A 72,089-nucleotide genomic window follows, 5' to 3' on the forward strand; every position below is an offset into this window, starting at 1 on the left:
AGGATGGGGTGGTAACCGTATAAAAGGCTGCTGAAAGATCTAACAAAATCAAAGCCCCCACCCCTCCTTCATGGACCAGCCTGCCCATGTCATCCAGTACCAACACCAATACGCTTTCTGTGCCCCGACCAGGCATAAAGCCAGATTGGGCAGGGTCAAGCAGCGTAGAGGATTCTAAGTAGGAGGAGAGAAAAGGAGTAACCAGAGATTCTAGCAGTTTCACAGAGAACAGAAGTAAAGAGATAGGTCGGAAATTAGCAAGAAGAGAGGGGTCTAGCGAGGGCTTCTTAGAGTGACCATGCAATAAACCATGACAAATGCCAGTAAGATGGAGATCCTTCTCATTGGGACCCCTGCTCCTGCTTTATCTCTCTCACTCTGGCCACCTTCCTTGGCCCCTCTTCCTTCACCTTTGTGTGAGGCAAAAAACCTAGGTGTCATCTTCGACTCCATTCTCTCCTTCTGGCCTCACATCACGGACCTTGCCAAGAAGGACCACTAGCAGCTGCACCTCCCCAGAGACATTCTTCCTTTTCTCACTTTCTCCCAGAAGCTCACTGTCTCCAGAGCCCTGGTTCTCTCTAGGCTGGACATCTGTAAAAGCCACTTTCTCAGTCTGCCTTCCTCTACTCTTTTCCCTCTTCAATTAATCCAGAACAGGACTGCAAGACATGTCCTTGGCCTCAAACCCAGGTACCCTATCTTTTCAGCCCTAAAATCTGCCCAGTGGCTTCCAGTGGCTGCAAGGATCATGTTCAAGACCCTCTGCATTGACCACAAGGCTTTCTGGGGCCTGGATCTGCACTACATCTAACTCTCTCTTCCAAAATACCTTCCTTCTTGAGCCCTTTGGTCAGCTCCCTCCAACTCCCTGAGGGTCAGATGGTTCTCAAGGCAGAGAGTGGGGGTAGATCTCTCTACTTTGCTGGTGCTTCCCTCTGGAATGGCCCTCCAACCCCTCTCAAACTTGAGCAGGACCACCCGAAGGTCCGGAAGCAGCTGAAGACCTTCCTTTTCTCCTCTGCGTTTACTCTCTCCTTCCCCTGCTGACCTTGTCTGCTCTGCCGACTGGTTGCTGGGTACCCTCAGAGTCTCACTGAGTACCAGGCTGCTCTATGATTAGCCTCCCCTGCTCTGCCTCCGGCCCTACTGTGCGGGTTGTATCTGTAACCTCTTCAGTCCCCTGGCACCTGGCACTTACCCAGAGCCGGCTGCCCTGGCTGCACTTACTCAGAGCGATGATGCCCTGATTACACTTCCCCCTCTATCTCCCTGGCACTTCCCCCTCTCTCGCCCACTGTACTTTTCCGTTGTCACACTTGCACAATCTGAATGGAACAAGGCCTAGTAAGATTGTTTGTCTTGTCCTCCCTCTGTCTTCTCTCCCTTGACTTGTCGTGCTTGGAAAAACGTGTGTACAGGCATGTTATAAATGGCATATGATATGATATCATATCATTTATATCAGATAATGGCGCTAATAGAGCAGGTAATGGAGCTAATAGCGCAGTTACTGGAGCTAATAGAGCAGGTACTGGAGCTAAAACAACAAGGAAATTGAACTAATTGAGCAGGTAATGGAAGTAATAGAGCAGATAATAGAGCTGGTAATGGATCTAATGGAGCAGATAATGGAGCAAATAGAGCAGGTAATGGAGCTAATAGAGCAGGTACTGGAGTTAATAGAGCAGGTAATGGAGCTAATTGAGGGGTAATGGAACTAATAGAGCAGGTAATAGAAAAGGTACTGGGGCTAAAAGAGCAGGTAATGGAACTAATAGAGCAGGTAATATAGCTAATAGAGAAGGTAATGGAGATTACAGAGATGGTAATAGAGCTAATAGAGCAGCTAATAGAGCAGATAATAGAGCTAATAGAGCAGGTAATGGATCTAATAGAGCAGGTAATGGGGCTAATAGAGCAGGTGCAGCTAATAGAGCAGGTAATGGAGCAAGCAGAGCAAGTAATTAAGCTAATAGAGCAGGTAATGGGGATAATAGAGCAGGTAACGGTGGACGGGGACACCGGATAGACTGAAATACAGGTGAAACCCATGGAGAATGAGTCAACTTTCCCAGCCAATCCCACCAACATCTTCACCCCCCCCCCTTAGTTGCTACCAGGTACCAAAGTATCAATTGAATTGCTGAGACATTGGCAATCACCACACCAGCTGCGTGATGGACATTGGCAGGTACACTGGCCACAAGAGTAGGAAGGGAGGACAGGTGGGGCTGTGATTGAGGCCCGATGAGGTGGGGGCCAGATGTGAAAGGGACCTTAGTGCAAAATGGGCCCAGATCAGGACAGAGGAGCATCAGGAGAGACTACACAAGCCCAGCGCCTCAATTCAGGATAGAGATGCCAACTAACCAATTCCACTAACAATTTCCACCTCTGCACACACCTCTCAAACTCCAAACCAAACACAACCACAAACCAACAGCACAGCAAACCGCACCAACTTCACTACATTGCAACAACAAAACAAGAAACGCACATAGACTTTCACAACAGTACACAACGACTACCGGCCGTAAACACCCCATGCCCAGCCAACGGACCCACCGGGCTGTGGCTGCCAACCGCACATCACTGCTCTCTTGCACTTTTCCTGCTTCCTCCCACTAACTCACCCTCCCATCCTCTTTCAGAGCCGCCAGTGCACCAGGGGACCACTCCGGTGGTAATAGTGCGCGGTACAAATGTCCTTTAACATTAACATTAACTAATAGAGCTGGTAATGGAGCTAATAGAGCAGGTAATGTAGCTAATAGATCAGGTAATCGGGCAACTAGAGCAGGTAATTAGGGCTAATGGAGCAGGTAATGCAGCTAATAAAGCAGGTAATCGGGCTAATAGGGCAGGTAATAGAGCTAATAGAGCAGGTAATAGTGCTAAGAGAGCAGGTAATAGTGCTAATAGAGCAGGTAATAGAGCAAATAGACCAGCTATTGGTGCTAATAGAGCATGTAATTGTGTTAATACAGCAGGCCATAGAGCTAATAGAGCAGATACTAGAGCCAATAGAGCAGCTAATGGGGCTAATAGAGCATGTAATGGTGCTAATAGAGCTGGCATTGGTGTTAATAGAGCAGGTAATGGTGCTAATATAACAGGTATTGGTGCTAATAGAGCAGGTAAAGGAGCTAATAGAGCAGGTAATAGAGCTAATAGAGCAGGTAATAGTGCTAAGAGAGCAGGTAATATAGCTAATAGAGCAGGTAATAGAGCAAATAGACCAGGTATTGGTGCTAATAGAGCATGTAATTGTGTTAATACAGCAGGCCATAGAGCTAATAGAGCAGATACTAGAGCCAATAGAGCAGCTAATGGGGCTAATAGAGCATGTAATGGTGCTAATAGAGCTGGCATTGGTGTTAATAGAGCAGGTAATGGTGCTAATATAACAGGTATTGGTGCTAATAGAGCAGGTAAAGGAGCTAATAGAGCAGGTAATGGTGCCAATAGAGCAGGTAAAGGAGCTAGTAGAGCAGGTAATGGTGCTACTAGAGCAGGTATTGGTGCTAAGAGAGCAGGTAATAGTGCTAACAGAGCAGGTTCTGGAGCTAATATAGCAGGTAATGGTGCTAATAGAGCAGGTAATGGTGCTAATAGAGCTGGTATTGGTGTTAATATAGCAGGTAGTGGTGCTAATAGAGCATGTAATTGTGTTAATACAGCAGGCCATAGAGCTAATAGAGCAGATACTAGAGCCAATAGAGCAGCTAATGGGGCTAATAGAGCATGTAATGGTGCTAATAGAGCTGGCATTGGTGTTAATAGAGCAGGTAATGGTGCTAATATAACAGGTATTGGTGCTAATAGAGCAGGTAATGGTGCCAATAGAGCAGGTAAAGGAGCTAATAGAGCAGGTAATGGTGCTACTAGAGCAGGTATTGGTGCTAAGAGAGCAGGTAATAGTGCTAACAGAGCAGGTTCTGGAGCTAATATAGCAGGTAATGGTGCTAATAGAGCAGGTAATGGTGCTAATAGAGCTGGTATTGGTGTTAATATAGCAGGTAGTGGTGCTAATAGAGCATGTAATTGTGCCAATTGAGCAGGTAATAGAGCTAATAGAGCAGGTAATAGAGCTTATAGAGCAGGTAATGGGGCTAATACAGCAGGTTATGGTGCTAATAGAGCAGGTAATGTAGAGCTGGTATTGGTGCTAATAGAGCATGTAATTGTGCTAATAGAGCAGGTAATAGAGCTAATAGAGCAGGTAATAGAGCTTATAGAGCAGGTAATGGGGCTAATAGACAAGAACTGAGGAAGAGGACCCAAGGTTGGAGTCCTCCCGTCCCCTGCACACTCTGGGGCTATGCACCAAAGGCGTAATTATTTAGGACACGGTTTCAGTATTCTATTGAAGTGGCGTGTGAAGTTATTTTATGGTATTCCTTATTAAGATCAAGCAAGAGTACTGTTCATGGGGTTAAAAAATAGAGGAGAAAAATCTCCCATTTATTCATAAATGGTAATGGAGGCAGAGGCATCACGAAAACCAGTACATTTTCTACATAAGCATAGTTAACAGGGATTCCACTATGGATGGCTTGACACGTTTCGAGGACAATCCTCTTCTTCAGAAGCCTCTGTGGAACTATTCTTGACAATACTATATACATAGAGGAAGCAAACACGATGTAAAAGAAAAGGTTTTGTTAGACATAGCTCCAGTAAATCGGTAACTTATTCATTGTGAAATCACACATGTAGTGTCTCATACTATATAGAGAAGCAAGCATCTGTTACCATACATTTCTAGACCTTAATCTCGTCTAATTAGTGCTAAACAGGGTGAAAAAATATATCATAAAACTATCAGGGGGTCTCGTTCGACCTCTAATAGCAGTAACTATGGATGTGACGGATGATGTCTTAAATTATATGGAGGAGTCCTGTATAAGTACATGCACAGTAATGAAGACGGCACATAAAAGAGGGAAAAACATAATACCTCAAAAATTGAGTGGGTTGAAGTACTGATAGGTAGGTTCCATGTCCTGTGCGGATTCGACAATTATAGTACTGGTTCAATCTGGTGGATAGCGTTAGGGCACTACAAGAAAGTGACCAAAGACAATCTGTAAAACAACCATGTTGGACTCTTGTAGCGGTTCAATGAGAGTCTGTGTTGAATTCAATCCATGGCTTGGTGCAAGTCTACAGTAGGGGGATGTAGGACCCCCGAAGCGGGGACCTAGTGTAGATGGTCTCACTTCAATAGGAAGGTCTTTAATGAGTAACATTTAATTATAATATCGAGTAAGAGTCTACAGAAGATTTCAGTTGACAAACTGATGACTGTAATTGGGAATGCTAGGTGGCAAATGCCTGGGAAATGTGGAAACAATATTGTATTTAAGAGGTAATTTGAATGGGTGAACTCACATCAAATCGTGAGGTGCTACACAGAATAGCGCAATCTTAATATCATTTCTCTCAGGGAAACAATGAACTGCTAAAGTGCAGGCATAAAAGTCATTCATAAGCTGCCGCAAAAGAGTGGCTACATATAATCTGGAAAATGAAAGGGTGCATGGATGTACTTATGCTGCCAGAAAAGCGCAGTCCTGCGACGGGGCAAAATAAAGGCACGACGAGCGGCGCAGAACAGTAACAGTCAGCCACATGAACACTCCATTCAGGGATCAGATCTTCCCTCCAATACGCCGTTGACCATTCCCCCATCCCTTACTAATGTCTCTTTCAATACAACTCTCCCACACCATCCCCCCTTCCCTTCATTTTCCATTTGGTTGCTTTTTTCTCTGCTTCCTTCTTGGCCTCACATACAGTCTTGTGAACTTCTGCTGCTTTCCCCTTCTTCCTTCCTATCTCGTCACCCCATCACTCACCCCCTCTATGTCACAGTTGCCCCCCACTGGTCTTGGACTCCAGAGCTCTATAATCTGACCCTTGGCTGCTCAGTAGCCTTCTGGGTTCTGAAAGTACTTTTTATGTGATTTACCTTGTAACATGACTATATGTGGGCTGCGGCGATTGAGGAGTTTCCCACCGTCACTGGTGACCTTTGACCCGCCCCCATCTTCCCAATGGGTCAAAATGCCCACTGAACACCACACCAAACTACAGGCCCTCCTTACACACACCACATGTCTGTAGTCATTAGACCAATCCATGAGGACCACGGTAGGTGAACCTGTTAAACAGTAATTATATAGTGCCTCCTTAGTATTTATATTGGCCTAAGCATATTCGCGCTACGCGGAAAACCGTGTTGCAAAGTTCTGATTTTTGGGTTAACTTCGTCGTCATTTTAAGATTCATCCAGTATTTTGATTTCCACTTGTGTGTTCTATGCTCTAAAATGGTGGACTATGTTTTCGACTTGCAGCCAAGCCTTCCGACCTTTGAGTTCTGTTAATGTTTAGGTTGTTCGAGAGCTGACTGTTTAGACTGAGTAAAGAGACCTTGTGCTTCATATGAACTGTCATTCAAGTGTTGTCTGAGCTCACAAGCCTCATCCTTGTATATACATTGGGACAATGAAGAACAAACCTCAAGCGTATGCTTTAGCTGAACTACATTGTGAAGAAACTTGGAATAAGGCTTAAAGCGGGATCCGAGAACCTACATCGTTATTGTGTCTTCATGGAAATACAAACTTTTGTAATCCTTTGCATGATATTGTAAAATTTGTATGTGAAGTAGGCACGAACTCTAGACCACGAATTATTAACATGACGAGAGGCTGGACAATATTGCATGAAATGTATAAATACGCGAGTGTTTAGGTGTTCAGCACTCTCTCATCTATCTTTGTCGGCTGGTACACACTGCAAGCTGTTGGGAGCCAGATAGCTATCTGTTTTGCTTTGTAAACTGTACAGTAATAAAAGATCTGCGAATCTTTTTAACCCGTGATTGGTGTATTTCCTTTGTGGTACTCTGCCTCGATATTTCTTTGTTCTTTCAGATGGCACCCGAATAGGGACCCTCAAGATTGATGCCACGTGGTTGAAGAGTAGACGCGGCTATCAGACCGGGATCGGACGGTGAGAAAAAGGGGGCCCCTTTTGGATGAGACGCAACACCTCAACAGTACTGCACGATCCGATCCCTGGACAGTGAGCACGCAATCCGAGACAGCATCTTGACGAGGGTCCATATATCGAGGTGGGCAGTTTTGCCGAAATCACCAACCAAAAGGGTCCTTTGTCCTTTGTAGTACGATCGGACTTCCCTTTGTCCTTTGAATCAGGTGAGTCGTGCCCTAATTCCTAAGTATCCTGATATTTGGTTGTAGAATTGTACTCGCGAGCACAAACTACGCCAGGTAACACCAGTAATCTGACATGCCTGGGAAATTGGCTGCCTGTTTCAGGGCGTTATTCCGCAGAGACAGACAATCTTTGGAATTTGGCCAACGGGCACCACAGGAGGGGTCGCCGGCATGAACTATGTACTTTAAGCACGGCATTGGTAGTATAGTATTCATCGATATTTGGCACAGACAAAGTAGACATGCTTCCGAACTTCAGGGCCAGTCAATGGTAGTTTTGAGATTGCCCGAATAGAGTATTTAGAATCTATATTGTTAAAGAAAAAAGCTAGACCTGCAGCATTTGATGTGATACAAAATTGGAAAAAGGAAGCTATACAGCAATAAGAGTAAAGAGAAACATACACATTGTTATATGTCAAATTTCTAAAAGGCATTATTGTACGATCAACAAAAACAGTCAGAGTCTGTTAGAAACATGGATAGGGCTTTTCAACTTGGTGTACAGAAAATATATTCATCTAAATATTTTCATGCCTCAGATGAGCTAATTGATAAACTCTTAAATGAACTTAGGCCTGGTGCCACTGCACCACCTCCTTATGTACCTCTTCCTGCTGTCGTTCCTCCTCCCGTAGCAATTCCTGTTCTTCCTGTTGCTCCTACGCTGCCAGTTATTGCTACGCCTCCTGTTGTTCCTCCGCCTGTACCTCCACCTTTACTGACTGTTACTGTTCCAGAAAATCCCTCTTTGTATGCCAGTTGTAGTGTTTCCGCTACCTGCTGTACAGGATTTGTCTACTCTGCCTTTCCCCAGCGGTTCTGCTCCTCTTGTAGCTGATAAAGGGGCGAGTGCTGAATCAAAAGTTGTAACACGGAACACAGTTTCCAAAGAGAAGAGGAGAGATTTGAATGCATGGGCTAAGCAATGTATAGAGAAAGGTGAAAAATCTACTGTCTTAGCTACACTCCTTAATCTAGGAAGTATTCCCGATCAGAACCTCTTTATTGAGGGGATGGGGATACATTTGGCTGTACTGTGGAACAGATTGACGGACACAGATGTCCCACAAGGGTTGAGGGATTTGAATGTTTTAGCTGCGGAGAAAGTACATGAGCATGTCGAGAGGATTTTGAGTTTAGAAGGGAGTTAGAACGGTTACAGAATGATGAAATAGATGGTGATAGTTTGGACACTTTTTTCGTGCAGAAACGGTTCCTTCCTCTTTGTAAGTCAACGAGTGAAGAAACGCGAATCTGCACAAGGGATGCGCTGAGATGGATTTCAGATATGTCGATATCTCCCGTAGAAGTATATGATACGTATAGTCAGTATACTCCAGAAATGCAGAGGAAAGTGTTACAGCTAATGGTAGAATACATGCAGGATGAATGTATAAAGAAAAAGGTTTGTTTGTCCCGCAGAATTATTGAATATTTATAAGAGAGCTTTTTTTGTCTGGTACTGCTTCCACCACTTTAGTGCTCGATTTGGCTCTGTTGCTTAGTAAACGTTTGGAATTGCCTACTTCTCAGCTACCTATGAGAGAGGTTCCTCCGACATTCGTTCCTAAAGCTGAGATTCCGGCTAATGTTGCAACGGGTGCAGCAGCCATCGATATTGAAGCTCACTATGTATCGCAGTTTGTTCATGTCCCGTTCTCAAGACAGGAAGTGTATACTATTAGACAGTCTATTCCAGACATTAGGAAGAATCCAACAGGGTTTTACAAACAAATAGTATCTGTCTTGCATTCGTCAGTTTTCACTCTGGGTGATATAGATTGATTGTTTCCTGTAACCCTACCTGCTGATTTATGGAAACAGATTAGGACTGTAGATGATCCAGCAGGGTTAGGTGACACATGGGTTAACCTGGTTAGGTTATATGGAGAAAGGAAAGCTGGTGAAAGACCACCACAAGTGATACTGACTTTTGCCAGATAATAATAATAACGAAAATTAAAGACTTTGATTCCAGAGAGAAGGATTGTTTGGGACAAACTCACTGCTTGTACTCAAGGTAAATCTGAAGGTGTTACCGAATTCTTTAATCGGTTCGAACAAGTATTCTCAGATTTTAGCGGACAGGATTTAAGCACTGAGTCAGGGAAAAGATTTTTTGTGGATAAGTTTGTGCGTGTATTGTTGCCTGATATCCAGTCACAAATTATGACTTCCAAGAGTGCTTGGCAAGCTAAATCACAGTCCAAAGTACTGCATATGGCTCAGTATTAAGAGAATAGAGTCAATAATGAAAATGAAAGGATTGAAAAGAGAAGGGGAGATCTAAAAACCAAGGTATTATTGCAACAGATGGTTAGAGGGCCGAGAGGTGGAAGTACACAGTTCCGAGTCCAATTCGTTCCACAAAGTAATGCGCCTTTGGATCCTGTACACGCAAACCAATGTGCTTATTGTAGACAAGAGGGTCATTGGCGAGCACAATGCCCGGTGCTTCAGCAAAGGTCGAATAACACATATGGTGTCATGCGTAGACGATCCAGAGGCCGCCCTGGGGTAGGGGGTCCTGGTAGAAGCCAGTTTGCTTAAAATTCTCAGTCATTTTTGCAAGATAATCAGCAACCTAGTGTAGATAGCAGAAATATCTTTGATAATCCTTCAACTGCCTATCTTTCTGAAGATCTTGTCTTTGACGATATATTGTTTCATTAGGACAGCCCGAAGCAGGGTTTGGAACCAACGCCTATTCCCGTTAATCAGAAAGGTCCCTACGTCGAAATGATGGTGGGGAATAGGAAGTATCTATTTTTGATAGACACAGGAGCACAGAAGTGTTCCATTGATTATTCACGGGTTCCACACATTCCACTGTCAGGGCAGAATAACATTTCTGTAGGGTTTTCTGGCACACCAGTGGTTAGTCTGGTTTCTCTGCCGGTACCGATTTCACTGGGGCCATTCACGGATCGCTGTCCATTTATTCTGACAACCAACTGTGGAGAGAATTCGTTGGGGTTAAATCTGTTGAAGGAATTAAATGCGGTAATTCATTGTTCTTCGGATGGAGTGTGTTTGACGATTTCATCTCAGCAATCTTTTGCCTTACAGTTTTTGACTAGACCTTTGCCGCCAGAATTTAGTGAAGTTCCAGCCTGTTTATGGGCGGTTGACAACAATGATGTTGGTATTTTGCAAATTGAGCCTGTTAAAATTGTTTTGAAACCAGGAGTTAAGTTGCCACGAATTCCACAATATAAGATTTCAGTTGATGGTGAGCAGGCTTTGAAGTCTATAGTCTCTGACTTTGTACATTGTGGAGTAATTGAAGAAATTGCAGGAGGTTTGTGCAATAGCCCGATTTTACCAGTGTATAAGAAAGGGGATAATGCGATTCTGTTCCGTTTCATTATCGATTTGCGCGCTATCAATAAGATTTTTGCTCCACAATTTCCAATTGTGCCTGATGTAATGACGATACTAATGATGATTCTAGCTTCTGCTACTCATTTCATTGTGGTGGATCTTAAGAATGCCTTCTTTAGCATTCCCATACACGTGTATAGTAGATATTTGTTTGCGTTCACCCGAGGGGGACGCTAGTTTACATTCACCCGTGCACCACAAGGGTACACAGAGAGTCAGAGCATTTATAGTAGGGCTTTGAAAGAGCAGCTCAACCTTCTCTTAGCTGCAGATTTAGAAAGTGCTTGCAAGGAAGGCACTGTGTTATTGCTTATTGATCTAGCAAAGCATGGGCATAAGGCTTCATTGAAAATGTTTCAGTATTGTCGACAGGAGGTCGTCTATTTACGCTATCTTCTGTCAAAGGAGGGAAGAAGATTGACACCAGAATGAATTAAGAGCATTTCTAGCATGTCTGCCCCAAATACGCAGAAGGAAGTCAGAGAGTTGATAGGAATGGCTTCTTACTGTAGACAGTGGATCCCAAACCTTTCACTAGTGATAAAAACCAATGTTGGCATTGACAAAGAAGGGCATTTCTTTGCCACTACCGTGGAAGATGGAACACCAGAAAGCTTTTGATCTGCTCAAGACTGCACTGTGCTCAGCACCGGTTTTGGGCACACCAAATTATGATAAGGCCTTCGAGTTGTATGTGCATGAACGTGATGGATGTGCTTTGGCTGTGTTAACGCAGGAGCATGGGGGGAGGAATAGACTGTGCGGTTATTTTTCCTCCACTGCGTCTGTAAAACAAAGTCAGGGCATGGTTCTAGGCCATACTTTAACCGTGATGGTACCTCACTCTGTAGACGTTCTATTAGATAGAACGCAAACGCAACACCTTACTTCTGCACGATTGACAAGATATGAACTGATCCTATTTGCACCGCATGTCCAAATTAAGAGGTGTTGCATATTGAATCCGGCTGACTTGTTACCTCTTCCGCAAGACATTGCTTGCAATGACGAAATGTCACATGACTGCCTTTATACCACAGAGCAAGAAACTAAAGGCAGGATTGATTTAAATGATACACCTCTGAATGATCCACAAGGGGAGCTGTTTTGCGATGGCTCCTGCTTCAAACTTCCGGATGGTACATCCACTGCTGCTTATGCCATCACTACACTAAGCACGATTGTGGAAACCAAGAGAATTTTGCATAACTAGGCGCAGACCGCAGAGATTATCGCACTGACTCGAGCTTGTGAAGTTTCAGAAGGGCTTAGAGTGAATATATTTACTGACAGCCAGTATTCCTTTTGGGGTGGTTCACAACTTTGGTAGATTATGGGCAGAACAAGGTTTCTTGACCTCGCACAGAGCAAAAAATCCAACATGGCACCTTGATAGTTCAGCCACTCTCAGCACTTGCGCTTCCTACTCAACTAGCAATCATGAAGTGCGCCGCACATCAGAAGGTAGTAGATGATGTAGGGAGAAGGAACGCTTTTGCTGACAGGATAGCTAAAGAGACTGCTACTGATTTATATTCAGACATGTATGTTACGAAGGAAGCCACAAATACCAGTACAATAGATGTAGGGATAAAGAATATTCAAGCTGATGCCACTCCAGAAGAAGTTAAACACTGGGATGAGTTTGGATGAGGAAGGGTGTTGGTTAGACAGTTCAAAAGAAAGATGGATGCTACCCGATGCATATGTCATCGCCATGGTCACAATGGCTCATGGTCCCACTCACATATGTGCTAGGAAAATCTGTAAATTACTAGAATCTGTCTGTGTGAATGTCAACATCTCAAAAACTGCTCAGCGTTTTGTCCAGAATTGTATGGTTTGCTTACAGCATAATGCGGGGAAGGGTACAACGACACCAAGGGGTAGTTTTGGTCCCCCTCTGTGCCTCTTGAAGTGATTAATTTCAACTTCATCGAGATGGAGCACTGTTATAACTACAAATATGTCTTGGTAGTCATTTGTGCCTTTAGCAAGTGGGTTGAAGCCTTCCCTGTGAAAGATGCTACAGCAATGACAATGGTGAAAACCATGCTTAAGGAATATTTTCCTAGGTTTGGTTTGCCAAGGGTCAACTGATCGGATAATGGTCCACATTTTATCGCTGCTGTCATCCTGCAAGTATGCGCGGGATAACAGATCGATAAACGGTTCCATTTGGCTAGAAACGGTCAGAGTGCTGGACTTGTAGAACGACATGATGGTATCTTGAAGAATAAACTTGCAAAGGTCTGTGCTAGCAGCAATTTGAAATGGCCAGACGCCTTACCTATAGCGCTACTGTCCATGCAGACAACCCCACAGACTATAACTGGGCTCTCCCCATATGAAATCGTGATGGGGAGGCCAGCTAACATTTGGAACCTGCCAAAACCCAAAGTACTGAAAGATGTGGAGCATTTGCTTCTTGCTGAATACTGTGACCAGTTAACTCAAAACTTGTATTTATTTTATCAACAGGTGCAAGAAGCCCTCCCAGTTAAATAATAGGGGCCAGGTCACAGAATTCAACCCGGTGACTGGGTGCTCACAAAGTCATTTGAGAGAGCATCCAGCCTCACACCGAGCTGTAGAGAACCGTTTCAGGTCCTGTTAGCCACACAGACTACTGTACATGTAGCTGGCCAACGACACTGAATACATGCTACACACATCAAGAAGATACCTTTCCCTTTGCCACACAATGGAGAAGAAAAGAAGGAAACGACTTGCTCTGCTTCTGGAGATGAATCCATCTTGAACAACCTCAAGAGTATTTCGGAGACTCTTCCTGAGCTCGTGGGGCCTGGGGAGACTGCTTCTTTGTCTCTGAATTCTTCTTTGGATCCTTCTGCACCCTTGAGCGACCTTGCCTCTGTTTCACCACTTCCATCAGGAAGCAACAACACACTGTTCGCAGATCATGCAGTGCCTGGAGTCTTAAGGTATGATCTGCGTCCACGGCACTAGACTTACAGCACAGCACGCTGTGCCTACAGGAAACAACTGTTGAGCTTGTCCTTTGCCACTATCATGCTGAAACATAAGAAAGTGTCTGGGACTGGCAGAAGTTATCTTCAATTAAAATCACGTGGTCAGGAGATCACCAACAAACGAACTTATGGAGTACATCGCAGAAAATTTCTGGGAAAGAGCTTTGAGGAACAATGCCTGTCGCTATCTCCACTCATACGGAGGAACCAATCAATTGTGTGCTAACAAAGACATTGGACATAAAAATACATGGTCCTTGAGGATTTACTGTTTTCTTGTAATTATGTTAACTAGTCTGACAGTAGTAATTGCTCTTGGGTTTTGGTACATGGAGGGGGTGCGTCCACTTGAAACTTTTATACCCACAGAGAGTGTTCCCACTACGTCTTCTCCTTTGGTGCATCTGCACACTCTATCTCCTAGGGATTCCCAACACAGACAGAGTTATCACAATAATACGCTTTCGTTAATCATGAATGCCACCCATGCGATCTTGAACAGAACTAATTGCTGGATATGTTCGCATCTGCCACAACACGGGGAAAAAGGGTTGGGCTGGTATATTCATCCTTTGCCTCTAACTACTGCATGCTATGCCTCTCTAAGGGCATTATTCTTTGGTTGTTGGAATGATAGCATCTCAGGGAACTTTGCCGGGACTAATTTAAATGAATTTGAAAGGCGAGTCCTGATGCCTCTGGGATGCTCCCTTTTTGCAAATAGGAGCAAGCTTAATGCTGCTTCTATTAGGCCTTCCAATAGACTTTCTAGACCTTTCCAATCGCTAATTTCTTTCAAGATGGCTCCCGTAGGTAACCGGGATGCTACGCCTCCTTCCTATACTATCAATCACAGCCCCAACTCTGTTTCCTTCTGCATACAAAGGAATGGTTCTCAGTCAATGGATACTTTTGAGGGTTGTACCAATATTGCGAATTTGACTAGTGAGGACAGACCCTTGTATGTAGGTGATCCTGTTTATTTAATTTGTGGCAATGAAGCTTATCCTTGGCTACCTAGGGATTGGCAGAGGGTACTTGTTATTTGGTATCTTGATACCAGGGGTATAAGTAGCTAGCACCTCTGAGGTCTCTAGGGCTCGTCCAAGATGGGACAAGAACGGTGATACTCCTTCACAAGTATGGGTGATGTAGCAGAACCCTTTGTGCCCTTTTTGGGGACAGATCATGAATTCCGAAGATATTAGAAGACTAGTGGAGAGAACCATCAACCGGACCACCAATATACTCTACGACATGACGTTAGAGCAGAAAGCAATTAGATTAGTGGCTCTACAGAACCAGATAGTGTTGGGCATCATCCTGGCTGAGCATGGTGGAGTATGTACATTTTTGGGATCTGCTTGTTGCAGTTTCGTACTTGACTCCTCCCCTACCATATTCAAGGCAATACAAAATCTGCACGTCCTAAGTACAGAAGTACATGTTCCCGAGGGAAACTGGGATCTTAGTACTTGGTTCTGGGGCTTTTTATGGTCATGGGGATGGAAACTCTTTTCAGTCTTAATGGTAATCCTTGGTATTCTGTTGTTCTGTTGTTGTTGCATACAATGTCTTCCTGTCATATGTTCGATGTTAGGAGGATGTTGTGCGCAAACTATAGGAACATTAGGACCGAAAATACACGCATCCGAGAAGATGACTAATGTTTTTGTAATGAAGGATATTACTGTCAAGGATTTGATAGCAATTGATATATCTGATGAATGTGATTTAGGATGTACGGACACTGAAATGTGGATTTACGAGTAAAGCGAATATTTTCAGTAAGGCTCTTGGCTTAGTCCAAAAGGAGGGTTTGTTAAACGGTAATTATATAGTGCCTCCTTAGTTTTTATATTGGCCTAAGCCTATTCGCGCTACACAGAAAACAGCGTTGCAAAGTTCTGATTTTTGGGTTAACTTTGCCGCCATTTTAAGATTCATCCGCCATTTTGATTTCCACTCGTGTGTTATATGTTCTAAAATGGTGGACTATGTTTTCGACTTGCAGCCAAGCCTTCCGACCTTTGAGTTCTGTTAATGTTTAGGTTGTCCGAGAGCCGACTGTTTAGACTGAGTAAAGAGACCTTGTGCTTCATATGAACTGTCATTCAAGTGTTGTCTGCGCTCACAAGCCTCATCCTTGTATAAACATTGGGACAATGAAGAACAAACCTCGAGCGTATGCCTTAGCTGAACTACATTGTGAAAAAACTTGGAATAAGACTTACCACGGGATCCGAGAACATACATCGTTATTGTGTCTTCATGGAAATACAAACTTACGTAATTCTTTTGCTTGATATTGTAAAATGTGAATGTGTACTAGGGACGAACTCTAAACCACAAATTATTAACATGAAGAGAGGCTGGACAATATTGCATGAAATGTATAAATACGATAGTGTCTAGATGTTCAGCGCTCTCTCACCTCTCTTTGTCTCAAACCGGTTGGTGAATTTCACCTACCTCTACCACCCACCAAGCCCTAAGCCCAAGAAGAGAGCAAGGGCGTGGCCCTGGTAGTCTGCAATGTCATGAACATTCACCATTGCATGTTGTGATGCTGGAAATGCATTGGAGGGACAGGGCCTCCCTGTCCTTGTCCTGTAGTCGTTTTTCATTTGTGTTCCGTATTGTTTTCTGCCCAGGAGTCCATGTGGGACTCCTGGCAGTGCAGCTCTGAGTGACACACCCCCATTCGTATCCACCTGCAGGTGATGTAGGACCTCCCTTGACGCCGTGGCTACCTACCCCTGTGTGGAACCCGCAGAACAGCCATGAAGAGGAGTACATTAGTGAACACACCCGTACGCATGTTGTGATTGAGCAGACCTTAGGTTGAATGTGCAGTTCCGCTGCCTATTCAGGTCTTGTGGGGCACTCCTCTATGGGCCTGAGTAGGCGGCAAAGAACACCATGGCCTGTGTCATGCTGCACAACATGTGCGCCCGGGGAAATGTCCCACTGTCACCTGACATTTACATGCATGCACTGGGTGAGGATGATGAGGATGTAGACGGACGTGAAGGAGCCCCCCTGCCAGTACGTGATGCATGGGATGGCCATGCAGTACGCCAAGCACAGATCCACGAATACTCCTGACCCAAAGGGATTATGAAAGACATTTGTCAGTCAGACAGTGGGCCAATGTGGACATGCACACAGGGAATGTTGGGAGTTGGGCACTGAACACCGTAACACATTAAATGGATGCACACAAAAATAACAATGTCCAGCCATGGATTTATCTTATCACAACGTGTGTAGTATTTCCAACAGCAAATATGTGCCCACTCCCCCCTCCCCAACCTCCCCAACAAACTCCCAGACCCCCCCAAAAAACTCCCAAACCCCCCCAACCAACACCGATACCCCCCAATAGACTCCACAAGATGCACCAGTTCATCCTCAACCATGTGTCCCACTCCCATTGTCCGCCCACACTACTTCCGGGACTTCTTCCTGTCCGGAGGTGGCATTTCAGTGTGCCGTGCACTCCTACGTGTCTGGCACACTGGGCTGGTGGGGACAGATGAAGCTGGTGTGGAGGCTGAAGGTGAGTCGGTGGCAGGTTCCACACCTCCTGCAAGACGTGGCCGCTGCATATGGAGCAGCATGGAAGTCAGCACCTGTGCCACCGCCCCCAGGCAGTCCCTCATGAGCACAACTGATGGGTATTGCCACAGCAATTACGGGGACCACAGCGGCTGTGTTGGCTGTGATGGCCGCTGTGGTCCCCGCAATTGCTGTGGCAATACCCTGCCTGGTTTCCTCCCCTTTCTCTATGTACTGGTGGAGTAGATCTAGCATGGCCTCCTGTCGGGCCTCCACTGTCACCAGTCGTGTCTCCAGGGTGTTGGAGGGAGCTGGAATGGTGGGTTGTGCGGTCCGGGGACAGCATTTTCAGGACTGTACTCCTCAGAAGTGGGTAGCTCACAGTCACAGAGGCAGGGATCAGCTTCGCTGCAGGTGGGTGAGTGCAGGCTTTGGAGCGAGGGGGTAGGCACGGGGCTCGGGGTGGTTGGACATGTCACCCCGGTGACTCCCCCTGGCTCCACATTGGCATCCAGTTCATCCACAGTAGAGGCGGGTGGTTCCAGGGACTCCCCTTCGACAGGTGTGGGAGTGGCCTGCTGGGTCTGTAGTGTGTCAGGCACACTGGCAGCAGGTGTTGTTGGCTGTGTCCCAGCTCGCACAGACACACTGGCAGTGGCTGTGGCCTGCTTGCCTCCAGCGGAGGTGGTGGTGGTGGTAGCCCTCTTCTTAGGGTGTGAGGTGGATGCCCTCGCGGTGGTCCACCTCACACCCGGTGGTCTCCTGGCTCGCATCTTCCTCATCGGTGCCTGGGGGGTAGAAGAGATGCAGGGCATCAGTGATGGTGTGACATGGCAGAGGCATACGATGGTGCTGTTCATTATTCATTTGATCATGCATTCATGTCTTACAGGTGTGTCACACAGGGTATTCAGAGGGGGCATGTTAGCATTCACTGCATGGCAGGTAGCATGCCGTTGATTTGGGGTTTGTATGATGTATTACATGGGCAAGGTCCAGGTGTGTTGGCTGTGTGTTGGTTATGGGATTGGCACTCAGCATGCATTTCAGTGTGGCAGCGTTTGGCCCGCCATCAGGACTTGGATATGGTCATGTGGGTGTTGGGACATGCATTGCCTTGCCTAGACTCTCTGCCACATCACTTGTGCTACGTCATGGTTTCCCCTACAGGGATCTGCAGGGTCACTCACCTCCTTCTGTGGTTGATGCCGCACCCGTCTCCATCTCGCCAAATCCCTCGATGGACTCAGGACTGATGAAACTGTTAGCCGTCTCCTCCCAGGGCATCAATTTGGCAGGGGAGTGGGCACCCCCGCCTGTGGCCATGGCCTCCCTCCGATTGCTGGACATGATATAGCGTACCCTCAACCGACGGTCATCCCACCACTTCCTGCAGTCCTTCACACTGCGCGGCGTGGTACCTACGGCTGATACCTTGTGGGCTACCTCCTGCCAGATTTGCCTCTTTTGTTGCTGCACCTCCCGCTTCTTGTCGTGGGATTGCATTATGTCTGCATGTGCAGCTAGAGTGTCCGCTAACATGGTCAGCTCTGTGTCTGACTAACACTGTTTCCGCAGCCTTCCTGGTAGCCTTTGACATTCTCTATAGATTTCCACTGTGCTCGGGAGGATTGCAATGGATTGTGTTTTTAAAGATGGCCGCCGGCCCATTTCCCGTTCCTGTGCGATGACGTTATTTCTGGGTCTGGTTTTGTGAACCCGGTATTAGCAGGGTGGTATTACCGGGCCGGTATTTAGGGGTTGCTCCTAGGCGGTGCCGGTATCGGCGGGTCCCGTCATGCCGCTATTGGGGGGTTGGAGGGCCTTTAGCGGCATGCCGGTATTTCCATTACCGGCATGGGGGTTCGCGCGTGCTCGTGCACTCGTAATCACCCGCTATTAGCGGGTTCATACGAGCACGGACCCACTCTTACCTGCATGCCGGTAATGAACACGTTTTTAGCGGGCTACTCATAATGAGGCCCAATGACTGAGACAGCCCTGCCCAAAACTGAATGCAGTGTGTAGTGTTGAATGGCTGGGTACTTGTCCCAATACGCATTCCTTGTTGTGGGTGTCTGAGAGGGAGGAGTATGGCCTGAATGCACTGTATGCCTGATTGGCTGACTGACTGCATGAATGCCCTTCTGTATGATTGGCTGCTGAGTGTGACCCAGCAGTGTGGATGAGAGACAGAATAGTATATCTGGGGACATCTCACCACTGGAAATTGTTCAGAAACTGATTTGACACTTGAAGAGTAACTGGAACTGATTAATCTCAACGCCCAGCTCGAAGAAGAAGAACTGCTGCTGCATTTGCTTCGACCCGATCCGAAATTTGTTGAGTTCATCGAGGACTGATCCGAGAGAGGACCTGGTTAGGCGCCCTCTTTCCATGCTCCGAGGGACCCGCTAACCTTCGCAGAAGCTCCCTGGAAGTCAGACGCTCGAAAGGCTGACGACCGGAGACGGGGCCCGCCGAGGAGAATGAAGTGAAGCACCCGGACATCGACGCCATCGAAGTCCATTCCCGTTGACCAGGGTTTGGAGTTTCGCTGTAACCGCTGGAGGCCCGTCGAAGCTGTGTTGCCCAGAAGAGGGGACCGCTTGACGCCGTGCCGCCGATGACCGGAGCCGCCCGTTCCTTTGCCTAAGACTGTTGAATCGAAGGACTCCCTTGTCCGCACCGTCGACCGATTTGTCCTGCCGGAGAAATTAGAGGATGCTGACGCACCGAGGAGAATCTGCCGGTGGGTTTCCTGCCACCCAAAGACCACAAAGACTTTGACGACTCGATGCCCTTGTCGGGCCACAGTTCTTCAGAAACTCTTTGCGGTCCTGAACTATCCAACGCTGAGGTGCCCCGCACACCTCATCCTCGCAGGACATCACTGACGGGCAACGCCTGGATCGACGCCGTGGTCTTGGCACCCTCAAACTGTTCATTGATGCCGTCAATGCCAAGATCACCTTCTTCGACGCCTCTCGTCGATCCGTGGCTCCTGCTTTAAAGGGAGTCACTCAAGAAGGATCCATCAACGCCTCTTCGAAGAACTCCGCTCTACCAGGTACATTAGGGGGGTAGAAACATTATAGAAGGAAATAAGACTTATAGAACAATATATGGACTGGGCTTGTGATACATCTTTGCTTTACAGGTTGCCCAGGTGGCGGGATCTCCACACGGAACTGTGTCTAGGGGTAGGGGGCCAGTATTCTGCCCATTGTTCTAACCAACTGCTTTCCTCCTATGTCTATTGTTGGTTGCCTTTATTAAGTGGTCTGTTTGACATTTGACCAGAGTATAGTTGATGCACTTTAATGAGATCTGATAATAATTGTGGTACCACTTTAGAACTGTATATAGTTACCATTGTTGATTTTCTGAGCACAAAGTGAGTTATTGTGATAGTGTACATAACCTTGAATATTAATTATATAAAGTCTGTGTTTTAACTGATACAGTGTGTGGACATTCCTTTGTGGGGGCTTGGGGACTACACTGTACTTAAGAACCAGCCTGCATCACCTCCTGAGAAGCTAGGCCTTGATTGCTCGACTACGTTACCAATAATAGAGAATCTTGGCTGGGCTCCTCTGTGCCTCTCCTCTACTATATAGAGAGCAGAAGTACAGACCCCCCCTGAAGCCTTTACACATGTACCCTCTATTCTCGATGCCCTGGACCTGCCTCCTGTGTGATGGGTGGCAGAGTGGCCGGTATCCTGCTGACCCCACAAGGTAAGTCCCATTCCCCACCAAGCCCTAATCCCAAGAAGAGAGCAAGGGCATGGCTCTGGTAGCCTACTGTTAGGCAGAATCCTGTGCAGTTCCCTTAGGGAGCACTACAGAAGATTAAGACTACAGGTATGAGCAATAAATCCCCTTTGGTATCAGTCTGTACCACAAAGATTTAGTTGGTAGCTGTGGCTAAGCAGTCAGACTTATCTCAAGAGGGAGATGAGCAGTATTCAGGGTTTACACAATAGGGTTGCAACACTAAGGTACAAGGAAACATTGACCAAAGCTTTGTATTAAAAAGAATATATATATTTATTTTACACACTTCTAGTTCAACACATGAATCACAGTTAATAAAGCAAGTTAAATTCAGTCAAGAAAAGTATACACAACTCCCTAGTAAATTGTAGACTAGTTTGCGTTAGAGTGAAAACTGAGCAAAACGGCACAGTGAAGACCAACCACAAATGGCACTCTATCAATTTCCCACAAGGGAGGGAAAGCACAAGTTATACAGGAATATCTTCTTACACACCCTAGCAACACTTCCACGAAGTTTTGTGAACAAGTTAGGCAAGGCAGTACTTTAGCATAAAGAATTCTTAAATGAAAACCGAGCAAAATGGCACTTCACAAGTTTAAACAGAAGATTCAGGTGCATCAACACATTTCTAGTTGAGAAGCAATCTAGTGAGGGCAGATCTAACAAATCAGCCAGAGTCAAATAGGCCTGAGCCAGAGTCAATGGTACAGGACCAAGAGCTTAGGAGCAAAAATGTTCTTGTACCTGCAGTCAAGTCTTTGGTTAACGATTTTGAAAAGGTAGATGCAAGGCGAAAAGACAATGTTAGTTGAAAGGGCGGCCAACCCAACAGGTAGGTAAAGGATTTAAAACACCTTTACGGCTACCACGAGGAAAGGGAGGCTTGGCGGAACAAAGTACCTTAATATGAAGAAGAGGCTCCTGCGGTGGCGGTTGTTCCTGGTAGTTCCTGCAGTTCGGGGGGATCTAGCAGTGGAAGAGAGGCTCTCGTCATGGAGGAAGGTCTGAGTTACTTCACTACCCAGTGATGAAACCAGCCGTGGTGCTGCCCAACGAAAAAAAGGTACGCTCCTTTAAATCGTAGTCCTGGCTATCTGGCCTCCAAGTGCTGGGCACTGGCGATTCAACCAAGGCAGGTCCGAGGAAGCGATTGACAAACTGGTTGATCCCACCAGCTCAAGGGAAGAAGGCTCTTGCAGATGAAGATCTCCTCTCGTCGTGTGGAGAAAAGTGGTGAGACGCTTCAGCAGGGCTTCACCGGTGGTGCAGTTGCTGTAGATGTCGTTGGCTTCTCTCCCCTTCAGTTCCGTAGTTACAGTGGCGACGTCTTGCTCTTCCAGTCCTCAGGACCCTGCTTTTATGCAAAAAGACCCCCATTCATACAGCCTAGCTGTCACTCACACAGTGAAGTGGTCACTTTGGCGGGAGACCCTCCAGCCTATCAGGTTAGAGTGCGACATGAGTTGCTGTGGCAACTCTGTCCAGGGGTCCTACTCCCCCTCCCAAACAGTGGACCCATCCCAGACTCAGTGTCGCTGAAAGGAGGGCTTCTCGGCAGAAGCCCACCAAAAGGACGAACAAAGGATCCCCAACCTGGGTTAGGAGTTTAGAGAAAGACACGAGACAGAATTTATATTAAAGTTCTGGCAAATAAAACCTACCAGAGTAAAGTTAATACAAGAATAGACCGGTGATATGTAAGAGGCTGTCAGTAAATGTGGTAGCCTCGAACAATGGGAAAATCCCATAGAGAAATATGCACGGTCGAATATTTTTGGTAGTAACCACTGCCACCAGCCAGAAACTTTTGAGAGAGGGACTGTACGGTACCCTCTCGAAAATGAACACAAGGGAAACACTATTAACCCCTCCCAGTACTTCCATAGTAAGATGGTTTGTACTGGTTTAGTTCATAAAAGTTGGCTAGTAAAGTCAATGGGGACTTTACATGCCCTGGGAGCCAGCAGTCAGTCCTAGGGTATGGAGTCTATGTTTGGGGGTCACTGCGCACCCTTGTGTTACTGCACGGAGGGTGCTGTGTAACACATGTGTAAAAAGATGGTTCCTATGAGGGTGAGATAACCCATAGAAATTAAACACAAAAAATTGCCTAGAACACACATAGCAAAACATGTATAAGAGTGGGAAAAAGAGGCACACTCTTAGCAGGAGAAGAAAACAAACCCTTTAAATCCAGCAAAGCTGCTGGGGGACTCTATAGGTAAGGGAAATTAGCCATAGAATGAGAATTCTCCCTAACGCCTACAATGTTATGATAATTTGCTACTGCATGTCCCCTTTATCCCTAATACCCTGGACCTGCCTGCCATGTGATTCGTGACAGAGTGGCCCGTGTATCCTGCTGAACTGCCAATGTAAGCCCCATTCCCACCCAAGTCCTAAGCCCTATAAGAGAGCAAGAACATGGCACTGGAAGCCTACAATGTTATGATCATTCGCTAGTGCGTGTCCCCCTTTATTCCCTATGACCCTGGACCTGCCTCCCGTGTGATGCATGGCAAGTGGCCAGTATATCCTGCAGACCCCACCTTCTAAGCTCCATTCCGCACCAAGCCCTAAGCGCAAGAAGAGAGCAAGAGCGTGGCCCTGGTAGCCTACAATGTTATGATCATGTGCCTGTGCCTGCATGTGCCCTCTATTCCTGATGCCCTTGACCTGCCTCCTGTGTGATGGGGGTAGAGTGGCCAGTGTATCCTGAGGACCACCACAAGCGAAGCCCCATTCCCTACCAAGCCCTAAGCCCAAGAAGAGAGCAAGAGCATGGTCCTGGTAGTATGCAATGTTATGATCGTTCACTACTGCATCTCCCATCCATTCCTCGTGCCCTGGACCTGCCTCCAGTGAGATGGGTGGCAGAGTGGCCTGTGTATCCTGCTGACCACCACAAGCTAGAGCCATTCCACACCAAGCCCTAAGCCCAAGAAGAGAGCAAGGGCATGGCCCTGGTATCCTACAATGTTATGAACGTTTGCTACTGCATGTGCCCTCTATTCCTGATGCCCTTGACCTGCCTCCTGTGTGATGGGTGGCAGAGTGGCTTGTGTATCCTGCTGACCCCCAAGCTGAGCCCCTCTCCTCTCGTATGATATTGTGATGTGCATGTGCATAAAGCAAGCACCAACAGCTGGCGCAGCACCTGATCCACAGCAGATTAAACCCGGGTTCTTACTGTGACCAGAGGATGCCTGATTCACCCACCACCCCAACCTTTTAGCAATTCCCTAATTTTAATGTTTACGTGACTCCAGCTCTCCACCACACCTTGGTGAGATCCTGCACCCCTACCGCTGTGCCATCTTGGAACCAAAAATGGATCTTCCCAGCTGAACTAGGGTTCTTCATGATTTGAAGTAGGCTGTTCCCCCTCATCTGGAAGCCATGTCACCCCAAGTGAATTACTTAGATGGGGGGTGTCACATTGCATCTCACCTGAGCCATGCAGAGAAACCTTGTATTCTGCACCCCCAAGTTGCAGTCCACTCCCACAGGCCTGCCTCATTCAGTTTGTGGTAAACGAGTTTCCCCCAAACCACCTGGTGGCCAGAATAGCAAGTGGACATCTCAAGATAACTCATCAAACAGCCACAGCATGCAGCCTTGCAGCTGCGACACCCCACTAACCCGGCCAATGAGGACCCCTTCCTGCCCGGTGTAGCCCGTGGATATGACCTACATGGCACCCCTCCCCCACACACCCATCCGCAAGGACCCAAGACAGATGCCTCTGGTAATGATGAGAGAAGACTGGCAGCTAATAACCACACATGAGTAGTCGCTGCCCCCAGATCCCACCACTTTCTTCCCAATGGACAGCTTGACCTTCCAGTGTGAGCCAATCAGGACCTTTTTATGTACCCCCCCTCCCTGATTAAAAGAGAGTCATGATGTGCCCCTTCCTTCAGCATATTTACCTAAGAGGCCCCTTCCACGAGCACAAAGTGGAAAAAGATATCACTGCTCACAGAAAAATGTCAAGAAAGCAAAACCTGATGTGGGCGAGAGACCAAAGCCTGTGTATATGATGTTTCAGCCCCAGAACTCCAGTGACAGGGGAAGAGACATTTACTTCAGGAAAAGCCTGTTCTGCCTGGGAGCAGATACTGCACAATGAAAAGCTCACTTTTCATTTTTCACACCTCCCAGCGAACAACATGCCCTTTCTTTCCAGAGTGTCCTGAGATGCAGCTGGCTTTCCTGAAACCTTAAACAAAGGCTTGGTATGTAAGTATCAATAACCCCCTAAATTGCATAAACCCTTCATTTTTGTAGCAGTGTATCCAATATTTCCCCATTGAAAACCCGAATTGCCTGTGTAGTTCAGTCATCTCCCCCTAGAAGAATCTCTTGTTTGCATGTATATGTTAGCATATCCCGATTAAGAAAACCCTGCATTTGTCTGTGTAAATCCTTAGTATTTTTGAAAGTAAATCAATTAATTCCCCCATTGAATTTCACGGATCAGGATTGTTGAAATTCGAATAAAACAGTCTTGTTCCTTGTGTTTTTATTTAATTGTTATAGTCATTAAAGTGTTGCCCCAACAGAATTATTCCCATTGTGAGCTGAAAACCGACTTTGTCCGTGTATTGTGTGCATTACGAAACAAATCCCTCTTTGCATCTGTCAGTTTAAACCCCTACTGGTTTCAGTAGTGTGAGCAATCCCTTTTGCCTAGAAGTCTATCTGCTATGTGCCTCTGTCCTTGTCACTGAAAAACAATTTTCCTATTGTAAGCTACACCCCTTCCCTGAGCTTCCTGTCATTGTAAGCCTCAGTGTAAAAGAATTTCCATTTGCCACTGTATTTTCCCTTTGCATTTGCTTTCTCCCAAAACCGATTTTCCTACTTCATTTCTATGTTGCCCTGGTGTGCTGATTAGTTTCTCTAAAACTTTGCCCATCTCCTAAGTGTAAGCAGTACAAATGTTCTTCTATTCTGCCCGCTAGCAGTTGTGAGAAGTAATCAAAATCCCATTCTTCCCTTTTGCTCCCAAAACAGGTTTTCCCTTTCTTTGCTGGCTTCCAACCTTATGCTGGTGGGCTTCACCCCAAATCCGATTTCCCCCCTGTATTCCTACACGTTGCCACTGCCTTCCATTCAAAGGAATCAAGTTTAATTGATGTTCAGGGATGAGTGTTACAGCGGGGAGTGCTTAACTGCAGGTGCTATCACTTTGTGGTAAATTGTTCCTTTTCTGTTCTGTCATTAAAAAAAAACAGAATTAACTGTAATAGTATATCTTAACCTGGTTGTTTGTAGAGATTATTGCATTTTGTGTTGCCCCAACATTGGTGGCTGTGTCATTGGTTGATTTTCGTTTTTCATTAAATAATAAATTAATAAATATCTTATTGATACCCACCGGCCTGGTTCCTGGTCTACTGGGACAAAAGTTGCTTGCTGGTGGAGGTTGGGTGTGAGATGAGTGGGAGACATCCGTAAAATAATTTGGTTGTAATAATAAAAAGCAAAATCTTGTGCACTACCTTCATTGCAAGGGAAGAGATCCTTGACTTGCTGGTGCTGCATAATATATCATGACAGCTTGGGGGCTCGAGTCCGAGATTAAGGAAAAGGTTTCACCTGTGACAGTGTAACACAACAACCTAGCCTATTGAAGGTATTGTTACATTTAGAGCTGTGTGGCCAAACAAAATAGTGTAAGCATAAACTAGGAAGGAGCAGGGTGGAGATTTTGTCCTTGCATAGATAACCCAGCAGGTACAGAACACTCTTCAAAATGAGCCCTGTGGAAATTAACATGGCTAGGAAGCATCTTCTGTCCAAATTGTTCATTTAAGGGGAATGGGCAGAACAGGGGGTTTATAGTGATAAAATCGAAAACAAAAATGTTGAAAGTCAAAATGTCAAAAAAAAAATGTCTAATTTTTTTTTATTACGTTTTTTATTCGAAATGGGAGGTTCCCCCCATTCCCCCTTTTTTATATATATTTTTTTTGTTTTACCTATTTTTTTATTCCCAGACCCCAAAATAAACATATAATTTAAAAAAAAGGAATTCGACTTTTTTTTCGACTTTTTGTTTTTCGATATTATGACTTTCGACATTTCTGTTTCGAAATTTTGACTGCCCACCAGAACAGGGACTTGAAGCCTGGCAATCTAATATGATGCAACAGATAACTTCTACAAATTTGGATGTGTGGCAGGACAGCGGCCTGTTACATCAAGCCATGACCAATTTTTACATGATGCAGACCACTAAAGATGAGCAAATTAAGATGGTCCAACTCACTGCATACATGTACTTCTACATGATAGTTATGGAAGAAAGGTACCAGGAGAGTGTGGCCTCTGGGCAGAATCAATCTGAGTTATTGTCGCAAGTAAAAAGGGAGATAACGCAGGTAGAGGAGAAAGTGCGAGAGAGCCAAAATTCTGAGTTAGAATTAGGAAACATCATTCAGCAGCTAAAGGAGGAGTTGCAGTACACCAACAAACTAATTCAAAACGGGACTCCCAATTATCTGCACTGAAAGAGGAGTGCCAAGAGAGGGCCGATTCCCTGAAAGAGAGTCAACTAAAATTGACCCAACAAGTGACATACAATAGAGCCTGTTTAGAGGACATGTGTGCCTTTCAAAAGGAGACTAAGCAGTTGGAAGAGGAGAATAATCAGTGGGTTATAAAGGAGGTCCATTCCCAAACTGATTTTGACCAGGAACGCCAGAGGTTGGGCGCTATGAAACAGCAGAGAGATCACCCCAGTGAACAGAATTGTAGGATGTGTCAGGAAAAATATGCCCTGTGCCAGGAAGTGTGCCAGTTGAAGGCAGATGTGGAGAAAGGAGAGTCATGTCTTCAGGAACTGACCAACATAAAAGTAGAGTATGAAAAATTAATGGGACGTATGAGGCGAATAGAATTTGACGTAGAGCAGACAACACAGACCAAAACTGCACAGGGTGAGGAGATCAGCCTCCTGCAAAAGAAGAGGTCAGAGTATTCCCAGATCTTACAAGAGTTTCAGAAAGAAAGTGAGGCCCTTGGTGAGCAGATCGAGGGGCTCCAGGACCAAGAAGTGACCAGAGGTAAGGTCATAGAAACCAGTCAAGCCCTGGTAGATCAGGCCTCTGTGTAGTACCAATAAATGGGGGCTGAGAAAGATAAATTAGATAGATTAGAAAAACAACGGGCTAGATTTAATCAGGCCTTGAGAAACCTTGAACAGTTAGGCAATGGAATGGTGACCACTGATTATGGTGTGATGTCCCCTGTACCAGGGACCTCAAGCCAGATCACCACATTGCATGTGCAAGGCACTGCTAACTGTTAGGGAGAATTCTCCAGAATGGCTAATTTCCCTTACCTACTGAGTCCCTCAGCAGCTTTGCTAGATTTCTAGGATTTATATTTTTCACCTGGTAAGAGTGTGAGCCTTTTTTCGCACTCTTACATGTGTTTTTGGCTATGTGTTGTACATTTTATTTGTTCATTGGCTGTGGAGCCTCACCTACTCCATAGGCATCATATTTTTATTGTGTGTCACAGAGCACCTTTAGTGCAGTGACACAGGGTTGTATTTTTCAGACTTTCCACTGTAAACTTCATTTTCTGGGACTGACTACTGTCTCCCAGAAACATGTAAAGTTGCCATTGACTTTATTAGTCTTTTTAAATTCACGGACCCAGTACAAACTATCTTCCATAGAGTACTGGAAAGGGTTAATAGTCATCCCTTTTTGTCTGTTTCTCATGGAACATTATTGAGTTCCCCTTTCTTTAAGATTTGGCTGGTGGCAGTGGTATCTACCATTTTTGTTGTTACCGCGGTCTATGAAAATAGCCTTGGTACTGTTTTAGGCTAAGTTAGTAGCCTCGAACTTAAACTCGCTGGACCCCTTTTAGCTGGGTTTATTCGCCATTTCTTTATGTAAAGGTCTTTCTTGTGTTTTATTCTGCGTGCCAAACCAGGTTTGGTTCCTTTGTTCGCTGTCCTTTGGCAGTCTTATGCTCAGAAGCCCTCCTTAGGCGCCTGAGAGTCTAGGTGGGCTGTATGTGAGGGAGGGGTTTTAGGCCCCCTGCACAGGGTCTCCTTGGAGACCCAAGTCGCACTTTGGTTTGATTGGCTAGGCGACTGTCCGTCAAGGACAGCCACCCTGCTGTGTGATTGACAGCCAGGCTGTGTGAATGGGGAAACAACTGCATAAAAAGCAGGTCTCTGGGCCACTGGATGGAGAGAACCGAGGAGAAGCTGAAGGAAGATGACTACTGCAACAACTGAACCTCCCGGTGAAACCCTGCTGCGGGTCCAAATTGCCTACACTTCAACGTCAGGGAAGATCTGCAAAGAGTCTTCTCCCCTTGAGCCTGGTGGGACTAACCAGCTTGCAAAGCCCCTGGACCTTCCTCTTCAGCCTGGTCGAATTTTCTGTGCCACAGTGAACCGGATAGCCAGCTTGGGAGACCCCCTTTGTGCTTTTAAGGAGCACACCTTTTATTTGTCGCTTTGCTCCGTTGCTGGCTTCTTCCCTGGGCAGCGCAGGACACTCCAGTCTTCCTACTTCGTGTCAGTCCGACAGTCGCTTCAGGAACCGTGAGCCTGCAGGATCTGCCAGGAACGTCTGCCCCAGCTACAGCCTTCTTCTGCTTTAAAGCTACTGTGCTAATCCGGTTGTTCGTTCCGTTCAACTGCAGTGAAAGTGTGTGAAATCTTTCGCCAAACCGAGGGCTTGTCCTTCCCTATTCTGTAAAGTAACTTTTCGTCTGACCAACTTCGTTCTGAACTCGTGGCAAAGACTTAACCGCAAACTACTCTGAACTGTGTGATCCTCTGCAAAGATTCTGGCCCACTGACTTTGGCTCCTGTCCCTCTTGATTTGATCTCCTCACCGTAGTTGCCTTTTCTAGATTGCCCTGCTTACTTACTTGTTGGTGCTGCTTAACTTTTGCCTAACTTTGTCTTTCCCTCCCTTTTTAAATTGCTGGAGTTCCATTTTGTTCACTCTTCATTTTGAGCTTAACTTGTCCAGAATCTATTGGGTGCGGTGTAATCTATTAAGAGTGTGATTTTTCAACTGCTTTTACTTAGTGAATTGTTTTATAAATGATGTGTAATGGGGCCTTGCATGGCCTCTCAGTCTCTGTCACTCTGGGGCTGAATTTGCACCCCACACATTAAGGCAGAGATCTTTGGAGGTGCACCAATCCTAAATCATGGATAGACAGTCATGAATGAGCGAGAGAGGAGAGGAGGCTGAGGGGAGTCTGAGAAAGTGCTGAGTGTCATCCGCATAGCACTGGAAATTAGAGAAGGTTGTGATCAGGTGGGCCAAAGGGGCCAAGTAGACATTGAAGAGCCAGTGTGACAGGATAGAGCTATACGAAACACCACCAGTGGAGAGAGAGGTGGTGGAGTGAAAGGACCCAGGTTGGACCTGGGAGGGTTGGTCCAGGGGGAAGGAGGTTGACCACTCCAGGGCCTGATCCGTGATGCCCAGGTTCTCACGGATTCGATTCATCAGGATGGCATGGTTGATCATGTCAAAAGCAGAGGAAAGGTCAAGGAAGGCTGGAGTCAATATTAGAGAGCAGATCTTCACGGGTGTTCAGGAGAGCATTGCTCTGGCTGCTCTGAAGCCAGACTGATGGTCATGGAGACAATCTACAGATGCAGAGGGGAGAGCAAGCTGGGAGATGGCCAGGTTTTCCAGGCGTAATTAGAAAGATGCAGGTTAGAGAGGGCTGTTGTGTCAAAGTGTGAGTCAGACGCAGGAGTAGGAGGAGCAGAGAAAGTAGAGGCAAAGGCACCCACTGACACACGCTTCATGGGTTGAATGACCGCAAAGGTATGTGGCAGTGCTGGGGTGGGCTTTGCCTGAGGGACAGAGGGTTTCAGGTAAGAGGAAAGCAGAAAGTGGTCAGTCTAAGAGAGAGGAGTGATGAGAGGGTTTCAGAGGGGGATGTCTGAGGAGATGAGAACAACCGAGGTGTGCCCGGCAGAATGTGTCAGACCAGAGGGTAGAATGGAGAGAGCAGGTGTCGCAGAGGTTGCGAAATAGCCAAGAGGAGGGATCAGAAGCATCCAGGTGGATGTTGATGTCTCAGAAGAGGAGAAGTTGAAAGGTAGAGGCAAGAAGAGAAGAGGAGAGGTCAGACCATTCTAAGAGGAAGAGGGCAATCTGGCCAAGTGTCCTGCAGATGGTGGCCACAGTCAGAGAGAGGCCAGGAGAGATAGCTTGCCTGCAGACCAGGCATTAGAAGCTCTATTAGTTCTATTAGCTCTATCACCTGCTATATTAGCTCTATTACCTGCTCTATTAGCTCTATTACCTGTTGTATCCGCTCCATTACCTGTTTTATAAATTCTGTTACCTGCTCTATTAGCTCTATTACCTGTTCTATTAGCTGTATCACATGCTCTATTAGCTCCATTACCTGCTCTATTCGCTCCAAAGCCTGCTCTATTATCTCTATCACCTTCTGTATTTCCTCCATTACCTTCTCTATTAGCTGTATTACCTGCTCTATTTGCTCCATTACCTGCCCTATTAGCTCCATTACCTGCTATATGTTCTCCATATACCTACCCTATTAGCTCCATTACCTGATGTATTAGCTCTATTAACTGCTCTATTAGCTCCATTACCTGCACTATTAGCTCCTTTACCTGCTCTATTAGCTCCATTACATGTGCTCCTAGCTCCATTTTATGTGCTATTAACTCCATTTATTAGCTCCATTGCCTGCTCTATTAGCTCTATTACCTATTCTATTCGCTCCATTACCTGCTCTATTAGCTCTATCATCTGCTATATTAGCTCCACAACCTGCTCTATTGGCTGTATTGCCTGCTTTATCAGCTCCATTACCTTCTCTATTGGCCCCATTACCTGCTCTACTAGCTCCATTACCTGCTCTATTAGCTCTAATACCTGCTCCATTAGCTCTATTACCTGCTCTATTACTTGCTCTATTAGCTCTATTACCTGCTCTATTTGCTCCATTACCTGCTCTATTGGTACCATTGCCTGCACTATTAGCTCGATTGCCTGCTCTGTTAGCTCTATTACCTGCTCTATTAGCTACAGTTCCTGCTCTATTGGTACCATTGCCTGCACTATTAGCTCGATTGCCTGCCCTGTTAGCTCTATTATCTGCTCTATTAGCTCTATTGCCTGCTCAAGTATATCCAGTACCTGCTCTATGGTCTGCTCTATTAGATCAATTGCATGTTCTATTAGCTCCAGTACCTGCTCTATTAGTTCCATTACGTGCTCTATTAGCTCCATGACCTGCTGGTTTAGCTCCCTTACCTGCTGTATTACCTGATCTATTGCTCGTTTTGCTCCAGTACTTGATCTATTAGCTCCATTACCTGCTCTATTAGCTCCAGAACCTGCTTGTTTAGCTCCAGTACCTGATCTACTAGCTCTGTTACATACTCTAGTACCTTCCCTATTAGCGCTATTACCTTCTCTATTAGCTCCATTACCTGCTCTATTAGCTCCATTACCTGATCTATTACCTGCTCTATTAGCTCCATTACCTGATCTATTAGTTCCATTACCTGCTCTATTACCTGCTCTATTAGCTCCATCACCTGCTCTTTTACCTGCTCTATTCGCTCCATTAACTTCTCTATTACCTGCTTTATTAGCTCTGTTACCTGCTGTATCACCTGCTCTATTAACTCCATAACCTGCTCTATTGCCTGCTCTTTTAGCTCCATTACCTGCTCTATTAGCTCCACTACTTGCTCGTTTGGCTCCAGTACCTGATATATTAGCTCCAGTACCTGATCTATTAGCTCCATTACCTGCTCTATTACCTGCTCTATTAGCTTCAGTACCTGCTTGTTTAGCTCCAGTATCTGCTCTATTAGCTCTATTACCTGCTCTATCGGCCCCATTACCCGCTCTATTAGCACCATTACTTGCTCTATTAGCTCCATTACCTCTTCTATTAGCACCATTACCTGCTCTATTAGCTCCATTACCTGCATTACTAGCCCCATTACCTGATCTATTAGCTCCATTACCTGCTCTATTAGCACCATGACCTGCTCTATTAGCTCCATTACCTGCTTTACTAGCTCCATTACCTGCTCTATTAGCACCATTACCTGCTCTATTAGCTCCATTACCTGCTCTATTAGCACCATTACCTGCTCTATGAGAACCATTACCTGCTCTATTAGCTCCATTTCCAGCTCTATTACCTGCTATATTACCTGTTCTACTAGCTCCATCGCCTGCTCTAGTATCTCTATTACCTTATCTATTAGCACCATTACCTGCTCTATTAGCTCCATTACCTGCTTTACTGGCACCATTGCCTGCTCTATTAGCCCCATTACCTGCTCTATTAGCCTAATTATCTGCTCTATTATACCCATTACCTGCTCCATTAGCTCCATTACCTGCTCTATTAGCTTCATTACCTGCCCCATTAGCTCCATTACCTGCTCTATTAGCACCATTACCTGCTCTATGAGAACCATTACCTGCTCTATTAGCTCCATTTCCAGCTCTATTACCTGCTCTATTACCTGTTCTACTAGCTCCATCGCCTGCTCTATTATCTCTATTACCTGATCTATTAGCACCATTACCTGCTCTATTAGCTCCATTACCTGCTTTACTGGCACCATTGCCTGCTATATTAGCCCCATTACCTGCTCTATTAGCCCAATTACCTGCTCTATTAACCCCATTACCTGATCTATTAGCACCATTACCTGCTCTATTAGCTCCATTACCTGCTTTACTGGCACCATTGCCTGCTCTATTAGCCCCATTACCTGCTCTATTAGCCCAATTATCTGCTCTATTATACCCATTACCTGCTCCATTACCTCCTCTATTAGCTCCATTACCTGCTCCATTAGCTCCATTACCTGCTCTATTACCTGCTCTAGAAGCTCAATTACCTGCTCTATTAACTGCTCTATTAGCTCTATTAACTGCTGTATCACCTGCTCTATTAGCTCCATAACCTGCTCTTTTAGCTCCATTACCTGCTCGTTTAGTTCCATTACCTGCTCTATTAGCTCCAGTACTTGCTCGTTTAGCTCCATTAACTGCTCTATTACCTGCTCTATTAGCACCAGTACCTGCTTGTTTAGCTCCAGTACTTGCTCGTTTAGCTCCAGTACCTGCTTTACTAGCCCAATTACCTGCTCTATTAGCCCCATTACCTGCTCTATTAGCACCAATACCTGTTCTATTAGCTCTATCCGCTCCATTGCCTGCTCTATTAGCTCCATTACTTGACCTATTAGCTCCATTACCTGCTCTATTAGCTCTATTACCTTCTCTATGGGAACCATTACCTGCTCTATTAGCTCCATTGCCTGCTCCATTAGCTGCATTACCTGGTCTATTACCTGCTCTATTAGCTATATAACCTGCTCTATTAGCTCTATTACCTGCTCTATTAGCCCATTACCTGTTCTATTAGCTCAATTGCCTGCTCTATTGGCTCCATTACCTGCTCTATTGCCTGCTCTATTAGCTCCATTGCCTGCTCCATTAGCTACATTACCTGGTCTATTACCTGCTCTATTAGCTCTATAGCCTGGTCAATTAGCTCTATTACCTGCTCTATTAGCCCATTAGCTGTTCTATTAGCTCAATTGCCTGCTCTATTGGCTCCATTACCTGCTCTATCGCCTGCTCTATTAGCTCCATTACCTGCTCTATTAGCCCCATTACCTTCTCTATTAGCCCCATTACCTGCTCTATTAGCTCAATTACCTGCTCCATTAGCTCTATTACCTGCTCTATTACCTCCAGTACCTGCTCTTATTTCTGCTCTATTAGCTCGATTGCCTATTCTATTAGCTCTATTCCATGCTCTATTAGCTCCATTAACTGCTCTATTACCTGCTCTATTAGCTCCATGGCCTGCTCGTTTAGCTCCAGTACCTGCTCTATTAGCTCCATTACCTGCTCTATTACCTGATCTATTACCTCGCCAGTCCCTCCCATGTGTAGCCTCACACATGCTCTCCTATTACCTCTGAATATCATGGTTTCTTTTTTTTAAGGTTCATCTACAGACGATGTCCTGAGCACAATGTATCATATCCGGTTAATCGCTTTTTTAGGCCCATCGGTGACGGGCAGATCAGTGCTGCTTCACCCGTGATCAGTACAACGAGGTCTTTTTAACCCCCCCCCCAAAGTCGAGGCATTAGTTGGGGTGCAGAAATGTTGGGAAGTTTCAAAAGACACATCTTGTTTTTCATTGTTGCTCGCACCCAACGCTAAAGGGTTAATGATCAGACAAAGGGGTCCGAATTGCCATGGGGGTGGTGTTAAATACCCTGCATGTTCATTGCACCTATACAAATCTCTTGACCCCCTCCCCGATCCTGGGAACTGCAGAATTTAGTCTCCATATGATCTCCTGTGGGGGCCTCTGCAGGAGATCCTGGGAACTGCAGCCTTTATTCTCCATATGATCTCCTCTGGGGACCTCTACAGGCGATCCTGGGAACTGCAGCATTTAGTCTCCATATGATCTCCTGTGGGGACCTCTATCAGCGATCCTGGGAACTGCAGCCTTTAGTCTCCATATGATCTCCTGTGGGGACCTCTACAGCTGATCCTGGGAACTGCAGCCTTTAGTCTCCATATGCTCTCCTGTGGGGACCTCTGCAGGCGATCCTGGGAACTGCAGCCTTTAGTCTCCATATGCTCTCCTGTGGGGACCTCTGCAGGCGATCCTGGGAACTGCAGCTTTTAGTCTCCATATAATATCCTGTGGGGACCTCTGCAGGCGATCCTGAGAACTGCAGCCTTTAGTCTCCATGTGATCTCCTGTGGGGACCTCTGCAGGCCATCCTGGGACCTGCAGCCTTTAGTCTCCGAATGATCTCCTGTGGGAACCTCTGCAGGCGATCCTGGGAACTGCAGCCTTTAGTCTCCACATGATCTCCTGTGGGGACCTCTGCAGGCGATCCTGGGAACTGCAGCCTTTAGTCTCCATATGATCTCCTGTGGGGACCTCTATCGGCGATCCTGGGAACTGCAGCCTTTAGTCTCCATATGATCTCCTGTGGGGACCTCTGCAGGCGATCCTGGGAACTGCAGCATTTAGTCTCCATATGATCTCCTGTGGGGACCTCTGCAGGCGATCCTGGGAACTGCAGAATTTAGTCTCCATATGATCTCCTGTGGGGGCCTCTGCAGGAGATCCTGGGAACTGCAGCCTTTATTCTCCATATGATCTCTGGGGACCTCTACAGGCGATCCTGGGAACTGCAGCATTTAGTCTCCATATGATCTCCTGTGGGGACATCTATCAGCGATCCTGGGAACTGCAGCCTTTAGTCTCCATATGATCTCCTGTGGGGACCTCTACAGCTGATCCTGGGAACTGCAGCCTTTAGTCTCCATATGATCTCCTGTGGGGACCTCTGCAGGCGATCCTGGGAACTGCAGCATTTAGTCTCCATATGATCTCCTGTGGGGACCTCTATCTGCCATCCTGGGAACTGCAGCCTTTAGTCCCCATATGATCTCCTGTAGGGACCTCTGCAGGCGATCCTGGGAACTGCAGCATTTAGTCTCCATATGCTCTCCTGTGGGGCCCTCTGCAGGCGATCCTGGGAACTGCAGCCTTTAGTCTCCATATGATCTCCCGTGGGGACCTCTGGGGGCGACCCTCGTAACTGCAGCATGTGGTCTCCATGTGATCTCCTGTGGGGACCTCTGCAGGCGACCCTGGGAACTGCAGCCTTTCGTCTCCATATGATCTCCTGTGGGGACCTCTGCAGGCGATCCTGGGAACTGCAGCATTTAGTCTTCATATGATCTCCTGTGGGGACCTCTATCTGCCATCCTGGGAACTGCAGCCTTTGGTGTTAAATACCCTGCATGTTCATTGCACCTATACAAATCTCTTGACCCCCTCATACACCCTGGACCTCCCCATACACAAACCACTTTACCCCCATACACCCTGTACCTCCCCATACACAAACCTCTTTACCCCATATACCCTGACCCTCACCCCGTACACAAACCTCTTGGCCCCCCCATATACCCTGGACCTGCCCATACACAAACCTCTTTACCCCCCTACACCCTCTACCTCTCTATACACAAACCTCTTTACCTCATACATCCTGACCCTCACCCCATACACAAACCTCTTTAACCCATATACCCTGGCCCTCACACCATTCACAAACCTCTTCCTCTCTCTTACACCCTGACGCTCAACTCATACACAAACCTCTTTACCCCATACGCCCTGGCCCTCACCCCATTCACAAACCACTTTACCCCCATACACCCTGACCCTCGCCCTATTCACAAACCTCTTGACCCCCCTCATACACTCTGCACGTGCTCATACACAAACCTCTTTACCCCCTACATCATGTACCTCCCCATACACAAACCTCTTTACCCCATACACCCTGACCCTCACCCCATACACAAACCTCTTGACCCCCCTCATGTACCCTGGACGTGCTCATACACAAACCTCTTTACCCCCCTACATCCTGTACCTCCCCATACACAAACCTCTTTACCCCATACACCCTGACCCTCACCCCATTCACAAACCTCTTGACCCCCCTCATGTACCCTGGACGTGCTCATACACAAACCTCTTTACCCCCCTACATCCTGTACCTCCCCATACACAAACCTCTTTACCCCATACACCCTGACCCTCACCCCTTACACAAACCTCTTTACCCCATACACCCTGACCCTCACCCCATTCACAAACCTCTTGTCCCCCTCATACACCCTGGACGTGCTCATCCACAAACCTCTTTACCTCATACACTCTGACCCTCACCCCTTACACAAACCTCTTTACCCCATACACCCTGACCCTCACCCCATTCACAAACCTCTTGACCCCCCTCATTCATCCTGTACCTCCCCATACACAAACCTCTGTACCCCATATACCCTGACCCTCACACCATTCACAAACCTCTTCGCCCCCTCTTACACCCTGACCCTCAACTCATACACAAACCTCTTTACCCCATACACCCTGGCCCTCACCCCATTCACAAACCTCTTTACCCCCCATACACCCTGACCCTAGCCCTATTCACAAACCTCTTGATCGCCCTCATAGACCCTGGACCTCCCCATATACAAACCTCATTATCCCAATACACCTGGCCCTCACCACTTTCACAAACTGCTTGAGCCCCCCTCATACATCCTGACCCTCAACTCATACACAAACCTCTTTACCTCCTCATACACCCTGACCCCATTCACAAACCTCTTTACCCCCATACGCCCTGAATTTTATGCCAGTTTTTACAAGCAAAGGATAATGGCAGTGAAATATCCAACCAAAAAACTCTACCCCCCCCTCCCCCCCCCCCACTGTGCCTCCAGAGTGTGAGGCGTTTAGGAGAGTAGTCCTAGAGGCACCCGGTCACTGCGCTCTGTTAACATGCTGAGCAGGACTCACTCAAGTGGAGTGAATATGTGAGTGGCCGGTGTCTAGAGTTCATAGTAAACAGTCTGCTTCTGTCACTGGGGTTACTGTGTTCGGCTGCTACACACAGTGAACTGAGGATTAGGGGCTGGACACTGAGCCACAAGCCCACATCACTATCTGCTCTGGTTACCTGTGAACTATCTCACAGTGTTTACCTCTGCAGGGAATATTCCAATACAAAGGCACGCACCTGGTGCACTGCGCCAGCCGCATTACAGAAAACAGTTCCTTTTCAGGGTGTTTCCGGTTAGTCTCCAGAGAGCCACGTGCTTACTTGAGCTCTGCCTTGAAAAGACCAAGTGAATGACATGTGCAAAGTCCACCCACTTTTCTTATTTGTAGGGAGTGTGCCCTGATGACGAATTCCCACAGTGTACCCCAAGCCAGAAGACAAGAGGCAAGTGCCCCCACAGCAACGAGTGTCATGCTGCCAGCATCCCCCCCTCTCTTGCTCTCCAGGACAAACAGACTCACCAATCATCGAACCTTTAAAGTTACTGAGTGGGATATCAAGTGGAGTGGGCATAACCAGCCATCAACCACTGACCGTCATGATAAAGGGAGCAATCGTCCATAAACCACTGACCGTCAGGACAAGGGGAGCAACGGGGACATCAACCACTGACCGTCAGAACAAGGGAAGCGACAGGGCCATCAACCACTGACCTTCAGGATAAAGGGAGCAATCGGCCATCAACCACTGACCGTCAGGATAAAGGGAGCAATCGTCCATAAATCACTGACCGTCAGGACAAGGGTAGCAACGGGGACATCAACCACTGACCGTCAGGGCAAGGGAAGCGACAGGGCCATCAACCACTGACCTTCAGGATAAAGGGAGCAATCGTCCATAAACCACTGACCGTCAGGACAAGGGGAGCAACGGGGACATCAACCACTGACCGTCAGAACAAGGGAAGCGACAGGGCCATCAACCACTGACCTTCAGGATAAAGGGAGCAATCGGCCATCAACCACTGACCGTCAGGATAAAGGGAGCAATCGTCCATAAATCACTGACCGTCAGGACAAGGGTAGCAACGGGGACATCAACCACTGACCGTCAGGGCAAGGGAAGCAACAGGGCCATCAATCACTGACCTTCAGGATAAAGGGAGCAATCGTCCATCAACTACTGACCGTCAGGACAAGGGGAGCAACGGGGACATCAACCACTGACCGTCAGGGCAAGGGAAGCGACAGGGCCATCAAACACTGACCTTCAGGATAAAGGGAGCAATCGGCCATCAACCACTGACCATCAGGGCAAAGGGAGCAACAGGGACATCCACTGCTGACTGTCTGGACAAAGGGAGCAATCGGCCATCAACCACTGACCATCAGGAAAAAGGCAGTAACAAGGACATCAAGTGGAGTGGGAACAACAGGCCATCAACGACTGACCATTGAAGGTGAGAGGCCCTGCAGGCCTGCTGGCGAACTGTCCAAGGGAGTCATTAAAGGTACATCCCAGGAGGGAATAAGACCAAGACCAAGTGAATGACATGTGCAAAGTCCACCCACTTTTCTTATTTGTAGGGAGTGTGCCCTGATGACAGTACCCACAGTGTACCCCAAGCCAGAAGACAAGAGGCAAGTTCCCCCACAGCAACGAGTGTCATGCTGCCAGCACCCCCCCCCCCCCCCCTTCTCTTTCTCTCCAGGACAAACAGACTCACAAATCATCGACCCTTTAAAGTTACTGAGTGGGACATCAAGTGGAGTGGGAATAACCAGCCATCAACCACTGACCGTCAGGACAAGGGGAGTAACAGGGACATCAAGTGGAGTGGGAGCAACCGGCCATCAACCACTGACCATCAGGATAAAGGGAACAACAGGGACTTCAAGTGGAGTGGGAACAGCCGGCCATCAACCACTGACTGTAAGGAGATAGGAAACAACCAGCCATCAACCACTCTTGTGGCCTTGTAGCAATGCAAACCAATTATGTTCTGTGTAATTTTCGCACAATAAGGAGTACTGTAACATGTCAAATGTGTGTGTGTGTGTAAATTATAAATCTGAGGGCACGTAGTGATCTTTCTTTTTCGGTGTCAGGGGGAGTTGGCCTATATTGGGTGTGCTTTCCTGGCTCATTGGGCTGCAGGTACCTTTTTGGGTACTGTTAATAGTACAAACAAATAGGTTTTGTGGAGTTGCAGTACCGCTGACAACATACAGATGTCCTCCTAACAACTCTGTGAGGACCTCTGTATGTTGTCAGTGGTACTGCACCTCTCCAAAAAATAATAATAATTGTCATTCTGGCGGCTTAATGAGCTTGTATTCTGTTTTTACTCAACAGGAGAAACTTTGTGATGTGAAATGTGTAAAGCAATATGATAGAGCTCCGTGCTATCATCAGTGATGTGTTTAGAGCTGTCACTATCACCAGAGACCTGTCACTATCATCAGTGACCTGTTGAGTGATCTGCCTCTGTAATTAGTGACCTATGAAGCGAGATGTCTCGCATTTCTATCTTTGACTCATAGGGCGAGGTCTCTCAGCCTGGAGAAACCTTCCAAAAATTAGTTAACTCCGGAATCACCGCCACACGAGGTGCGCGTGACGCCAGAAAATAGTGACAGTAATTTACACAGTGACATGAAGTATGCTCCGCGCGGAGGACTCGAGAGAGTACTCGGTGCACCCTGAACATAGGGTGCCTAAACTGGAACACCGCAGGGCTTTCTGGGTAGGCGAGCAGGGGGTTCTGGGTAAACGAAGCAAGGGGTTCTGGGTAGGCGGAGCAGGGGGTTCTGGGTAGGCGGAGCAAGGGGTTCTGGGTAGACGAAGCAAGGGGTTCTGGGTAGATGGAGCAAAAGGTTCTGGGTAGACGAAGCAAGAGGTTCTGGGTAGGCGGAGCAAGGGGTTCTGGGTAGGCGGAGCAAGGGGTTCTGGGTAGACGGAGCAAGGGGTTCTGGGTAGGTGGAGCAAGGGGTTCTGGGTAGGTGGAGCAAGGGATTCTGGGTAGGTGGATATCCTGCTCCACCTTTGAAGTTTTTATTTCTTTGAGCTCTTCAGGCGCCTCGAGACGGGAATGAACTTAATATTCTACTTTAGTCTCATTAAGAAGAGGACTCGGTGATGGGGACCTCTGCAGGCGATCCTGGGAACTGCAGCCTTTAGTCTCCATATGATCTCCTGTGGGGACCTCTGCAGGCGATCCTCAGAACTGCAGCATTTTGTCTCCATATGATCTACTGTGGGGACCTCTATCTGCCATCCTGGGAACTGCATCCTTTAGTCTCCCTATGATCTCCTGTGGGGACCTCTATCGGTGATCCTGGGAACTGCATCATGTAGTCTCCATATGATCTCTGTTGGGGACCTCTGCAGGCGATCCTGGGAACTGCATCCTTTAGTCTCCATATGATCTCCTGTGGGGGCCTCTGCAGGCAATCCTGGGAACTGCAGCACTCAGTCTCCACACGATCTCCTGTGGGGACCTCTGGAGGTGATCCTGGGAACTGCGGCATCTAGTCTCCATATGATCTCCTGTGGGGACCTCTGCAGGCGATCCTGGGAACTGCAGAATTTAGTCTCCATATGATCTCCTGTGGGGGCCTCTGCAGGAGATCCTGGGAACTGCATCCTTTAGTCTCCCTATGATCTCCTGTGGGGACCTCTATCGGTGATCCTGGGAACTGCATCATTTAGTCTCCATATGATCTCTGTTGGGGACCTCTGCAGGCGATCCTGGGAACTGCATCCTTTAGTCTCCATATGATCTCCTGTGGGGGCCTCTGCAGGCAATCCTGGGAACTGCAGCACTCAGTCTCCACACGATCTCCTGTGGGGACCTCTGGAGGTGATCCTGGGAACTGCGGCATCTAGTCTCCATATGATCTCCTGTGGGGACCTCTGCAGGCGATCCTGGGAACTGCAGAATTTAGTCTCCATATGATCTCCTGTGGGGGCCTCTGCAGGAGATCCTGGGAACTGCAGCCTTTATTCTCCATATGATCTCCTCTGGGGACCTCTACAGGCGATCCTGGGAACTGCAGCATTTAGTCTCCATATGATCTCCTGTGGGGACCTCTATCAGCGATCCTGGGAACTGCAGCCTTTAGTCTCCATATGATCTCCTGTGGGGACCTCTACAGCTGATCCTGGGAACTGCAGCCTTTAGTCTCCATATGCTCTCCTGTGGGGACCTCTGCAGGCGATCCTGGGAACTGCAGCCTTTAGTCTCCATATGCTCTCCTGTGGGGACCTCTGCAGGCGATCCTGGGAACTGCAGCCTTTAGTCTCCATATAATATCCTGTGGGGACCTCTGCAGGCGATCCTGAGAACTGCAGCCTTTAGTCTCCATGTGATCTCCTGTGGGGACCTCTGCAGGCCATCCTGGGACCTGCAGCCTTTAGTCTCCGAATGATCTCCTGTGGGAACCTCTGCAGGCGATCCTGGGAACTGCAGCCTTTAGTCTCCACATGATCTCCTGTGGGGACCTCTGCAGGCGATCCTGGGAACTGCAGCCTTTAGTCTCCACATGATCTCCTGTGGGGACCTCTGCAGGCGATCCTGGGAACTGCAGCCTTTAGTCTCCATATGATCTCCTGTGGGGACCTCTATCGGCGATCCTGGGAACTGCAGCCTTTAGTCTCCATATGATCTCCTGTGGGGACCTCTGCAGGCGATCCTGGGAACTGCAGCATTTAGTCTCCATATGATCTCCTGTGGGGACCTCTGCAGGCGATCCTGGGAACTGCAGAATTTAGTCTCCATATGATCTCCTGTGGGGGCCTCTGCAGGAGATCCTGGGAACTGCAGCCTTTATTCTCCATATGATCTCCTCTGGGGACCTCTACAGGCGATCCTGGGAACTGCAGCATTTAGTCTCCATATGATCTCCTGTGGGGACATCTATCAGCGATCCTGGGAACTGCAGCCTTTAGTCTCCATATGATCTCCTGTGGGGACCTCTACAGCTGATCCTGGGAACTGCAGCCTTTAGTCTCCATATGATCTCCTGTGGGGACCTCTGCAGGCGATCCTGGGAACTGCAGCATTTAGTCTCCATATGATCTCCTGTGGGGACCTCTATCTGCCATCCTGGGAACTGCAGCCTTTAGTCCCCATATGATCTCCTGTAGGGACCTCTGCAGGCGATCCTGGGAACTGCAGCATTTAGTCTCCATATGCTCTCCTGTGGGGCCCTCTGCAGGCGATCCTGGGAACTGCAGCCTTTAGTCTCCATATGATCTCCCGTGGGGACCTCTGGGGGCGACCCTCGTAACTGCAGCATGTGGTCTCCATGTAATCTCCTGTGGGGACCTCTGCAGGCGACCCTGGGAACTGCAGCCTTTCGTCTCCATATGATCTCCTGTGGGGACCTCTGCAGGCGATCCTGGGAACTGCAGCATTTAGTCTTCATATGATCTCCTGTGGGGACCTCTATCTGCCATCCTGGGAACTGCAGCCTTTAGTCTCCATATGATGCCCTGTAGGGACCTCTGCAGGCGATCCTGGGAACTGCAGCATTTAGTCTCCATATGATGTCCTGTGGGGTCCTCTGCAGGCGATCCTGGGAACTGCAGCATTTAGTCTCCATATGATCTCTTGTGGGGACTTCTGCAGGCGATCCTGGGAACTGCAGCATTCAGTCTCCATATGATCTCCTTTGGGGACCTCTATCAGCGATCCTGGGAACTGCAGCATTTAGTCTCCATATGATCTCCTGTGGGGACCTCTGCAGGTGATCCTGGGAACTGCAGCATTTCGTCTCCAAATGATCTCCTGCGGGGACCTCTATCAGCGATCCTGGGAACTGCAGCCTTTAGTCTCCATATGATCTCCTGTGTGGACCTCTGCAGGCGATCCTGGGAACTGCAGCCTTTAGTCTCCATATGATCTCCTGTGGGGACCTCTATCGGCGATCCTTGGAACTGCAGCATTTAGTCTCCATATGATCTCTTGTGGAACCTCTGCAGGCAATCCTGGGAACTGCAGCATTTAGTCTCCATATGATCTCCTGTGGGGACCTTTGCAGGCGATCCTGGGAACTACAGCCTTTAGTCGCCATAAGATCTCTTGTGGGGATCTCTAGCGGTGATCCTGGGAACTGCAGCCTTTGGTCTCCGTATGATCTCCCATGGGGACCTCAATCAGCGATCCTGGGAACTGAAGCTTTTAGTCTCCATATGATCTCCTGTGGGTTCCTCTGCAGGCGATCATGGGAACTGCAGCATTTAGTCTCCATATGATCTCCTGTGGGGACCTCTGCAGGTGATCCTGGGAACTGCAGCATTTAGTCTCCATATGATCTCCTGTGGGGACCTCTGCAGGCGACCCTCAGAACTGCTGCATTTAGTCTCCGTATGATCTCCTGCGGGGACCTCTATCGGCGATCCTGGGAACTGCAGCATTTAGTCTCCATATGATCTCTTGTGGGAACCTCTGCAGGCGATCCTGGGAACTGCAGCACTATGATCTCCTGTGGGGACCTCTATCAGTGATCCTGGGAACTGCAGCATTTACTCTCCATATGATCTCTTGTGGGGACCTCTCTAGGTGATACTCTGAACTGCAGCATTTATCTCCATATGATCTCCTGTGGGGGCCTCTGTAGGCGATACTCGGAACTGCAGCATTTAGTCTACATATGGGGGCCGATTCATGGAACAAACGTGCGCCGAAAATCTACGCGCAAGCAGGCGCAAGCGGAAAAAAGCAGGCGCACGCGTGCGATTCATGGAAGTCCCTGCGCGTGTCTTCCTCGGGATGTGCGCCAAACCCGTGCATGGCGCACACGTCACTGCAACATCCCGAAAGACGTGCGCGACGCGCACAGTGAAAGCGCACAACCTCTGCACATACACTAGAAAGTGGGCGGAACACGGGGCGTAACGCGCGGAATGGGGAACAACTCGCGAAAACAAGGGCGTAACTGGGGATGTACTGCAGGGAAGCAGACGGAACGCCCACACGCACCCGAACCACACGTATTCATGGAATCGAATAGGGCAAAGCCACGCACAGCGAAAGACACGCACAAGCCCAAACACGTCCGCCACACGAAGGCAGGCGGTAGCGTCCCTGAGCATCACAAAAGTGGCAACATACAGCAATAGTGCCTGTGCGAGCGGGGCACGTGTATTTCGGGGTTGCGCGGGAAGTTACACACGCGATTGAGCGGGGTACGTGTATTCCGGGGGTGCGCGTGAACTTTCTCACACGATCGGGCCTGGGGGAGCGGGCTACGTGTATTTCAGGGGTCGCGTGAACTTTCACACGCGATCGGGCCTGGGGGAGCGGGCTACGTGTATTTCAGGGGTTCGCGTGAACATTCTCACGCGATCGGGCCTGGGGGAGCGGGCTACGTGTATCTCAGGGGTTCGCGTGAACTCTTTCACGCGATCGGGCCTGGGGGAGCGGGCTACGTGTCTTTCAGGGGTTCGCGTGAACATTTACATGCGATCGGGCCTGGGGGAGCGGGCTACGTGTATCTCAGGGGTTCGCGTAAACATTTACACGCGATCGGGCCTGGGGGAGCGGGCTACGTGTATCTCAGGGGTTCGCGTGAACTTTTTCACGCGATCGGGCCTGGGGGAGCAGGCTACGGGTATTTCAGGGGTTCGCGTGAACATTTACACGCGATCGGGCCTGGGGGAGCGGGCTACGTATATCTCAGGGGTTCGCGTGAACTCTTTCACGCGATCGGGCCTGGGGGAGCGGGCTACGAGTCTTTCAGGGGTTCGCGTGAACATTTACACGCGATCGGGCCTGGGGGAGCGGGCTACGTGTATCTCAGGGGTTCGCGTGAACATTTACACGCGATCGGGCCTGGGTGAGCGGGCTACGTGTAATTCGGGGGCGCGCGGGAAGTTACACACGCGATTGAGCGAGGTACGTGTATTTCGGGGGTGCGCGGGAAGTTACACATGCGATAGAGCGGGGTACGTGTATTTCGGGGGTGCGCGGGAAGTTCCACACGCAATTCTATCAAGGTACGTGTATTACAGGGGTGCGCAGGAAATTAAACACGCGATTGAGCAGGGTACGTGTATTTCGGGGGTGCGCGGGAAGTTACACACGCGATAGAGCGGGGTACGTGTATTTCGGGGGTGCGCGGGAAGTTCCACACGCAATTCCATCAGGGTACGTGTATTACAGGGGTGCGCGGGAAATTAAACACGCGATTGAGCGGGGTACGTGTATTCCAGGGGTGCGCGGGAAGTTCCACACGCGATCTCATCAGGGTACGTGTATTACAGGGGTGCGCCGGGAGCAGCACACGTGAATTGCACGTGTGGGTCCTCCCAGGTGTCCCCTCTACACCCTCCACGGCCCCTGCAGGTGGCTCACACCACAGGGGCCTACCCTGCACATGTCCTGCAGGCACACCATCCACCATGGCCATGACCCCCAGCCAACCCACATGTCAACTTGCACTACTGCCCACTAACGCATGTCCCCCTGCACCCCCAGTCACCAGGGGCACCCTCCACCAGGCCCCCACCCATGTCTCCCACCCCCCCACCCCCCCAGTCACCAGGGGCAGCCTCCACCAGGCCCCCACCCATGTCTCCCACCACCCCCACCCCCCACTCCCCAGGGGCAGCCTCCACCAGGCCCCCACCCATGTCTCCCACCACCCCCACCCCCCAGTCACCAGGGGCAGCCTCCACCAGGCCCCCACCCATGTTCCCCACCACCCCCACCCCCCAGCACTGTGGGGCACCTGCCAGCAGGCCCCCACCCATGTCCAACTCATGTTCCCCACCACCCCCACCCCCCAGCACTGTGGGGGGTGGGGGTGGTGGGAGACATGGGTGGGGGCCTGGTGGAGGCTGCCCCTGGTGACTGGGGGGGGTGGGGGTGCTGGGAGACATGGGTGGGGGCCTGCTGGCAGGTGCCCCGCAATGCTGGGGGTGGGGGTGCAAGGGGACATGAGTTGGTGATCATTGGTGCAAGGAGACATGTGCCTTTGCTGGGGGGCATGCCCATGTTGGGTGGGCTGCCTGCGGGACATGACCAGGGATGCAGGGTAGTCCCCTGTGGTGTGGGCTGCCTGCAGGGGCCATGGAGGGTGTACAGGGAACTCCTGGGAGGAACCACACTGGCAAATCACATGTAGGACTCCCCGGCACCCCTGAAATACACGTACCGTGCTGAAATTGCATGTAAAACTTCGTGCGCACCCCTGTAATACCCGCACGCAGCCCAATCGCGTGTAAAACTTCGTGCGCATCCCTTTAATACCCGCACGCAGCCCAATCGTGTGTGGAACTTCCCGCGCACCCCTGAAATACACGCGCCCAGGCCAATCGCGTGTGGAACTTCCCACGCACCCCTGAAATACACGCGCCCAGGCCAATCGCGTGTGGAACTTCCCGCGCACCCCTGAAATACACGCGCACAGGCCAATCGCGTGTGGAACTTCCCGCGCACCCCTGTAATACGCGTACCCTGCTTGCACGGGGCCAATCGCTTGAGGTACTTCCCGCGCACCCAAGTGATACACGTAGCCCGCTTGCCGTGCTGGTACAGGGTTAGCGCAGCCCTTTGCGCTGCATTGGGGATTTTGATGGCTTTTCCCTGCGCGGAAGGCGTTCTTGGGGGCGTAACTGGCGCTGCTGCAAGGTCGCTGCGCCACTGTGCGCCACGGCTGGTTTTGGTGGCTGGAATCCATGAATACGCTGTGCGCGGAAATGGGTTTTGGCGCACGCGGCTGGTGCAGGGATTCGCACGCGCACACTGTACGCCAGCCGCGTGCGCCACTTGTGCGCTGAATTCTATGAATTACCCCCATGATCTCTTGTGAGGACCTCTTTCGGTGAACCAGTCTCCATATGATCTTTGTGTATATTGACATCTGAAAGTAAGAACCACTCAAGTGATTAATTTCCCTCTTTATGTGGAATCGAGGTATAAAGACTGTTGACGTCCATAGTGAAGAGAATCAGGTTGTCTTCTGTCAAAATCATTGAGTTGATTATACTCAAGAAGTGGGTAGTGTCCTTGAGTTAGGTTCTGGTTTTTTGCACTAGTGGCAGTAGTGCTGTGTCCAGGTAAACTGCTAGTGGCTGAAAGACGCTATCTGTTCCTGCGACTATTGGTGGAAACGGAGGGTCATTGGTATTTTTATGGATCTTGGGTAATCCGTAAAACATGGGTGTAACTGGATATTTCTGAATAAGGACAACCTGATTCTCTTCACTATGGACGGCAACAGTCTTTATACCACGATTCCACATAAAGAGGGAATTGAATCACTAGAGTGGTTCTTACTTTCAAATCAAGATGTCAATATACACAAAGTTTTTGCTATAGAGTTGATGAATATTATACTCTATAATAACTACTGTAGACACAATGGACGATACTATTTGCAAATAGCTGGACCCTCTATGGGCACATCGGTGGCTCCATCATATGCTAACATCTTTATGCACCAATTTGAGACTACCTACTGTAGGGGAGGAGTGGTCCAAAAGACCCCCCTCTTGCCTACATCTCCACCCCGGGTGAGGGCCATGGCTCATCGGGCGTTCCCTCCTACCACCAGGGCCCAGGTGGTGGATGGCTCACCTGCTGAAGACATTGCCCGCACGTATTAAATTTAGCTAGGCCTCAGAAACCATTTTCTGTCTGCTAAAGATGGTGTGAGCTCAGCGCGCTGCAGCGCGGCCCCCACCTTCAGATAGTTTCAGTCCTCCCTGTCTCTGCAGCACCATGGTAGATCCGCTGCAAGCCCGTTCCCACGAACAAGACGGGCATGATCTCGCGTAATACATTTACATTGTAACAGTTCACCTTCCGCAGTGTATCGCTGCTCCCAGAATGACCCGGTCAACAAGGCCTGGGCGATGGGAAGATCTGTAGAATGGTCATCTGCTGAAAGCAGACAGGTACCCAAACATGAATGTAAGAAACCACTGTTAATACATGTATCCTCTCCATACAACCACTCTTACTAAAGAAATCTGTGAAATTGTGTAATTATCGTACATGACACCAGCCGTGAAGGACCCACACCCCTGCAGAGGTGTGCAAATGTTAAAAGCATTTCCAGGGGATTATTCTCCATAAGTATCACTGAAAGCCCCACGCCCCGCGGTCCCGCACCACAACTGAACTGATGCTGCTAGAGTACACAAGAAAACGAATGTAACCATACCAAGGACACATGTGAAGAGTGTGCGAGAATGCACTCGTCACACGTGTATGTCTAAGCCCCTCACATGCCACCTCCGCCACGTACAGTGGTGAGTTACTTTCTATGTACCCCACCAACCCTAATACTACCTCACTTACTGCAAATGTATATGCATATAACTAAATACTGTAGTTGTTAAAACATAGTGTATGAATAAGGTGCTCAGACTGGGTATAATCGAAACACATCCAGCAAAGTTTAAATGCATGTTTCAAAATGATTTGAATAAGTATTATAGAGTGTTCAAATGTTTGTGATGTTTTTACCTAAAATCGGCAACACACAAGGGAGATACCTTTGTGAAATGCATGCAAGGCCGTTCCCCCTCCCACCCTGCAAAGGCTGCCAAGACATGAGAGCAGAGGCCCGCGCTGCGCTACTCCGCCTCCCCCAACCAGACTGGAGCCGCTTCAAAGATTTGTAGCCCCCTCTGCAGCACCCAAGGCCACGGCCCGCCACCTGCACTATTTACAGCACAGCAGTAAACCCCTGCCTGAACACACACTTCTAACGGCGCCCCCTCGTAAACCCCATAGCCCACCGGATCATCTTAGACTTATGGCCCTGTGCAATCAGGACACCCAACACTTTGACAACACACAGCGGCACATCCATAACAACTTCTAACAAGGCAGAAAGACCTGTACAGCCCGTCCCAGGCCCTGAAGCTTAGCCCCTCGACCTATAGCCCCGGTCAACAGGACACTGGTAACCATGTCCTGACGTATTACCTCCAGACCCCTCACAAGGTACATTCCTCCTGTGTTGCATTAACCTGTAGAATAACCTATTGGAAGATTTACTAAAGAAGATAATATTGCAATGACTGAGTGACTGCGGTGTGCATGGCCTAGGGCAAATAAGTCAGGAAAGGACATTCATCTCTGACACTGGCCACGATGGCACAACAACACCGCCCGGATGAACCCAGCCAACCTGCCAGGCCCAGCCCAACCCGCGAGGCTGACGAGTGACGTCTTCCAGCCAAAGCCAACCACATTGCAGCAGCACCTATAGTTAGTCGTCGCCACCCAATCCCATTGAACTTGTGCCCCCTATAGTGTGTAGGTTTTTATGACGTTTTTTGTAAATATATACGCCTGTCTTTGCTATTGTCGGACAGAGCGCTCTCAGAGTTTTGCAGAGTTCTTTGCATGCCCTATTCTAATCGATAAACTCCCATTTAAGCTCACCCGCACTCTGTCCTGGCTTTATTCCCGATTTGGGAGAGTCCTTTATTGTCTCTCATTGCGGGGAGGATCGTGCTGGTTGGGGGACGCATGCCTTCAGTGGTGACCCCGAAAGCGTGATCATTATTATTATTATTTTTCCCCGACCTAACATTACCGTCCCCTTTTGGCACGAGAATCTCTGGTCGAAAAGGGATACGCACAGTGAGCCGGCTCCGGGAGGCTGCCCGCCAACGGCGACCGGTACACTAAGAAGTGCGCACTCAATAGAGAAAGGGTACGGGATCCCGGTTGAAAAATCCCCTTTGAGTACCGCTCGCCGGAGCCGGGGCTGACTGTTGAGCTGACGGCGACACTGCCTGGACGGACCCAGTTTCGGAGACTATCGGTTCAAGACGGGCACGTGAGTATTGAGTGCGAGCGATTGTAAAGGGAGCGGGGAAAGAAGTGTAGGACAGGTAACGAAGAGGGGGTACGTAGATCTACTAAGGATCATCTTAAAATTTCCTTGCTTTTTCTTTGCATATGGCCATTAGGATTACGAGGTGAATAAGAGATAAAAGTGACGGGAACCTAGCTCCGAAAGGAGGTGGAAGGCGGCGCCGCATAGTGCTATCTTGACTAGTACTGGGAATATATGAAGAAGTGGAATATAAGATAAAAGTGTTCAGCAAAAGGGGGCACTGAGAATATATTAGTGACCGCTATTACTTCTTTCTTTTCTTTTCTTTAGGGGTAGAAGGAGAATAAAAAGTGAGATTAGCACAAACTTAGGGAGAAAGTAAGAGAAAAAGAGTCCTACTAGAAGGGGGGAGAGCAGGCTAATATACATACATATATATATGCGCATCCATATATCCAAATAAGACGGACAGGGACAGCCGGCTAGGGAGGAAAGGGAGGGCAGCTCGAATGGTGAATTCAGTGGTACCAAGAGGTGTGTGCACCTCGTATGTGTCAGAAGACAATTTGATGTTGTGAATGTGTAAAACGGTTATACATGTATAGTAGTTAAATGGTCATGGTAAGTGTGACCGGATAGAACTTTTTGAAGACAACGTTGATACAGTGAAGTGAGTGGGTACCTTTTTGATTTCCGGGTTGATATTGTCAAAACAAATGATGGGTTGCTCTTGTATGTGCCCCCCAAAGAGAATAGAGTAGAAACTGTGTACAGCCAGTTTTGTATTGTGCAGGCAGGGGGGGAGAGCCCAAAGGAGCCCAATATTGAATGTGAAGTAGAAAACGAAAAATAATATTGGTAATACATTTACATTGTAGTTGCAGACACACAGAGACACACAAGCACTAGGAGGGCGCAGAGATGGGGGCTGAAACACCCCTATCACATATTTTTAAGAATCTCCCAGGGTACGCGGAGCGGATTAAGATATATCACGACCAATGGATAACCGAGTTGAAGGGAGAGGGGTTACCCCAGATATGGCCCGAGGGAGGGTCATTTGATAAAAGTGTTCTGGATATGGTGGCCACATGCATTTGTTTGAAGTACAAGGGGAAGCAGTTGCAAAACAGGAGGGAAGTATTAGATCTTTGGAGGTTATTTGAAGAGATACCACCGCCTAAAACACCAGCATTAAATCCTGATCTCCCGTCCACCACAGACAATCCACTAATGATACAGAAAGATGTCAAAGAATTGTCAAGTGTAGCGCCACCAGTAGAGGTAATAAGTTTGTACCCGATATTAAACAAACCTGTGCCCGCAGAAGGATACAGTGACCCCACATATGTGCCTCCCCCGACAACTACTACACCCCACCGGCCCACGGCACCCCCACCATATGAAAGTACGAGAGAGCGAGGCCAGACGAGTTCACAAAGGGTGGACATAGAGAAACTCACAGATGATTTACAGTCAAGACTCTCAATAGCAAAAGATGAGCTCTCGAGGATAAAAGACATGTGTGGACAAACAGCACTTAATACGGCTAGATCAGGGCGCACGTCTAGAGCGCCGGGTGAGAATAGAAAGCCTGAAGAGGGGTGGAAAAAAGGCGAGATACTGTTCAGAATTGAAGAAGAACCGACACGAATAATTGAAATAGGGACACGAGAGGGAGATACTGACAATGAAGAAAGGCCTATGGGGGACAGAGAGGAATTGCTATGTGACATAAGGGACGAGTTAGAAGAGAGCGACAGGTTGAGCATGGCAATGGGAGGGGGAAGCGAAGGGGGGGATGGTACATGTTCAATGAGAACCCTGGATGATGAGTGGACAGGGCGATTAAGGAACAGAGTGGGGAAAATGGCATCACTGGGAACCTCAGCAGCCAAAACGGGTCCGGATGCAACGGCAAAAGGAAGACTACAGCTCCCGTTGATACACAGGGGAGGAGGGAGGCCTAACTATATCCCATGGGCACAGATGGATAAAGCCAATTTATTAAAGCTATTGCCCCCGTTATCAGGAGGGGCAAGTAAGTGGATATACGCCTTTGAGAAACACACTGCCGGGGTACCCCTAGCTATAGGAGATGTGAAGAGTTTGCTCGTATCAGCAGTGGGCGATCAGGCTGAAAGAGTATGGGTTAAAGCCGGTTTCCCGGGAGTAACATTAGACTGTGACCGCCATGATGGGGCCTCCTTTAACACAGTGCGTGCCAGGGTGTGGGATGCCTTACGCGAAACTTTCCCAGATACACCGGACTTACAGTCAGTGATGCAGTGTACAATGAATGACGGGGAGGAGGCTATGGATTACATTTTTCGGGTCCAAGAGATGTGGAGAGCGGAAACGGGCACGCCCTGGTATCAATCGACATCTTTATTTTACTTCATTATAAAAAGAGGCCTCCCAAAGGAAGTGCAGAAGGAGCTGGACAAAATAGCAGGTATTGAAGCAAAGGGATGGCCAGAGATTCAGAGCATAATAGTACACCATTGTAAACGAATCAAGGAGAGGGAGAAGGAGGTGGCGCAGAAAAGATTGGCAGACGAGGCGAAGTTGGTACAGACAAAGTTGGTGAAGGTTGCAGCAGCAGTAGCCGCGCTCCCACACAGCAGGGAGGGAGACGATGAGGAGGAGGGGCTGATAGCACTACAAGGAAGGGTGGCAACTAATTGGGCGGGAATAGGACAGCGGCAGTGGAATGAGCAGGAGCAAGGCGGAGGTCCGCAGTGGCAAGAGTGGACCCCTCAAAGGGGGACGAGGTGGGTACAGGGGCCGAAGAGGAGGTGGATCAGGGTACGGGGGAATGGGAGGAAATGGATGGCAAGGTCCTAGAGGGGCGCAAGGAAGTTGCTGGAACTGCGGGCGATGGGGGCATTACTCTAGAGAGTGCAGAGCCAGACCCAACAACGGGTTCCAAGAGGTAGAACAATATGGCCATCCCCACCCGGGAAGCCCGTATGGTCTCCCAATGGGACAACAGCAACTAAGAAACCAAGGACAAGGTAATTCTGGCCAGCAACAGGGACCCCAGTATAGAACACAGAACCACCCACAAAACAATGACAGTATGCAATACACGCCAGGTAACCCTTTCGCGACAACAGCAAATGGGGCCCCTGCACCAGCACCTTACAACGGCATGTCAGTGGTGTCAGGAAATGTCTTTAATGAGGGGGGGGCGATGAGACACCCCGCATAGGGCAGCCCACAGAGAACACTTGCGTGTCCAGTTCTATCTACCACCTACAATGCAGCAGAGGAACCATTGGTAGGGGCGCAGATAGGAGACAAGCAGTTCATATTCATGGTTGATTCGGGAGCGGAGAAATCATGTATCAGAGAGGGCCGGTTCCCGTTATCTAACCGGAAGTTAGAGACGCAGGGGTTCTCTGGGGCTGTAATTGAAGTTCCTTACACCGAAGCTTTGGATGTAACAGTGGGGGGTAAAACTGTGAAGGCACCCTTACTGTATTACGAACATTCCCCAATAAATTTGTTAGGGAGGGATCTCCTGAGCAAACTTAACATGACTATATCATTTACCGAGAGGGGAATAGTGTGTTCCACACCCGGGATATGCCCCTTGCGTGCGATGTTGGTAGTGCAAGCCTACACAACCACACAGGAAATACGAGGGCTGCCACAAAATGAGGAAATGTTTATTGAAGGGTAAAGACTTTGGCCCTCATAATCCCAGAGCTAAGAAGAATGGACTGGAGGATTCCAGCGGAGTTTCTCTTCCGCCCCATAGTGTGTCCCGACGCAGCACCAGGATCAGTGGTATCATTGGACTTGCACGCTGTACAGGTATCAGCGAAAAGGATTGCCGTGATTGGAGTGGACAGGGAAGGATGCGAGTGGCGCACAGTGCTGTGTACAAATGCCAACATCGCCCTACGAGAGTTAACAGATGAGGATCTCTTTTCAGACACAGAAGGGGATGGTGAGATAGTAATGGAAATAGCAATGCCCTGTGACATTTTGATTCAAGCCAGGGAAACCCCCGTCCAATTGATGGCAGTGGTAGGAACACCGCCGTCATTTTTTGATGAAGACATGAGGCTCGTACCAAACAATTTATGGACAACAGGCCCCCATGATGTAGGGCTGTTGCACGGAGTACAACCTGTGGTAATAAAACTAAAGCAAGGAGCAATTTTACCCCGAGTTAAACAGTATCCATTGTCCCGTGAAGCTGAAGAAGGGATAAAAGAAACAATAAATGCACTACTAGCACAAGGGATAATAGTGCCTTCAAACTCCCCATGTAACACATGTATTTATCCAATCAAAAAAGCAAAAGGAGGGTCTTGGAGGATGATACAGGACTTACGCCCCCTCAATGATGTAATTCAGAAGGAGTTCCCTCTAGTCCCGAACCCTGCATCAATACTATGCAGCATCCCAAAGGCGGCATCACATTTTACAGTAGTGGACTTGAAAAACGCATTTTTCTCAATACCCCTGGCTGAAGAGAGTAGGTACCTCACAGCATTCACACTGGGGGGTAAAAGATATGAACACTGCAGACTACCACAGGGATACTGTGAGAGCCCGAGTATATTCAACCGCATATTGCATGAAGACTTGGGAAACCTATCAGTTGAGAGTACGATTATTCAGTACGTAGACGATTTATTAGTGTGTGCACATGACGAGGTAACATGCAGAAAGGATTCAACAACGCTCCTGACCCTACTGGCAAACAAGGGGTACAAGGTAGACAAGGAAAAATTACAGTACTGCCTGACAGAGGTCTTATACTTGGGACAGCTCATATCAAAAGATGGAAAAAGAATAATTCCCGACAGGGTAGAAGCAATAAGATCAGTAGGAGAACCCACAACAGTGAAAGACATGCAGAAATTCTTGGGGATGTGCAACTATTGCCGAGCATGGATATTAGATTATGCAGCATACACAAGGCCCCTCCTACAAGCACTCAAGGAAGCACAACAGGAGAACAAAAAAATAGAATGGTCAGAAGAAATGAGCACATCATTCCAATCTTTAAAAGAGCTAATTTCAAGCGCTCCAGTGCTAGCAAACCCTGATTATGGACGCGAATTTTACCTATTTTCACACTGCAAGGGAACACTCATGACAGCTGTACTGACACAAAAGACGTCCCTAGGACACAAGCCATTGGCTTACTATAGTGGTACTTTGGATGCCGTGATGCAAGGCCATTTCGCGTGCGAGCAATCACTCGCTGCAGCCGCGTTCGCGATTGAGAAAAGTGCCACAATAGTAATGGGTTGCCCTGTGACATTGTTTGTGGAACATTCATTATTTGCAATACTTGAGAGGTCAAAGAGCACACTGACAACACAGCGGGCGACAGCCTACGAGATTATATTGTCTAGCGCCAATATCCATGTGGTGAGATGCAAGACAGTGAACCCCGCCACATTCATTACAGAAGCGTGCACACTAGAGGACATGCAGGACCACGATTGCGCAACCTACACAGGAGAAAGAGGGGAGGACACAGTGGTGTGTGAGAACGCTCTAAGCGAAGGGGAAGTGTACTTTGTGGACGGGTCTGCATCAATTGACGTGGACACGGGGGAAAAACACGTTGGCATGGCAGTAGTGAGGTTAGAAGACGGTGAGTATGAAACACTAGTACAATACCGCCTCCCATCACATTACTCGGCACAAGCAGCAGAACTGATTGCGCTCATAGAAGCACTACATGCTGCAAAGGGTTGTGCAGTGACAATATATACAGACTCAGCTTACATGACGACGACAGTACATGGAGGTCTAGCGAGATGGGGGCGGAGGGGATTTCGACGGGCAGACGGAACACCAGTACAGCATGCGGAATTGTTGAAAGAGTTAATTGAGGCCCTACAAAACCCTACTGCAGTAGCAATAGTAAAGTGCCAAGCACATACATCCAACACAGACGTTGTGTCTTTGGGGAACGCGGCAGCGGACGCTGCCGCCAAGGAGGCTTCCTATTTTCAGAAATATGATGCAGGTGAGTACATGCTTCAGCATAAGAGAAACGAAGAGCCCCCAGAAGGGTACAACATGATGCCCATATCACAAATACTAGAACTACAGGAAGGAGCTAGCGCAGAGGAAAAATTGATGTGGACAAAACGGGGGTGCAGCAAGTCGGGAACAGACCTGCTGTGGCGGCAAAATAACTCAGGGAAAGTGGTAATGCCAATACAGCTACTTGAAATTGCATTTCACCAGCTACACTTCCCTGCACATAATACCAAACAGCACATCGCAGCAGAAATACAGGAAGAATGGTTCGTGCCCTGTCTCCAGGAGCACGTGTCTCGATTAGCAATGGAATGTACAACATGCCAAATATACAATTCAGGAATGACATTACGCACGCTCCGGGGAACAATTCCTAAACCCATTGGCCCATTCAGAGAACTGCATATAGATTACGCAGACATGGGGGAAAGGTGTAATGGCGCACGGTACATGATCGTGGTTGTGTGCCCATTCTCAAGGTGGGTGGAAGCTGGACCATGTGCACGGCCTGATGCCAAAAGCGCCGCCAAGTTCCTAGTGAGGGAAATATTCCCGCGCTGGGGAATTTGTGATGTGATTCGCTCAGACAATGGCACTCATTTTGTAAATGAACTTTTCAAGGAAGTAACTGCATTATTGGGAATAAAACACAAATTGTGTTCGATTTATCATCCTCAAAGTAATGGCGTAGTGGAAAAGATGAACGGACTGCTAAAGGGCAGGCTATCTAAACTCTGCTTTTCATTGAAAAAGAACTGGATTTACTGTCTGCCCCTTGCGCTATTTGAATTGAGAAATCAGCCAAGTAAAGATCACCATTTGTCCCCGCACGAAATCGTGACTGGGAGACGAATGCACACAGCACACTCCCCGCTGCGCGAACACTCAGATGCACACAGAAGCGTCGCGATATTAGGAGAAGAATTCACGGACTACTTGAAAAAACTTACAAGGGCAGCGCGCGTAATATCACGGCAGCTCTCCCCACCCTTCACTAGAGAGGAGGGAAACATAACAGGGTCTGTCACAGAACCTGAGCAGCATCTACAGCTAATGCCAGGCGAACTAATCTATGTCAGGAGTTTTGTGCGTCGATGGAATGCACCACGGTTCCACGGCCCATACGAGGTAGTGTTCTGCACGCCCACAGCTGTAAAAGTGAAGGGCTTGCGGTACTGGATACACTTGACAGATGTGCGAAGAGCTTATAATAATGTGCAAGAGGAGGCAGATGAGGAGGCACAGACAACAGCAACCAATTTAACTGAACAAAATGTTTGAACATCGACTTGTGTGTGTGCGTCAGCAATGAACACGAATGGGAAAGTGACTGATGAAGTATTGTTGCATTCTCTTGTTTATTTGTTTTTTTGTTATGTTTTATCCTATTATGTGATTGATGATATGATCAAATTATAACTTGTTAACACCCTTGTCTGTGAATTCCCCTCCCTACAACCCTACCCGCTTCCATTTCCCGTCAACATATAACGGCCCTAATGGTGCCAACAAAATGTTTACATGCATGCACTTAATGCACTTTTATATCTCAAACAGGAACTACCATGGCATCTAACAGGCAGCCTGCAACGGATAGAATTAGCAGAATGAGAGAATTATTAAATGAGAGATGTAGATATTCGTATGAGTTCGGATTATCTGTGTGCATTACGATGTTTTTTATGCTAATGTTTGGCCTGGTTACATATTGGTTTGTCGCGTTCATCTCTATCGAGATGAACGAGGGGGGAGGGATTAACAGCACTGGGATCAACAGTACCACTGGGACCAATGTAACTACAAGTGTCAATACGAGAGAAGGTGATTTTCTGGTATGGGATGGAACTAAACTTGTATGGGGTTATCACACCACACCATCCAATGCTGTCATATCAGAAAAGAAAGAGCCACAGGGTGGAATGCAAAGCAACACAGGGTCCCCACCAGTGATGTATAGGTATAATGCTCACAGCTTAAATGACCGAAATCCGTCTGCAATATCGTGGTTGTATGATACCCCCACCAGTCAACCTGCCCCGTCTTAAAAAACAACCTGCAAGATAAACTCAGGGACGAAAAGGAAAAGATGATAGCAGCACACAAGATTTTATACGATGAATGGGCCACGGGGGGCGGGAATGAGAAAGGGGGGTCTATTTTATCCTTCGCCCAGGAAGTTGGGAAGTACATGAGGAACAAGAACAAAAAACGAAAGAGGGAAGCAGGGAGGAGGAAGTATGATGAGTACTATGGGTTAGGTCTAGATAAGATGGAAGACCCACGACACCCCCACCAAACAAATAAGTGGTATGCAGATATGAGTGCCACAGCTAAACAAACAACAAACGAGAGCTGTTATGTCTGCTCCCTCATCCCTCACGCTTCAGGTACACCCAAAGTATTGTTACCCAAAGAGTTGCCAATTATAGATGCCCAATGTCTCCTTCATCTCACGTTATGCAGGATTAAGAACACCTTCCAGGCACACGAAGTTACTTTTCAAATGCTGCAGAACGAGAAAACATGCTACCCGAAAACGGCAGGGGTAGTATGCTTGAAAGAACCATTTTTTGTAATACAAGGGACGCTTTTTTCTGATAACAAGTGGAAGGATGAAGAAGTAATGTGCAAAGCGGAAGCACTGAGAGGTGTGGCACCAGAGAAATTGCAGTGGATAGAAGAAACATGCACACCAGTATGGAAAGAACACATTTCAAAACTAACTTGGGTAACCGCCATCGAAAAACCTTTCAACTACAGAGCGAAATAGACTATGAACTGTGTTTTAAAGGGGAGGGGAAGACCTCCATGGGAACAAACAAGAACTGTAACAAGACCCTCACCATCCCAGATCTGAGAAAAGGGACAGCGGCCCTTATGGACATGTACTGGGTATGCAGCAACCAGGCATACCTACACCTCCCCCCGTCATGGAGTGGCAGCTGCTCAATGGCCACTCTACACTCAGCCCTAATGGTAATACCGGAGAGCCACATCGACGGGAGCAAAAAGACACAGGAACGCCGGCAACAGAGTGCAGCCCAGCCAACTGCGAAATCGCAAATGTGCGTCCTATCTTCTGGAAGTAAGGGAGAAGTGCTCACCCGTAACAGACGTGCATCAAACTACATATCAAAGGAATCATCAGAACTATTGGCCCAGATCCCGGATAAATATCGATTATTCAGCTCATCAGAAACATTCTTTGCCTCACTGGTCTCAAGTGTCCAAGCAAGAGCAAATGCAAAATGGCTCCAGATAACACGCTGGGAACTGATTCAGCTGGCGAACGACACTGAAGAAGGGTTTAACGTAATCAAAGTGGAACTAAGGGCTTTACGACTGATGACCATGCAAAACAGGTATGTCCTGGACCTGTTGACGGCGATGGATGGAGGTGTTTGCCGAAAAATCAGAAGTACCTGCTGCACTTTCGTACCTTCCGAAGACGCAGAAAATGGCTCCCTGTCCCATGTGATCGAAGCAGTCCACAACCTAGGAGAAAAAAATGAGAATGGAAGGCGGAGCAGAAGACAGTACATGGTTCGATAACATCTTCTCCTGGGTCCCCTCATGGCTTGGAACAACTGTGAAGTTTTTGATGCCAGCTGTGGTGTTCCTCCTTTTAATTTTTTGCCTGTGCCAGGTGGGTCTTCGAGTTTGTGCTAACGCAGTACCAAATGGTGCAATGATGATGGTGACAATGGGCAACACCCGTGGGACAATACAAAACATGCAGGAAGTACAGGTCCAAACAGGAACAGATGACACACCAAGATATCAGCTAGTGCCTATCTATCACGACAAAGATATCATAGATAAAGCATGGCACACCACCATTAGAGAGCCCCGTGTATTAGAATGGTACCAGGAGGTGTGGGTAGACTTGGCGGGAGATGGCGGATGTATCTACCTGACTTGTACCCCAGATGAATATGCCAGAAGGGGGGAAAGCTTACGGGGGGTGTGCAGAGCATGGATGCCCATAAAAGGCACACCTGCATGGGACGAGGCAGTGATGGACGAAGTGGAGTGTAGAAGGTTGGAGGAGTTAAAGTATTCGTTACTTAAGTAACGAAAGGGGGGAAATGTAGGGGAGGAGTGGTCCAAAAGACCCCCCCCTTGCCTACATCTCCACCCCGGGTGAGGGCCATGGCTCATCGGGCGTTCCCTCCTACCACCAGGGCCCAGGTGGTGGATGGCTCACCTGCTGAAGACATTTCCCGCACGTATTAAATTTAGCTAGGCCTCAGAAACCATTTTCTGTCTGCTAAAGATGGTGTGAGCTCAGCGCGCTGCAGCGCGGCCCCCACCTTCAGATAGTTTCAGTCCTCCCTGTCTCCGCAGCACCATGGTAGATCCGCTGCAAGCCCGTTCCCACGAACAAGACGGGCATGATCTCGCGTAATACATTTACATTGTAACAGTTCACCTTCCGCAGTGTATCGCTGCTCCCAGAATGACCCGGTCAACAAGGCCTGGGCGATGGGAAGATCTGCAGAATGGTCATCTGCTGAAAGCAGACAGGTACCCAAACATGAATGTAAGAAACCACTGTTAATACATGTATCCTCTCCATACAACCACTCTTACTAAAGAAATCTGTGAAATTGTGTAATTATCGTACATGACACCAGCCGTGAAGGACCCACACCCCTGCAGAGGTGTGCAAATGTTAAAAGCATTTCCAGGGGATTATTCTCCATAAGTATCACTGAAAGCCCCACACCCCGCGGTCCCGCACCACAACTGAACTGATGCTGCTAGAGTACACAAGAAAACGAATGTAACCATACCAAGGACACATGTGAAGAGTGTGCGAGAATGCACTCGTCACACATGTATGTCTAAGCCCCTCACATGCCACCTCCGCCACGTACAGTGGTGAGTTACTTTCTATGTACCCCACCAACCCTAATACTACCTCACTTACTGCAAATGTATATGCATATAACTAAATACTGTAGTTGTTAAAACATAGTGTATGAATAAGGTGCTCAGACTGGGTATAATCGAAACACATCCAGCAAAGTTTAAATGCATGTTTCAAAATGATTTGAATAAGTATTATAGAGTGTTCAAATGTTTGTGATGTTTTTACCTAAAATCGGCAACACACGAGGGAGATACCTTTGTGAAATGCATGCAAGGCCGTTCCCCCTCCCACCCTGCAAAGGCTGCCAAGACATGAGAGCAGAGGCCCGCGCTGCGCTACTCCACCTCCCCCAACCAGACTGGAGCCGCTTCAAAGATTTGTAGCCCCCTATGCAGCACCCAAGGCCACGGCCCGCCACCTGCACTATTTACAGCACAGCAGTAAACCCCTGCCTGAACACACACTTCTAACGGCGCCCCCTCGTAAACCCCATAGCCCACCGGATCATCTTAGACTTATGGCCCTGTGCAATCAGGACACCCAACACTTTGACAACACACAGCGGAACATCCATAACAACTTCTAACAAGGCAGAAAGACCTGTACAGCCCGTCCCAGGCCCTGAAGCTTAGCCCCTCGACCTATAGCCCCGGTCAACAGGACACTGGTAACCATGTCCTGACGTATTACCTCCAGACCCCTCACAAGGTACATTCCTCCTGTGTTGCATTAACCTGTAGAATAACCTATTGGAAGATTTACTAAAGAAGATAATATTGCAATGACTGAGTGACTGCGGTGTGCATGGCCTAGGGCAAATAAGTCAGGAAAGGACATTCATCTCTGACACTGGCCACGATGGCACAACAACACCGCCCGGATGAACCCAGCCAACCTGCCAGGCCCAGCCCAACCCGCGAGGCTGACCAGTGACGTCTTCCAGCCAAAGCCAACCACATCGCAGCAGCACCTATAGTTAGTCGTCGCCACCCAATCCCATTGAACTTGTGCCGCCTATAGTGTGTAGGTTTTTATGACGTTTTTTGTAAATATATACGCCTGTCTTTGCTATTGTCGGACAGAGCGCTCTCGGAGTTTTGCAGAGTTCTTTGCATGCCCTATTCTAATCGATAAACTCCCATTTAAGCTCACCCGCACTCTGTCCTGGCTTTATTCCCGATTTGGGAGAGTCCTTTATTGTCTCTCATTGCGGGGAGGATTGTGCTGGTTGGGGGACGCATGCCTTCACTACGTATTGGAGAATCCACAATGGAAGGAGAAAATCAAATGTTGGCAATGATATATAGCTGCCATCTTTGGAATATGGATTGGTACGTAAAATGAATTACTCCAATTTTGGGAATTTCTGAATGGTTGTAATCAGAGAATCGGGTTGACAATTGAGATCGGTAGACCTTCTGTAAATTACCTGGACGTAAAAATTGAAAGATCAGGCATGGGACTAAAACAAAATATTTCAGAAAACCCACCGACGTCAACAGCTGCCTTCACCACAATAGTTTCCACCCCAAACATCTGAAATAGAATCTCCCCTATAGCCAACTTCTTAGGCTGAAAAGAATAACATCGGACATCGATACATTACAAGATGAATATGACATCATGAAGAAGAGATTCCTAGACAGAGGCTTTCCCTTACAAACAATTGACAATGAGAACAAATGCACAAGAGAGGAAAGATCTACTGCAAGTTAACACAAAAAAGGAGTCGAAGAACTTAATCCATACGCTCAAATATTCAAGTCAGAGCTTCCAAGTGAAAAAGATTATGCATAAGAATTGGGAAAAAACAAAAAAAACAACACAAGTCACCCTCAGTCAACAGAAATTGGGCACTTTTGCCTGCCTTCACTGTCAACACTCTAATAACATCATCAAAGGGGACCATGTCAGACACCCCAACACAGGCAAGAAAATTATGCTTAAACATTATGCAACCGGTGATACAAATAAATGTGATCTATGCCATCCGCTGCCCATGCAGTATATACTATGTGGGCAAAACGAATAGAAAAGCAAAAGAAAGGTGGACAGAACATAAGTCCTGCATTCTCATCAAATCTCCTGTGTACAGACATTACAGGGATCAAAAACATAACATCACGCAGATGAGAATGGTAATTTTCCAAGTACTACACCCGCTACCACGGGGAGGTAACCTACCAAAACTATTAGCATAAAGGGAACTTTTTTGGATCCATAAATTGGACGGCATGACGCCTTTCGGAATGAATGAGGAGTACTATCTAGGACCTTTTTTGTAAAATGCCTAACACACAAAGAACTTGATGATAAAACACCTAAACCTCTCGCCCCACCTTAGTTATAAATCATAAATGTAATGATGAATCACTGGACCCGATTTCCACACCATGAGGACAATGACAGAAAATATACATGGCTGGGGTACAGGAGACCAGACCACTGGACTAATGTTAGATATATATTACTCTGTTATTAAGAATACACACCTGCAATATGTTGTGAACAGGCCAGGTACAAGATTGTACACCCCCTGTTTGGGGTCAGTGATAAAAATGTTTTTTGATTTGTCCGCATGCCATCGGATTGTCAAATGTAAATAATGTTCATAAAGATAGCCTTCTCTTTAGAGGGTAGACATACCTACTTAATACTTGGATTGTACATCTGTCCTTAATCATGAATTACAGTCTTTAAATGGGGTTCCCAACTGCCATTAGTGTCAAGACATGAGATAAAGACAAAAATATATATATATTTTTTGTTACTCTCTACGTTTGTATTTTCATGAGAGTAGCATCAATATACTCCATATATATACCCCACCTTTTGGCACCCTTTTCAACTGATGTTCCCAGTTAGGATTATAGTAACTGTCTAGACCTTCTGCCATCTCAGAGGTACAACCATACCTCGTTGATTATTAGTGTCATGACATGAGACTAAGAGAAAAATATATATATTCTTTGTTACTCTTCACGAGAGTAGCATCAATATATTCCATACCCCACCCTTTTTGGCACCTTTTTCAACTGATATTCCCAGTTAGGATTATTATCTTTTAGAAAAATATGAAATGTCTAGACCTTCTGCCATCCCAGGGGCCCAACCGTACCTCTATGATAATGTTACAGCGTTTCTTTTAACATTTCGCGCATGCGCGATACAGAGATACTCAGATTAAGAACATCAACAACTCTGACGTCAGCCACGCATGTGCTGATGACATCATGAATACATTCCCCGATCAGCCTGCCTTAATCACTAATTGGGGTGACGTCATTCGCGCATGCGCGAATGACGTCACCCACTTGCAAACATATAAAAACAGGGCAGTTTGCCCAAAATGGCAGACGCGGCTCCTGAGGTCCTATACCAGGACGTTCCAAGAAGCTCCTCCAAGGCTCCTATTTAGAAAGAAATAAGTAAGTGAATAAGGGACTGACATTCTCGTTGGAGAATTCTTTTGTCTCTAGATACTCACCCTGATCCCTTTTTGATACTAGGGACTGGTACCCAGGGTCAGCAACAGGCAGCACCTCCTGCACTCCACTCATGGCCAGAGGCTGATTAGCCAGCATAAAGAAATTGGTGAGACTCACATTCCTAAAACAAGCAAGTTAGCCAAACAATATGATGCTCACATACTCGGGTAGCATTGGGGAAAATGACTCTAAGTACATTACCCTTTGTCTTTCGTCCATAGAGCCAAGCATTTGCTGCTATTAAGTACAGAAATTGACAACATATTTCCACCAAACGGATCGAGTAATTAGGAATTGAACCACCTCTCTACCCTCTCGATATTTCGGAGATTGGGGATGCTGTGTCCCATTTGCATTTGGTAAGTCTACCATCACATTAGGGATTTAATGTTGAGTTCGTCAGCAGAGTTATTTTTAAACTAGGACATTAATATAGGACTCACCACTACAGGCTTCACAGATGACTGTGACTGATCACTTAGGACACAAGGATTTTATTATCAGCAAGCTCATAGTAGAAGAGCATGGTCAGTACTGCATAGGTAAGCAGTTCACACCCTTTACTAAATAAGAAGTGTCTACCATCTTTTTTTGCTTAAGTATCAGACCAGGAGCTCTAAATTATCAGGAACTATGAGAAAAACCCATACAGATTTCTCATACCTTCCTAAGTGTTAACTCTGTAACCCTTAACCCATCCATCTAAGTTTTTCAAACATTCAGTCACCCAGGTAGCCCAAGGGGTACCATCATGCTTTTTGAGGGTTCTAAACCTCTTAAGATACTGGGAAGGGGTCTTCCCAAACCTAGCTATCAAAGCTAGTTTCACACTTTCATACTCCTTTCTGTCTATATCCCCCAACTCCATTACCACATCAGTTGCAACAGGGGGCAGCCTAGAAAAAAGCCAGGGAATCAGCTGATTCCCTGTAATGTCTTGAATCCCATGGTTTGTATTTGTTTTATTTGTAACGCGCACCGTCAGGCCCCGAGGCATCAGGGCGCAACTTTGGACATTTTAGATACAGTGCAAAGTATTCAGAGCATACAGCAATATGCATCATTTACAGAGTAGAGGTTATATTCAAAAACAGCCACCCAATCCAAAATATCAAGCTTAACCTCATCCATACTTACTGCATCTTTGGGCATGCGAGGCCTCTTAGGACTGGAAGACCTAGAGGACTCTGGGAGAGAACCAGTTTCAAGGGACAACCTTTTCATTTCAAGTGCATGATTCAACTCCATTTAACTGAGTTTATGTTCTTGATGTTTGCTTTCAGTTTGGGCTTGGATACTTTTAAATACTAACTCAAGTCTCATTCCTTCCAAAGATACAAATTCAGGACTTAGTGTTGGACCTGATGGGGTTCCTGTGGTCAAAGGTTGAGGCCTATGAGCAGGTAGAGGTAAAACAGGGGCTACATTTTGAGACTCGTCTGCCTCATCTAACTCATCCATAACATTTGAGTTACTCTCAGAAACATTATCATCCTCATCATCATTTTCCACATTTGCTGCAGGTGTGGGTGTTTCAGACCCACACCTCAGACTTTGGTATTCCAACAATGTTTCTATCAATTTAACCTTTTTGCCTTTTACAGTGAGATTCCTAGCTTTACACATTTCTCTCAATTGAACAACTGTTAAAGTGACTAGGGTCTCCTGTTTGTAGCTTTCCATATCAGACTTCATAAAACAATTGCTTCTCTAGTGTTGCTTAGCCTTGTGAAGATTATTTGAACAAAGGTAAGAGTAGCACTCTGAATGTAACAATTATACTTTATCCTCACCACTGTACATCAGTGTTAGGCAGAATCAAATGCAGTACCCTTTGGGAACACTACACACAATTAAGACTACACGTGTAAGTACAATTTCACCTTTGGTACAAGCCTGTACTACACAGTAAAGTGGTAGCGATGGCTGAGAAGCCAGACTTATCTCAAGAGTAAAGTGAGCAGTAGAACAAGTTACACAAAGGACCAACAAATACAGTGATTCAAACAAACACTTACTCAAGGTTTCTTGGTAAAATAATATACATGTATTTGCACAATCATTTGGAAAACATTACACTAGCAAGAACAGCTCAATATCATCTAATATATACTACAAATGCACATTCAATACGTTACTGAACAAGTTCAGCTCCCCTGAAGTGGGAGCAAAATGGCACTTCAGATAGTTTGACAAGGAGTAAAAAGACAAGGTTATTCAAATCAACAGCACAAATACTTGCATAGGCAGGGAAAACGTTTTCAGTGAACTACAACCAGCAGTTCAGTTCATAGGCCTGGGCCAAAGTCAATGGTTCAGAGTCATTGTATGGGATGAACAGTTCAAGTAGTAAACGGTTAGGTCTTTCCCACGGATCTCAGAAGGATTTGGTCAGACAAAAAGTTAGATGTTGGTTTAGGAAAGGACAAGCCTTCAATGTCGGGAAAGTTTCACAAACTTTCGCCGTGGCCGAAAAAGATTTCTGGACTGCGTTTGCACAGTACCTTTAAAGTGAAGAAGAGCTGTAGCTGAGGCAGTTGTTCCTGGCAGTTCGAACAGGTCTAGCTGTTCCTGTGCTTCAGTTGTGGGGACAAGAAGGAGGACGTTGGGAGGTTCCTGCACTGCCCAGGGAAGAGGCAACAAGCTTGGCAAAACTTCGGTTTAAGGTGTGAGTGCCACAAACTGGTATCCTTCCCACTGGCTTTCCGGTTTTCCACAGCACTCTACAGAAAATTGTACCAGCATGGGGACGGCGTCCTGGTGGCTTACAAGTTGGTTGTTCCCACCAAACTCAAGGGAAGAAGTTAACCTTGAAGGGCCTCTCTGTCGATGGAGTTTCAGGCAATTCAGACCTGCAGCAGGGCTTCACCGGTCATCCAGGAGTTGCAGCAGTCATCTTCCTTCAGCTCATCTTTGGTTCTTACGTTCCAGTGGTCGACTCTGCTTTCCAAGTCCCAGAGACTGACTTTTAAACAGTTTTCCCCATTAATTCCAGCCTGGCTGTCACTCACACAGCAGGGCGGCTGTCCTTGCCAGACAGCCAGCCGGCCAATCACGCCAGAGTGCATTCAGGTCTCCTAGGAGACTAAGCACAGGGAGTTCCGGGCACCTCCCTCGCATCCTGTCCACCCCAGACACTCAGGTGCCAGAGGAGGGCTTCAGTACTGAAGCCCACCAAAGGCCAACGAACAAAGGGACCAAACCTGGTTTGGCGCGCAGAGACAAACACAAGAAGTACCTTTCCAAAAAGAAATAGCGAAAAAAGATGACCGGAGTCTGTTTTTACAGATAGTTCTTGGGCGCCATATTGAAAAACATGGCTGACCCGATTTTTAGCTACCGGTGTTCGCGGATGGGAAAAATCTTGGTAGTTTGTTTAAAACCACTGCCGCCAGCCATTTCAAGTGAGAAAGAGTAACATTTGACTGGTACATGAGTGTTTGGACTCAGGGGAAGCTAGGCAACCCCTCCAGCACTCTATAGTAAGATAGTGTGTGCTGGGTCTGTAAATTTAAAAAGACTAGTAAAGTCAATTTAACTTTACATGTTCTGGGAGACAGTAGTCAGTCCCAGAGAAGGTAAATAAACCTTGTGGAGTCTGAAATACACCCCTGTGCAACGGCACTGGGGTGCTGTGTGACAAACTGAAAAAGATGATGCCTTTGGAGTTATTTTAAAACTCCATAACCAAACAACACAAAAGTAAAACACACACAAAATATATGGAAGAGTGGGAAAAAGGCTCTTCCCAGGTAGAAAAATAAAATCGTAGAAATCCAGCAAAGTTGCTGGGGGTCTCAAAAGGTAAGGGAAATTAACACATTCTTGAGAATTCTCCCTAACATTGGTTCCCTTTGTGTGTCTTGGGCAGGATGCGTCCCGTTGCAGAGAGGCACGGCGTGGTGGTTGAACAGCGTTCGTGGTGCGTGTTTACGATAGGATCATTGGGAAGGGGTGCAACCTCAAGCTGTCGGTGGTTCTTCAGTCGGGGTTGCATCTTTCGGTTGGGAGGTGTTGCGGAGGGGAAGGGACACTACCATTTCTCCTCTTCAGTCCCCCCTCTAGTCGACTTGTCGACCACAAAATTATCGATCCTTTTGTCATCTCTTACGGGCCACACCTTCGTTATGCCGGCGTGGTGCCCATAGTGGTTAACATGATCTTCAAATGACCAATACATGTATACGCATCCTCTTCTCGGTTTGCAGTACACCCACGTCCCAACGTACATTTTCGGGTTCCTCTGGTTTTCTAATTTCATTGATGGAGGGTACAAGTCTGCTTCTGTTATGTGTTGGTGCAATCTTTATCGTTCTTCAATTATCATGTCTGCATGTTGGTCATCATCTGTGGGCATGAGGACGTTCATCCCGATCAATTCTTCTGCTGTCTTTTTTTATCTGGCCATGCACGCTTTTATGCCCAGTAGTGATGCCAATCCCAGTATCAGTACTCCTGCCACCACCTTGAGGCCGTCTGATAACCATGATGGCATCCAAGACCACGGATATGAGAACTAGCTCCCGTCCTTCTTTGTTCCTTTCGATTCTTCTTCCATTTTGGCATGCATCCTCGCTAATTGTGATACAGCTTCTGATAATGTTCCGTTATCTTCAACGTTTGCTGGTATGAATATACAACAGGAGCTTCCTATCTTGGTACAAAATCCTCCTTCCATCGCCGTGAGGAGATCCAGGACGTATCTATTTTGCAGAGCCACCATCCTTATAGCTCTCAATTCCTCCTGTATTGCGTTGAACCCATTTACAGTTGAGGTTATTGTCATCTTCAGCTCCCGCCTAGTAATTTGCAGCCATTTTGCATTTGCATATGCTTGTATTCCTGGGTGTATTAACGATGAGAAGAACATAGCTGCTCCGCTGAACAGTCTGTATGAGGCTGGTACTTTGCTGAGGGCTGTTTCTGATCGACCTCAAAGGTAGTTTCCTGTAGAGTAGTATCCTTGTCATTTAACTCTTTTTAATGTACTGCCCTTCGAGGCCCCATCATGTGGGGGCTGGCCGGTCAATGAAAGTGATCTCTTCCTTCTCCTGTTGCCTTGGTCCATTTTAGGGTAGTCATCCATCTTGACGTGCTTCTGTGGCACCACTAGTGAGGGTACGTTGACGTTTGCCAGGGAGCATATCCCTCCCCAATTCGATGGTAGCTTATCATATGCTTTCGCACCACATGCCCAATAGTGGCTGCTCCCGTTGCTGTTATTTTCTCTATCTTCTTGCATCCCTCGTTCGTTCCTACTGCAATATCTCCATCATGTTGGTAGCATAAGGTAGGCGTGGTCAGATGTATTATTGTCAATGGTACATCTTCCATATCCAGCCAGCTCAAGAGGCTGGCACTCTTGGCCTATTCCTTGAGGCACTTATCGTTTTCTTCCTGCACCTTGTTTACTGCAGCTTTGGTCAACATCAGAGGTTTGCTTCCTATCACTCCATCTGCCCATCCGTCCTTAGTGTATACGTTCCAAAATATCAGCATCTGTGGTCTTTCCCAGCATCCAGGCTCGCCACCTATTTCTTTGGTGCTCCACTTGCACGGTTCATAGTTCAGTGTCACTTCTTTAGTTTCTCCCTTCTCTGGTCCTTCTGTTATGTACCTCATCCCTTCAACATGTTGTTAGGCAGAAACCTGTGCAGTTCCCTTGGGGAACACTGCAAAAGATTTAAGACTACAGGTAGAGCAGTAAACCCCTTTGGTAGCAGTCTGTACCACCCAGATTTACCTGGTAGCTGTGGCTGAGCAGTCAGACTTCTCTCAAGAAGAGTTAGGCAGTATGCAAAGTATACACAATATGTACCAAAACACAATAGCACAAGCAAACACTGACCAGAGCTTGGTTTCAAAAGTATATAGTTATTTATTTAAAAACACACATAAGTAAAAACACTCTAGCAAAGAATAGGGTAAAAACACTTCAACACAGTTATAATGAAAGTAGATTCAATCCTTTCTCCTATCTAGACAACTCTAGGTTAGCACCACTTAATTAAAACAGAGGTGAGTGCTTAACGTTCGATGACACTCTAGTAGTTTCCAAGAAAGGGAGAGAAAAAGCAGAAATAGGTTAAACACACCACTCTAAGGTCCAGAACACTTGCAATAGGCTTAAAGAAGGATAAAGTCACAGGTGAGCAAAAGTCACTAGGCAGGGCCCACTCTTAGAGTAGCCGGAGCAAAAATGTGCCCAAGATCACACTGTTAGTTAGAGATTCAAAGTCTTGCAAAGAGTCAAAAAGAGTTTAGAGTGGCTCAGAAAGTTTAGCCAAAGTGTCCCAGGCACTCCCAGGTTCGAAAGCCGGGGACTAAATCTACCCCGTACAGTCGGTAGCAAGGGAAGCCAGGCGGAACACGGTACCTTAAGCGGAAAGGATCCTCCAGCGGTGGCAGTTGTTCCAGGCAGTGGCAGCAGGGCTCGACGTCGGTCAGGGGAGAAGAAGTTCTCGCTGAAGAGCAGAAGAAGAGGGTCGTTG

General features: G+C 47.5%; 1 protein-coding gene across 1 annotated transcript; it reads right to left on the reverse strand.

Annotated features, from left to right (window-relative positions):
• Nucleotides 1-33,619: 33,619 nt before the first annotated feature.
• LOC138467397 (uncharacterized protein PF3D7_1120000-like) lies at nucleotides 33,620-34,333 on the reverse strand. The gene has a single exon (XM_069607348.1). The coding sequence runs from the start codon at nucleotides 34,331-34,333 to the stop codon at nucleotides 33,620-33,622; it is 714 nt and encodes a 237-aa protein (XP_069463449.1).
• Nucleotides 34,334-72,089: the final 37,756 nt, after the last annotated feature.

The sequence above is a fragment of the Ambystoma mexicanum genome, chromosome 4q, assembly GCF_040938575.1.
Source record: "Ambystoma mexicanum isolate Mex_15411 chromosome 4q, UKY_AmexF1_1, whole genome shotgun sequence".
Taxonomy (NCBI): domain Eukaryota; kingdom Metazoa; phylum Chordata; class Amphibia; order Caudata; family Ambystomatidae; genus Ambystoma; species Ambystoma mexicanum.

Coding starts and splice junctions, on each gene's coding strand:
- LOC138467397 (XM_069607348.1), bottom strand. CDS start 34,333: ATGCAGCTAATGGAGCAGGCAATGGAGCTAATAGAGCAGGTAATGGTT.